This window comes from Tachypleus tridentatus, chromosome 4 (assembly GCF_004210375.1).
Source record: "Tachypleus tridentatus isolate NWPU-2018 chromosome 4, ASM421037v1, whole genome shotgun sequence".
Taxonomy (NCBI): Eukaryota; Metazoa; Arthropoda; class Merostomata; order Xiphosura; family Limulidae; genus Tachypleus; species Tachypleus tridentatus.
The window spans coordinates 122,000,863-122,072,951 of NC_134828.1; the positions used below are offsets into that span (position 1 = coordinate 122,000,863).

At 33.8% G+C, this 72,089-nt stretch overlaps 1 long non-coding RNA gene across 2 annotated transcripts; it reads left to right on the forward strand.

Moving 5' to 3' along the window:
• Window positions 1–10,021: 10,021 nt before the first annotated feature.
• Window positions 10,022–41,786, forward strand: LOC143249966 (uncharacterized). 2 transcript variants are annotated; one of them, XR_013028064.1, is made up of 8 exons: window positions 10,022–10,291; window positions 13,514–13,648; window positions 14,053–14,197; window positions 15,417–15,500; window positions 17,120–17,190; window positions 19,803–19,879; window positions 25,164–28,327; window positions 41,452–41,786. It is a non-coding gene; the product is annotated as an uncharacterized LOC143249966 (long non-coding RNA). The 2 variants fall into 2 exon arrangements; XR_013028065.1 differs by lacking the exons at window positions 19,803–19,879; window positions 25,164–28,327; window positions 41,452–41,786 and adding an exon at window positions 18,349–18,968.
• Window positions 41,787–72,089: the final 30,303 nt, after the last annotated feature.

Consider the following 72,089-nt stretch of genomic DNA (forward strand, 5'->3'; position numbering starts at 1 on the left):
TATTTGGTGTTTTCAAAATGAACTTTCTTTCCTGATTCTTTTATGGCGTCTATATACGGATTTTTAAATTCTCAGTTTTTACTCACTTCATAAAGTGGAATATGAACAAAGGATTATTGGGTAAGGTAGCAAACTTTATACATTGTAATGACAATAAACATAACTAATACCTAGTTTATACGGTTCGTGATGATTTACTGTATTCTTAACTATTTGATAGCATTTGTTTGAAATATAAAATATTAAACTGCAGATGGAGATTTGTTTGAGAATATAGTGAACATTAATAGCTGCCGTGTAACGACATTATGTATGTATAGTAAAGGAAAACTATATACAAGACACAACCTCCACTACGTGAGTATAACATTTTACAAGTGCAACAGCAGTCTTTCAAATAAAACATGTAAGACTAAAATGTCACTATAAATATTTCTTCGTGTATTTTAAAGTAATTATTCTACGATGTGTGAAATAAAATTTGATATTATGTGTATTGATATATTTACTACTTCTCTTCACATATAATATAGGGGTTGGCTACGTAAAAACACCGTTTGTTTAGAATTAAACACAAAATTATATGGGGACCATGGGTATCGAAACTCGGTGTCTAGCGTTATAAATTCATAGATGTACCACTGTGCCACTAGAGGTGACCGAATGTATAATGTAGAAAGCATTTAGTATCTACATGTTACGATCATATAAATATGCCCCCCAGTGGCACAGTGGTATGTCTGCGGACTTACACACTAAAAACCGGGTTTCGATAGCCGTGGTGGGCAGAGCACAGATAGCCCATTGAGTAGCTTTGTGCTTAATTCTAAACAAACAAACAAAACAAACATATAAATATATTTATCTGTTATGGGCTGATAATTCTTCTTTCACCTTATATTTAATACTTTTAAATGGGTCGTTTTGAACTGCTTTTATTTTTACATATTTTTATATATGTATAGTCTTAGTAATAAACAAACAAAGGGTTTAAAGTGTTGTTTGAACTGAATATTTACTATTTAAGGTGTTTTTCGTCGTCACATTCTATACGGTTTTGTTGTGATCCATTTTATGAAACACTTCTGGCGTTCATGATAAAATTTGTTTATTATGATTGTGCTGGCTCTCTTTATTTATACTGGTTTCTATTTCTCTATTAGTCCAATAATATAAAATTAAAAATCTCCCATTATTCACCATATCTTCATTGTCACTCAAATCAGAAATCAGTACAATATAAAAATACAGTACTAGAAACATTGCTTTACGTGTATAATTTATGCAGCTGACCAACTGTAGTACAATTAGAAGTAACAGTCAGTGATGTCGAGAAAACCCACTTGTAGAGAAATATATATGCAAAAACGGCTCGTTTTGGTTGAGAAAATATTTAACATAGAAGAGCGAGCAACGTTTCGACCTTCTTCGGTCATCGTCAGGTTCACAAAGAAAGAGGTAACTGACCGGAAGCCGACCACATGTTTGAAAGTGGCTGTGTAACTAAGTGTCGGAATGTAGAGGGCGGTGTTAGATGTTTGAATATATAATTTTATTTATTTTATTATATTAATATAGGTATAAAGGCGTTCCTTTATATTGTTTTTTTGGGGGGTTTAAGTTGTTGTATAAGTAAGGCTTCTTTAATTTTGCGTTTGTTTATGTTTGTTTCTTTATTTAGTATTTGAGTGTTTTCTATGGTTATGTTGTGTTTATTTGACTTGCAGTGTTCGAAAACGTGTGAAGGTGACTTTTTATTTTATTTTCCATTTTTCTACTTGTTTCTCCAACACAGAAGTCGTGGCAGTTATCACATTGTATTTTATAAATAATGTTGGTGTGGTGTTTGTCAGTGTAGTTTTTACACAGTATAGACTTCAGTTTTGTGCCTGGTTTTTGAATAAATTTAGTATTGTCTAATTCAAATGTTGGTTATTTGTTTGCTGATGTCAGGAATATATGGTATACAGCAGTATATAGTTTCGTGATTTTTTGATTCATGAGTTATACAACCATGTGGTCAGCTTCCGGTCAGTTACTTCTTTCTCTGTGGACCTGACGATGACCGAAGAAGTTCGAAACGTTGTTCGCTCTTCTATGTAAAATATTTTCTCAACCCAAAGGAGCCGTTTTTGCATATATAATTAGAAGTAATGTATTGCCGTCTTTTCATTCCTTCTGTAGCTTTCTGGTTGGCCCGGCATGGCCAAGCGTGTTTAGGCATGCGCTGGTAATCTGAAGGTCGCGGGTTCGCATCCGAGTCGCGCTAAACATGCTCGCCATCCCAGCCGTGGGGGCGTTATAAAGTGTCGGTCAATCTCACTATTCGTTGGTACAAGAGTAGCCCAAGAGTTGGCTGTGGGTGGTGATAACTAGCTACCTTCCCTCTAGTCTTACACTACTAAATTAGGGACGGCTAGCACAGATAGCCCTCGAGTAGCTTTGTGCGAAGTTAATAAACAAATCTTCCTGGTTTGATTATTCAATAATTCTCTGTGAAGAAGACACTATATGTATTATTTTTACACTGTTCTATCTGAAGAAACACAGAATTTTATTCAAGTTTCATTTTTCAAATGAATTTAAGATTTTATGTGTTTCAGTATGTGTGTTACTAAAATGAAGTCTCGTCCTCTTATTGGAATAAAGCTTCTTGGTGTGGTGATTTCATTGTTATGTCATATTGTCTGTCGTACGTTATGCAGGTGCTCTACAAACTTCACCACTACATCACTTACTGGTAAGGTTGGTATCGAACCCTGGATACCCTGTACAATGGTCAAGTGGTTTACCAACTGAGATAACGTACTGGATATTCGATAACTAAGTACAAAGTCATGGGACAGCGTCCTACTTAATGTTATGTATCTATAAATTGTATTTTAGTTGTCTTCTACTCGCTATGGTACGTCAACCTATATCCATACAGGATTTTAAAATATTTAGTATTTCCGCTACTAATTTATTTTTTTAATTGCTCAGTAGATAAATCGTTTAAAATACTAAAAATAAATATCTAGTCCAATCTATCAGTAAGTACGTCAACTGTATTTGAGAAATATCAGTTTTGGAAGATTATTCCCCCATCAGCTACCTTCAAAATACATCAGCGATATATATTTAATACCTTTCAAATCCCAACTGTACTTATATTCAACATCAATGGTTTCAAGCTCTTGATTAGCCCCCCAGTGCCACAGTAGTATGTCTGCGGACTTACACACTAAAAACCGGGTTTCGATACCCGTGGTGGGCAGAGCACAGATAGCCCATTGTGCAGCTTTGTGCTTAATTCTAAACAAAAAAGCTCTTGATTAACAATAATTTCTCTTTATTAACCATTTTATGATAACTAATTCTGCTGTTCTATCGACGTGGTTTGGTTTGAATTTTACACAAAGCTAAAGGTGGGCTAGCTGCGCTACCCGTGCTTAATTTAGCAGTGTAAGACCAGAGGGAAGGCAGTTAGTCTCGAGTTAGTGTCTGTGTGCTCCATTCACCCACTACATCCTCACTTAAAAATAAATAAGTCGTGTAACAACACGTACTGTCAGTCGAAGTTCCAACACCTAAGCTAAACCAACCACTCGGCCTGCCTCCTCACCGTTACGTGATTGGTGAAGTCTTGGAGGATATTTTTGGAGTAAATGACAACAGGTTGATTAAAATAAAGAAAAAGTTGAGGTAGAGAAGTTAGTTTAATGTTCTATAGGTTGTGTAAGTAGAAAATAAAATTAAATAAGTAACTGTGGCTACTACTGGCATAGACACCACTACTACCAGAATGGATGATGATAATGTGAAGCTGTGCCAGATACACCCACTCAGGTAGGTTTGTAAGGCACTAGACACCACTACTACCAGAATGGATAATGATAATGTAAAGCTGTGCCAGATACACCCACTCAGGTAGGTTTGTAAGGCACTAGACACCACTACTACCAGAATGGATGATGATAATGTGAAGCTGTGCCAGATACACCCACTCAGGTAGGTTTGTAAGGCACTAGACACCACTACTACCAGAATGGATGATGATAATGTGAAGCTGTGCCAGATACACCCACTCAAGTAGGTTTGTAAGACACTGTTAGCACCTCCTAGTAAAGTAAATATATAAATGGTTTGTGAAATATTTTACCAAAACAATACCACTCTGTCATATGTATGTTTTTATGTAAATATAAGTTTTGACAAAAAATATTAACATACTAAATCGTTACAACAACTGTTCCCACCTCCTGGAAAAGCTTTTCTGTAAAAACCAAAGCTGTTTAATACAGTAAACTCTCATTGTTTCGAAGTCGCTAGAACCGAATATATCACTTGTATCGAAGTTGTTGACTGGTCCGGCCAACTGTCCATATAAATACATAGTAACAAAAGCCCCTTGAACCGAACTGCATGTATCGAAGTGTCGGCTTGTAACGATGTATAATTATAGTCCCTAGGGTGTGAAAAGCATCAATATTACATCCTTTGTATCGAACCAGGTACGAAGATATTTATTTTTCTCTTCTTCCCTAAATTAATTGTCACCGCTGCCGGCTCCCGACCACCCGCTACGCCGCTAGCAAGTGCAATTAGTCAGTCTCCGCGCAATAATTTGTGGTGCCACCATCAAAATCTTACACTTGAGAAATAGCGGACTGCAGATGGGGTAGTAGATTAGCCTACCAATGTTTTTTCCAATTATGGTCAATAACACTTTAAACCCCTGCCCGCCCTAACTCACCCGCCCTCCCAGCAAAAATTAGCTTAGATATAAAATTTTCAGATTATGGCTTGAGTAGATTATGCCTGGGCAGCCTGCATGCTGTGGCTTATAAAAGGCTAATCACAGTCAAATTAAACAGATCATTAATCATTGATCATGGCGAAGAGCAAGCTTGTATCGATAGAAACTAAAATTACAGCAATAGAAGAAGTTGAAAAAAAAAGTTAAAACAAAAACAGAAATAGCAAAAGCATTTGATGTGCCTCTGAACACTTTGTCAACATGGTTGAAAAATAAAGAGTCCATATTGTCTTCTCGAGACAACTTTTGTCCCAATAGAAAAAGCATGCGAACTGCAAAACATTCTGACCTAGAAGCAGCATTGCTTCTGTGGTACAAAAATGCTAGATCAGAGAATGTTCCTACTCTGGGACTGTTATGCAAGCAAAGGCAAAAAAACTTGCTGATCAAATGGGAATCACTGACTTTTGCATCAGTGATGGGTGGTTAACCCGATTCAAAAAAAGACACGACATTCAATTTCGTACGATCTGTGGTGAGTCTGGTAGTGTAGAACCAGAGCAAACAAACCAGTGGACATCAACAACACTGCCACGCCTGCTAGAAAACTACAGCCCACGGGATGTCTTCAACGCAGATGAGTCTGGCTTATTCTTTAAACTTCTGCCAGACAAGTCTCTTGTTATCAAGGGAGACTCCTGTCACGGCGGGAAGCGAGCGAAGGAGCGGCTGTCTGTTTTGGTATGCGCCAATATGGACGGCACCGAGAAGCTTCCTTTACTTGTCACAGGTGAGTGTCAAAAGCAGGTAAAAATATTTTCCTGTGTTTTCTATAGAAGTTGTTATTTTATGATTTTCTTCAGATTATTGACTTGTAAATGTTTCATTTTTAATTTCAAGACATTAACCATGTACATTTTCTTTCTTTTTGTTTTAGGAAAGGCAGCAAAACCGCGTTGCTTCAAAGACGTCAAAACCCTGCCAACACCATACAAAGCCAACAAGCGAGCTTGGATGACATCAGATCCATTCACCGAGTGGCTGAGAGAACTTGACCGAAAGGTTGTGCTGCAGAAAAGAAAGGTCCTTATGATAATTGACAACTGCCCCCCCCACTCCAACCCCACTGGACTTAAGGCCATCAAGCTGGTGTTCCTGCCTCCCAATACCACAAACAAGACACAGCCCATGGACCAAGGCATCATCACCAATCTAAAACATCATTACCGCACCCTACTGCTACAGCGTCTTATTGATTCAATAGACAATAAAAGTGTTTTCACTGTGACTGTGCTTGAAGCCATGCGACTGCTACGCTCTGCCTGGTCATTGGTAAAGCAATCAACCATAGCCAATTGCTTCAGAACTTGTGGCTTCTCCTCTCCAGAGCCAGCAGAAAACAGTGAGGACCCCGAGGATGACATACCATTGGCCCAGCTCTTGACACGGCTGAATGACTCTGGATTTACGGTGGATGGCACAGCAGAGGACTACGAGACTGCTGATAATGATCTGATCACTAGCGCGCCCCTGACAGACAGTGATATTGTGGCCATGGTGCAAAATAAACAGACACCAGAAAATGACGGTGAAAGTGAAGATGACGACAATGAGGAACCCCCCATCCAAACACATTCTGCAACTCGTGAGATGTGCCTGCAACTTCAGAGATATCTTGAACACCAGGCTAACGCAGGACAGTTTATCTCTCAATTAAACATGATGGAGCGTTTTGTGACCAAGTGCCAGAGGGACAGCAGTTCGCAAAAAAGCATTGTGCAATATTTCAAGTGACTCCAGTTAGACGTTCTTGCTGGTGTTTGTATCCTGTACATTATAATTACATATATCTATATTATGAATGTTATTTTTTTACATGTTTTTTTTTACAAGTGCTGTTAATTGTCCTTTTGAATTTCATTAAATGTGTTTTAAGTGTTTACACACGTGTGACTTCTGAGTCTTTAATCCAATTACCGGTACTGCGACAGCCGTCAGTTATAGGGCCTACCATTACCAGACTTGGCTAGTGAATGAAAAAAAAATCCTTTTTAACGAACTTTTTTTGTAACGAACAATTCTCTTTGGTCCCTACGACTTCGTTACAACGAGAGTTTACTGTACAATAAAAGCATTAAACTTTTGAAGATGTATCTCATTATAACAACGTGTTTTAACAAAAATAAACATTTTTTTAATTTTTAAAGCCACAATAAAAGAAAACCATTTCTTGTACAAAGATCTTTACTATCAGCTCCTTCTTCATCAGTAATTTTATTTTCAGGACAAGGTATAAAGGTGTCAGAAGCAAAATGTGCCATATGAGTCTTTCATGGGCACGTAAGTTTGTAATCCGTTGTCATAGTGACCAGGAGGACATGGTTTGTTTGTTTGTTTTGGAATTTCGTACAAAGCTACTCGAGGGCTATCTGTGCTAGCCGTCCCTAATTTAGCAGTGTAAGCTCAACTCTTGGGCTACTCTTTTACCAACGAATAGTGGGATTGACCGTCACATTATACACCCCCACGGCTGGGAGGGCGAGCATGTTTAGCGCGACGCGGGCGCGAACCCGCCACCATCGGATTACGAGTCGTACGCCTTACGCGCTTGGCCATACCAGGCCTAATCATTTAATAAAACAGACCAGTGAAAGATTCTGAAACCAGATAAAAGTGATGGAGTAATAACCTTAACGAATCAGAGAATTTAAGTACTAAGAAATAGACAAATAGACAAATAGTAATGATAATAAATTTTATTAAAGTTGTTAAACTCTATCATATCAAAATGTGATAGTTCATATCTTATTAGAATTACATGATATGAAACAAAACGTATCGTTTCCTGATATGTATCGATATTACCGTTCAAGCCATAAAAACTGTTTTCTTTTTCTTTAGAATGACGTTTTTAATTTCTGTGAGATGAAAGAAACTATTGGTGAAATACTTTATACTGTCTGTAAATTCCTAATAAAGTATATTACTTCAACACTTTTGATCCAAAATTGGAAGTCTTCAAATTTTTATATTTTAAGATGAATTTATATACTTTGTACTTATTGAAAAACATTTAACTTATATTACGTACATTTGTCTGTTGAATTTCGCGAAAAGTTACACGAGGGCTATCTGCGTAGGCTCTAATTAATTTAGCAGTGTAAGATTGGAAGAAAGGCAGCTAGTCATCACCACCCACCGCCAACTCTTTAGCTATTCTTTTACCAATGAATACTGGGGTTATCTGTCACTTTACAACGCCCCGGCTACTGAATGGACAAACATATTTATGTGATGGGGATTCGAAGTATTTCTTTGGATTGTAACGAATTATGCTAATTCTTACCAAATCAGCCTTGTCTTAATAATACCAGCAAAAATAACATGATTTACCATAAACAACAGTCATCAATGAATCGCTTTAACATAAATGTATCTTTCACTTCTTATTGAATATTCTATTAAGTGATATTTACGTTACCTGAAAAACTTGTAGAAAAAGAAATGTTAATCAAATTATTATTTAATTCCTCTGGTGTTTGTGGTAGTTAAACGTACACAATATTCTCCAGTCCGAACCAAAGCAAATTTAACTTTTAAGAAAGTTTTGAAGGATTTGAACGAAAAAAAATAGAGAAAAAACCAAAATTATTATTTACAATGTACGAGTTGGGGTTTGAGAGCTGCATTTGAAATATAAAAGTTTAAGCGTGCCAATAATAAATGAGTTGAAATACCATTCATGAACAGATGTAGTAAAGAACCAGCTTATTTGTTTATAGAGGGATTTTACGTCTTGTAAATGTAATGTAAAATGAATGAAAGGGGATGTTATGACCAGAGTCGTATTTATATTCAATTACGCAAGGTTGATGATTGTGCTCGTTTATGTGGGTGCTTTTTTCCCTGTTTCTCTGACGTAGCTTTATGTACTATTATTTGTTTTTGTTTTTGAATTTCGCGCAAAGCTACTCGACGGTTATCTGCGCTAGCCGTCCCTAATTTTGCAGTGTAAGACTAGAGGTCAGGCAGCTAGTCCTCACCACCCACCGCCAACTCTTGGGCTACTCTTTTACCAACGAATAGTGGGATTGGCCATCACATTGTAAAGCCCCCACGGCTGAAAGGGTGAGCTTGTTTAGCGCGACGGGGATGTGAACCCGCGACCCTCAGATTACGCACGCCTTAATCAACCTGGCCATGCCGGGCCTTAAAAATGTACACGTAGAGGTGTTGGGGATCGTATCCAGAACCTTTTACGTGCAGAGCGAACGCTTTACCATTAAGCTACATACACTCCTTACTGTCGTTTGTGTTCATAAACAACATTACGAATATTGCTGTCTTCACGATCTCTAGTGATAACAAGAGGCCTCATCAGTAATAATATGGTTGATAATGTATTGTTTTAACAAATGAGATTACAATTAAAAGTTTCAATTTAAATCCCTTTTAACCACTGGTTAAAATCATAAGAATCACTAAATCATAAGAAGTGTAAAATCATTTAGAAAGGAATAAGCCCAAAGGATATTTTCGCTTGAAGTGGTTGTTCAACTCTTTTATTATCGGAATATCTTCTTTGCTTCACAAACCTAAGTATTTAATACCCATGCTATACATATTTTATAATGAATAAAAATAATTCCGTTACTATTGTCAAACCCTACAAATGGGTTCTAAGATTAAAGAATATGTTAGATGTAACATTCGATTTTTGCATACCACTAATTTAAAATCCGTAATGAACAAATTAAGAAAAATGTGGGATAAATATCTGTAAACATATCTGATTTTAAGAATAAATATTTGGTTTCATTGACTTCTAACTTTCCATCAATTCTTTATAGTATTAAAATAACAAACATTTGTGTTAAAAATATCTAATTTGTATACGTAAATATAAGTATTCAGAAAATAAGAGTCGTACGGCAATTGTATTAACAATCTGGAACCATATTATACAATCTAAAGACAGATCGAGCATGGTCTGTATAAGTGAGATACCTTACATTCTTAGGTTTAGAAAGTTTAAAGAAAACATTGTATTCGTGAGGTTGATTTTACGAAGAGCATCATATTTACTTTTAATATTGTTAACTGCTAAAACAGAAGAATCACATTTTGTATAACTGACCAACGCATTCAAATGAGCTTAAACAAAAATATCGCAAACATATGGTTACATTAATAATCAATATTGTCAGTTAATTCAAATGCTTTCCTGACAGTAAATATAGAGGGAATTCATTTTTAATCAATACACATTGTGGGTGACATTAAATTCATAGGTAACGGCTGAAGTACATTCAATATCGAGAAGGGTGATTTCGATTTAAATGTTATTTGTGTTAAATTAATAAGGTTTAATAAACGAAAATAAGACCTAAAATAAAATAAAATAATTTTATTTACCTATGACATGTTTGTAATCACCTTCACCATTTCCACATGTGTAAATTCCCGCGTTTTCAAATTGCACATCAGTCAACAATAATTCGCCGCCATCTTTCCTTTGTATTCTCTCCATACTTGTCACTACTTCATTCAGAGGTGTGTACCAATTTATCAGTTTTCCTTCTTTATTATGAACATCTTTTGAACAGATTATTGTAACAGTAGAACCATGTATAATTTCGTGGTCTACTGTAGACCCTGAAGCAAGTAGTAAACTAATGTAAATGTACATTAATTCACTTAAAATAGCCATAGATATAATTATTCTTGTTTTCACTGTAAGGCCTTATATTTAACTTTCTTTTCTGTTTCTAAGTGAAATATCGCTGTTGCTATGCGCATAAAATGTTCTTGTTTGAGTGATGTCATGAACTGATGTGATGTAATATTGTTTAGTGAATAGCTTGATTGACAATAGTGACATAAATATTGTTTGTTGATTTCATTAATTTAATGCAAAGCTATACGAGAAGTATCCATGCTAGCCATCCCTAATGTAGCAGTGTAAGAGTAAAGGAAAGGCAGCTAGTCATCACCACCCACCGCCCACTGTTGGGCTATACTATTACTAAAGAATAGTGGGATTGACCGTTTCATTATAACGCTCCCAAGGGCGAAAAGACGAGCATGTTTGGAGGAACAAAAATTCGATCCCGTGACCCTGTAATTACGATTCGAACGTTTTAACTATCTGGCCATGCCGGACCTGAAAAAAATATTGTTGTCTTAATTAGTCTGAAGCAACTTACTTTGTTGTTTTGATAAAAATCGCGTAAACTACATATAGTATCAGACTGGACATACAAATGGCGTTTTCAGAAATATTTTATCTCTCATTGTTATTGATATATAGCAGTTGATGCGATTCGTTAACATAAAAAAGTTCTTATTGCTGTTAATCACACTAGTGTTTTAATTTTACTAATACTACTTATTGTCAATACGTTCTAGACGTACTCTGTAGACTATGTAATAATAGCTGGATTTCATTACCGAAAGATCTTTTCTCAACTGTACTCTCGCAGAGGGCAAAGCGCAGTTAGCCCACTATAGAATTGTACTTAATTCAGAAATCTGCACTACAAAATAAAAATAATTGTGAAAAATTAATTGATTACCAGAGTTATTCAAGTTTGCAAATACTTATTACAAAAATCCAGATCTGTTTAAAATATCGTGTAGTTATTTTAGTTTCTTAATTCTTTTTGTCCGGTCATACGCTATAAAAAAATATCCAAGACTAGCATCTCATACCATCAGCATAATTAAACAATTATATAAAAAAGTACTTTTACACTGGGTAAGTATATCGTGATATGTTTGTTTTGTTTTCAGTTTTTCGTAAAGTTACACAAGGGCTACCTGCGATAGCCGTCCCTTCTTCAGTAGTATAAGAGTGGAGGGAGGGTAGTTAGTTCTCACCTCCCAGTGCCAACTTGCTAACGAATAGTGATATTGCACGTCACATTATAACTCCACCATCCCCGAAACGGCTAGCACGTTTGGTGTGACGGAAATTTGAACCTAAACCGACTACATGTTCCCATTTTACGCACCCAGCATCTTAAAATGTCCATTTCTCAGTTAAACTACCAATAAACCGAGAACAAAAGCAACCAAAACTTAAGCATAAATCATTTAACAAACTAGTAATATAAGTAATGTAAGCTTTCGTTAAAATATTATTTTTTGTTACTGTGACATTTCAGTTTTTGAAATGTTCTTTTATATTTCTATAAATGTTTAATAAATATCATCATAGAACTTCGTCTTTGAAACGTGTTCTAGGTTCGTAGAGTGACGTCCACATAACTTATGTTATGTTTTACTTTAATTATCTGTTTGAAGAAAGAAGCATCATTCAGAATGATAATTTGGTTGTTATATATCCAGCTCCTCTAATCGCTACAAACCTCATAGGGAAAGCTACTAATTCTGCCATCAGACTGTCATATAAAGTTAAGGTGTTTTTTTTTTGAGTCTTCAACAGAATGTACTTCGTGATCACGAGAAACCTACTTGATGTAACAATGTATTTCAATACGGCCAGTGTGGGTATTAAAACTTTTATTAAAATAAAGTAGACAAAAAGGCTTCAAACTTCTTATGTCATCTTCAGGTTAACAAAGATAATTTGGATATTTCTGTATTTTCTTTAGACGACACTTTACAACTATGTTTTTGAAGGCTGACTTAATTTCTTTGTGTGTCTTCTTCTTTATACACATACATTTCATGATAATATTTCACCACAAGAAACAAAATATCTTTATGTCTTTGACATTTGATATTACATTATTGATAACAATCAGAAAATAAACATTTAATCTTCTGTTTTATGTATAATGCCATCTCGTTCACAGGATGGCTTTGAAGTTTTTCGGAACATAGATTTAAATCGGCTGTCACTCAGTTTACTTTAACTAGCTTAAGGAAATTGTTTTGATCCACAATGTTTGGTTAGAAAAACAGTTAAATTGTAATAATTATAGGACATTGTATGCTTTGTGTTTATTATTGATTGTGCTCTAAATTGTGTTTGAAATTAATAAATAATTTTGGAAAAAAATCAAAAACATCACCATTGAAAATTTGGGTTAGCATCTCACAACACTTTAAATCTTTGACAACAAAAAGAATTACAGCATTCACAATTAAGTACTAGATTTTTGTTATTTTTATGTACAAATTTGGTTTGTTATAAATGAAAAAATACTTATTAGGTAACATTAGAAAATATAAATGAAGAAATAGATTAATTTTTTTGCAATATGTGTATATACGTATGAAGATCGTGTGTATTACATAATTTTATGCTGTAATTTGAACTAAGTGTACATAAGGTTATTCCTAACTTGTTACATAGGCTTAGTATAAAGGAAGTTGTCACATTTAACTGATGCAAGCCTGACGATAAAGCTTTTATTGTAATCTGCAGGGGATTTTAGAAAGGAAAAATATTATTTCATATTTTTTTTGTTACAAGGTTAAACAAATGGCCTAACCTCATGTAGTGTAAGTGTAGAGAAAATAATACACAACATACATTTTTACCAAAAAATAAGTTGATATTGAATTAGAAGATTGTAGAAGCTTTGCAAATGAAATTTGGAAACTGTAATATTAAAAATATATAAATTGTATTAATTTTAGCATGAATATCACCTTGCTCTTATACCAGTCAAAGTTTACAATTGAGACAACTCTTTATAAAAAAAAATTATTATGGATATTTTTGAGTTTCTCATTAGTTATTGTATGCACTATATTTTGTTTGATAAGAATCACTTCAGTGTTTGTTCCTTTCAATTTTTTCAGGGAGTATTTTGGAGTTAAGATAAGCCTGTACTTTGTTTGGCTTGGATATTACACCTGTTTGCTGATTCCAGCTTCAGAAGGAGGAGTGTTGTGTTTTCTGTATGGGTGCTTCACCTTGATGGGTGATGCTCACAGGTTTGAATAAGGGGGGAGAAAAAAGAGTTACCAAACAGTTTATTATTTTTATAACTCATGTTTGATTATTTTCTAAATTATACCTCAGATAAATCAGTCACTAAGAGCTATGTGATTGATGGACTGTTTAGCTAATTAATTATTTTCACACAAGCTATTTATAGCTGGAATAATTGTAAAGAATAATAATTGGAACCATTAATTTTTATTGGTTGATGTGTTTTGAACCATTAAAATATTTTAATAATTTTTGTGATAAATTGATTTAAACATAATTTCAATTAGTCAGTTATTTTGTGTGTCATTATCATTGAAATTGACAGTTGTATATTATGATTGATATAAATGTACAGCTGTACTGTGTTTATTATATAAACTTGAAACAAAATTGAATTTTTTTACAGTAAGGACATTTGTGAAGACTACAAGGACACCATTTTATGTGATGTAGATATGGAATATCAGGCCAGACATGCACTTTTGTCAGAATAACTCATCTTTTCAACAATGGTGCTGCTGTATTTTTTGCTGTTTTTATGTCACTCTGGGGTAAATATTATATAGATTTACATGTTAAAGTTGAATAAATATTATTCTCTACTTCAGACTCTGTTACAACTTTCATACACAAAATATCAAAGTGTTATTTAGTTTTAATACTTTTTTTAAGTAATGCTTTTCTTGTGACTATTTTCTTTTTGCATGTTGACTATCCAACATGCATAGTAATTTTGATTTTATGATTAAAAATACTTGTATGCATCAGAAAATGTTCAAATTTCACATTCAAAATTTTTATAACCTCCAGATAATTATCAAACATTTTTGTACAGAAAATAACTTAATATTTTGTCTGTTATTTTTATTAATGAAACTCTATATGGGCTTGATAGATTTGACCACTATAAACAATTATGAAATTAATAAAAAGAATGCTTTTTTTTCATTCTGAAATAACTACAAACTATAATTCATATAAAATAGCTTAAATTTGATAACATTAAATATTTATGTACAAGGGGGAGGACAGAAAAATGCCCCTCCCTTGAAAATGTTAATTTATTTGATATCATATTTGAACAGATCTCATGAAATGCATTTTACACATTTTTCTATTATCTAATAAAATATATAACAAATTAACAGCATTTTTAAGGGGGGCCATTTTTCTTGTCCACTCTCTGAATATACATTTATTATTTTTATTATATTGATCTTTCAACTGTGCCTGGATAACAGTATAGAAGTTACAATGACATGGTGCATGTGTGCTCATGTTACTATGTACAGTAATATAAAACTGACCTTTACAAAGGACCTGAATTTTGGGAAAGTAACTCACTAAGAAAATCCTCATGATATGTGTAGTAATGGACACCCATAGCAAAAGGGTTACTTCAACATAAAAACGTCCAACATTGTATATTTACACTACTTGAAATGGCCTTAATTTCAAACCAACATAAAGTACATCAAATTTGCTTCACATCCAAGACTTCAAACTTCTATAACTAAAATCTCCCATCAAAGACTTCAAAATAATTCCAAAAACATCTTATTACTTTGAGATTTCTTTATCTGTAATTTGGGACTTTTCAAGGAAAAAAGAAAACACTTTACAAAGTTTTTAATTACTAACACTTTGGTGAACATAAATAATTGAATTAATTGTCACAAGTCACATCAGTTTAAAGAGTGATTTATATTCTGTTACAATTTCTGTCTTTACTGATGATAAACCTTTCACTTTGTTTTTATTTACTTTCAGGTGTAATATTTCTTGAATTGTGGAAAAAAGTATTTGGAAATAATTACCCACCACTGGGATATGACTAGTTTTGATACTTTAGAGGTAATGTGTACCTTAGTAACTAACTTTATCACAATGGGCTTGTGTATTTAACATCAACTTTTAACCATGGCAGTATACCTACTGTGATTCTGAAGGTACTAGTTGTGTCATCACAAACTTTGACAGTAATCATAAAAATATTTTAATTATATGTTGTCATAGTGTTGACTGTTCTGATTACAAAGTGATTTTTTATGTTAAAATTAGAAATACTTCATTTACAAATTTTCAAATTTCACTTATGTAGTTCTTTAAACCTCCTTAATAAATATCAGTTGTTTGCTGTCAGTAAAAAAGTTTATTTTATCTGTTATTTTACAAACTATAACTCTCTAAATGATCAGTCAATTTAAACACCCTCATAACCATCATAAAAATTATGAAATAATTGTAAATTACATTTTTATTGTGCTAGAATGACAGCAAATTGTGACCTAAAACTATGATAGTTTATCCTAAATAACTAAAAACTTGTGACAATATACATCTGTTTATTCTTAATGTTATAGTTTTATCGACTTTTGAACCACGTGTAACTATAAATCTTTCATCACAAGTTTTAAATCACTTGGTGAACATTCAACTCATGTTACCCTATTGAATTACATTAAACAATATGAATAATATTTCTTATTACTATTCATTATTTTAGCTAATCTAACCTAACAACTTTCTTGTTTTTTTTTCATTTTAGTTACTTTTATAGTAATAAATAAAGAATATTCATGAAAAACATAAATTGTACTGTTTACCAGCATCTGTTTTTGTTCTTTACTAATGGCACTACCACACTATATGCCCCCTGTTAGTACAGCGGTAAGTCTATGGATATACAACATCTGAGAGAACTATTGGTAGCTTGTAAAAGAGAGGCTGTGATTGGTGTGCATGCCAAATGACTCTAATTTCCTAGTGTATGACATCATAAATAAATAAAATAGAAAGCTGTAAAATTTTTGCCTTGTCTGAGTAATAACTACAGTGGAACCCTTCTAAGTGGCCATCCACCAGGTTTGGTCACCCTTGAAAGTGGTCATTCAATCACAGTCCCTTTTGTTTACATAATCCTTAATTATGTACAGTGGAACCCTCTAATCAAGCCAGTTTGTCTCAGTTCGAAGGTGGCTGCTTTAGAAGGATTTCACTGTAATTTACATAAAATCATTCAATAAGTAAATTATAGAAGAAGGGAGAATCTAAGAACTTAAATACAATTAAAATTTGATTCAGTAATTACATTGTGATGTAAAGTTTACTTGTATACATCGATAATAAACTAGCTTAATTACATTTTGAATTTAACTCTGTAAAAGGTTGTGACATATGCAGTTTGACGTTCCTGATGGGTAAATGACCTTGTTTTCCTGCCTTGATTGGGTGTTCAGGAACCTTTAACTTTGTTTGTTTCCAGTATTATATTTACAGCTATTCTCTAGTATTTCACTTTGAACATCTTTTCAAACTTTGTTTTATAAAAATAATATTTGAATGTTTTCTAGAGGTATTCTTTTGAGAAAGTTTCTCAAAAATACATGTTTAAAAATGTAAATTTCTTAACACACAGATATGATGTTTTACCTGAACTCTTGATCATAATGTGGTTTTTTTTATATCACCAGGAACATCCAAGGCTAGAATATTTAGCTAAGTTATCAACATTAAAGAAAAGGAAAGTAAATTTATTACAAGGGTAAGAACATTACTATTATCAATTTACAATAAACATCAAAACAAAAATCTGACTTTTTGTCCAGTTTTTCCATTTGTTTTGTTTTTATACAAGATCTATCTGTTGATGATGATAGTGTTGATTTTCAGATTGTAAGTTTTATGATGACAGTAGAAGTGTTTGGTGTTGGTTTTACAACAAAACTGTAACTAAATATACTCTATCAAACAAAATTAACAAGCTGTGTATCTTTTGTATGAATTTTTTCTTTAAAGTATTGAAAATTATTAAATTTAAAAAAATGCCTTATTCTTCTTGAAAAATACAGTTATTTTGGGTAAATGGTCTTCAAAGGTATAATTTAAAGAAGGTGATAAAACACTTTTTTTAAAGTAATTCAGTATAAATGCACCACATATAGTTTAAAAGATAACAAAGTATAAAAATTAATGTTAATAATAAAAGTTTAAAAGATCTTGATAGAACATTGTTTGAGATTGAAAGTTTAAAATGTGAACTTTTATGCTTGTTTGAAATGTTTTTATTTAAAGTTCCTGGCCTGGCTGCCAGGTGGTTAAGGCACTTGACTCGTAATTATTATGTGATGGTCAATCCCATTATTTGTTTGTAAAAGAGTGTCCCAAGAGTTGGCAGTGGGTGGTGATGACTAGTTGCCTTCCCTTTTGTCTTATACTGCTAAATTAGGGACAACTAGCACAGATAGCCCTCGTGTAGCTTTGTGTGAAATTCAAAACAAAGCAAATCATTTAAAGCTCATTAAATTTTATCCCTTTTTTTAAACAAAACAAAAAAACAGGTTAGATGTTCCAATACCTAAGTTGTGGTTTTATTATCTCCTTCAAAAATAATGTAAATTGAACTTCAGAAGGAATATTACAGCAGTTTTTATCAGTTCTGGTTCTTTTCTAAGGCCACGTGTTTGAACTTTATTTCTTACAAGTTATGAAAATTTATTACTTAGTTTTTGCTGATGTGTTTTTCTAAATGCTTCTGTGATGTACACTGTAACATGTAAATGAACCATGTGTTTCCTTTTGAAAGAGACGAGTACCACACACCATATTTTCCTGGTCTGTGATGTTACTACTTGAGAGTATTTATTTATGAATTAATTTGAAGTATATAGGTGTGTACACTAAAGTTATGTGAACATTTAAGATTTCAGATTTAAAGAAGAACCAATTTTGAGAACAATGAAGTTTAGAAACAGGTTCAATAGGTAACGAAGACTTTATTTAACACAGTAACAGTGTTTGGTCTTCAGTGGGAATGAGAAACTTATCTATATACAGTAATATGTATGTATGTGTATGTGTACATTATTATAAAAAATTATTAATTTGGGAAGCGATGTAGGGATCGTCGGAAAATTTGAATCAAAATATAAAAATTGTATTTTCAAGCTGACAACTTGGGACTCTTAAAAAATAAACAAACTATTTTGATAAGTACTGTAGGCATGGAGCTAAAAGAGGGGTTTATAGCTTAAGAAAATAATACAGACATTACTTCCAGCTGTAATTATTTATTTTTTTAGAGACTTTAGCTATAGGCTTGACAATACAGTCTCTGTATTTTGATTCATGTTGTTTCTTTATTTTTCTGACAGTCTAGAATGAGTTTTAATTATATTGTTACTTAAGTTGATTTTTATATTCATTTATACAGAATACATTCTAAACTACACAAGTGTATGTGCATTCAGTTGAATGTTACATATTTCTTAACAGTTTACTGTTGCTTGTGCTTTATGTTCCACTTATCCACCACATATTAAAAAATAAATGACACATATTCAAGATAAAATAAACATATTTACTGGTATACACCTGTAACATACAAACTGTAAAATTGTTCTCAAAGGACCATTGTGAAGGCAAAGATTGCATGATCACAAATTTAATGACTAGCTTCCATTAGCTTGTACTGTTATGTAACAAAATATGAACAGCAACAAAGGAATCTCAACACAATGGAATAATGTTTCTTTCAATATAATACAACAAAGGTTAGTGCAACATAAACATACACAGTCACATGCTTCCTTTGATAGGTTTACATAACAATATGTTTGTTCTTCAACAGCCTGCTGTATACAAGTGTTTTTTAGAATAAGGCAACACAAATAATTCATTCAGTGGCACACTTTGCTAAATTGCCAATTACCAATAACATTTACCACAACTACCTATTTAAAACTGCAATAGCTATGTGAAAGAGTAATATATGCAGTGGTAATAAATATTGAATATGTACTTGTGACTTCTGCTAAGTACAAAAGACAGTAGAAAGAATTTCTAATGTGGTATTGAATAGCAACATCTGTTATGGTAATCATCTAGTGTCAAACACCTGTTGACATATTGCCAGGGAAATAAACTTGGGTAATAATGAACAACAGTGGCTTGAATAACAATATCCAACATCAGAATCCCCTAATTTTGTTGTGGATGTTTTCAATAAAAACACTAGAAATGCACAAGCTGTAGTTTCCAACTGATATACATACTAGTAAAACACTGTATTTTATGATGGCTAAAAATGAAGAACTTAGAAAATTTTTTTCTGTGACATGATTAAGGATGGGGAAGTAAGTTTAAAAATACTGTCAGTTTCTTGCAGAAATCTCAGTGGAGTCCTGTAACACAATAAATATCCTTTGAAATAATTTTATAGTGGAATCAAAATGGTGAGTTGTTGCTTGTGTAAACTGTCAGCAATAGATCTACAGTTTATTTGCTTACATTTTTTTATTTTCTCTATTTGTGGATTTTAAATATGTAGTTTTTAATTATCTCCTATGTTGATTTTTTTAATGCACAGCAATGAGAAAATATGCATTTAGAGTGAGACATGACCCCCACTAGGCACGTATAAAATTATTACAGTAGAAAAACAGCTCTTTCAAATAAAACAAGTGTTTAAAACATCTCCTTAAATAACGAGTTGTGTCTTTTGAAGTAATTATTTCTCAAGGTTTTGTGTAAACTTGTTTAACGTAAGTCCACTCAGAACAATTTTGCATCTGTTATGTACTTATAACCACATAACGCATCTTTCACTTAAAAATAATTAATTTTTAAGTAAGTCATGGACATTCACAGTATTCCATATAGCATATCTGTCCATGTTGTGGTTCAAAATGCTCAGTCGATTTTGTTGTAGTTTTGTGTAACAATAACATGAATAAAAAATAATATGATTAAGTAGGCAAATTTTAATTTTGTCTCAACAATCATGAAATCATGTATTTTGCTTATTATCAATCTTTTGGTGGTCCAATCTATTTACAAGAAAGGTTTTCAGTGGTGTTTCAAGAATAAGTCTACTTTTAAAGGTTTTTTTACCCAAATGATTAGAGATCACTAAAAGGCTTAATAGAGACATCCCAGTACCACAGGTGGTACTGTTTTAGAGTAAGGCTGCATTTTAAAATTAAGATGATTTTTATAACTTCATGGACATTGATTTTTGGTTCTATGTTTAAAGTAAAATTGTTTTTAAAAGATGCACTTTGTAAACTTGGGAGGATTTTTTTATTATTTTCAGTGAATCCAGTTTCCAATTTTTTGCAGTATGGTATACAAGACAGTTATTTCTCATAATTGTCTCCATGGATAGGTGCACTGTATTTCAAGATGGCTGGTATGGATATTAAAACTTTTATTAAAATAAATTAGAAAACAATGTTTCACCTTCTTAGGTATCTCAGGCCTTCAGGTTAAGAAAAACAGTTTTAATACCCATACCAGCCATCTTGAGATACATTTTTACTTGATGTGGGTTCCTCATCATCATGAAAGAGATATAGTTTTTCTGTTGCTTCACCTTCTTCCAAACTCTTTTCAGTCGGTTGCCATACCTACATATCTTGACATATTATCTTGAAACTTGGTAGGGTCATACTTTGATCCAGTATAATTTATTTATTTTATTATGTTAATTATTAAGGCATTTCTTTATATTGATTTATTTTGTGTTTAAGTTGTTGTATAAGTAAGGCTTCTTTAATTTTGCATTTATTCATGTTTGTTTCTTTATTTAGTATTTGAGTGTTTTTTATCGTTATGTTGTGTTTATTTGACTTGCAGTGTTCGAAAACGTGTGAAGGTGACTTTTTATGTTCTTTGAATCTGGTTTCCATTTTTCTACTTGTTTCTCCAATATAGAAGTCGTGGCAGTTATCACATTATATTTTATAAATAATGTTGGTGTGGTGTTTGTCAGTGTAGTTTTTACATAGTATAGACTTCAGTTTTGTGTCTGGTATTTGAAAAAATTTGGTATTAACTGGAATGTCATGTTTTGTTACTTGATTTTGCCAAATGTTGGTTATTTGTTTGCTGATGTCAGGAATATATGGTATACAGCAGTATATGGTTTCGTGATTTTTTTGATTCGTGAGATAAATTTACTTTTGTTGGTTGATTTTGCTTTCTGTCTAGGTGTGTGGGTATAATGTTTTCTATGGTTTGTGGAGGAAACTTATTGATGTTGATGAAGTATTGTTTTATTTTGTCTAATTCATCGTTAATTTTATCTGGTGAGCATAGTTTTATGGCTGTGTTTATTTGGTTTCTTAGTATGTTAAGTTTTTGTTTTGTTTCATGTGCTGAGTGCCAAGGAATGTATAGTCCAGTATGGGTGATTTTTCGGTGGATTTCTGTTTTGAATTGTGTGTCGGTTCTTGTAATTTTGAGGTTAAGAAATGACATTTGATTGCTTTCTTCCTATTCACATGTGAAGTTAATGTTGGGGTGTATAGAGTTAATGTGATTGAAAAAATTAAGTGTGTGTTCTGTAGATCTGAATCCACAATCGTGTCATCTACATATCTGTACCAGTATAGTGGTGGATGTAATGCTGTGTTAATTGCTTGTGTTTCAACTTGTGTCATAAAAATATTGGCTAGAACTGGTGATACTGGGTTGCCCATGCTTAGCCATTTGTTTGTATATAGTTTTGGTTGTTGAACATGAAGTTTGTCTTTATCGTGGTGAATTCTATGAGGGTTGCTAATTGGTTGCTGGTAATGTCTATAGTTGGGTTAGGGTCGTGGATATAGAGTTCTAAGGCTATCTTGCAGGCTTCAGTGGTTGGAACTTCTGTAAAGAGGGATATAACATCGAAACTGGCCATTAAGACTTTATGATTAAGTTGATTTAGATTAGGCTGATGTTTCATATTTGGAGAATGCCCATGCTATGTATTTACCAAGATTGTAATTAAATAATTCATATGTGGACATTATTGGTCGTAATGGAATAAAGTGTTTGTGAAATTGTGTTGGCTTTTTCCATTTTCAGTAGTAATTTGTTAAGTTGCGTCTCGTGTCTTTGTTGGATTTGTGTGTATTGGTTTAAATTTGTTCGTGTCTGATAGGATGTTTTTCATCTTTTGGATGCATTCATTCGTGTTCATTATGACTATAGCGTTATCTTTATCTGCTTTTAGAATTTTTATGTTTTTGTCTTGTTTTAGGTATTTAATGGAATTAATGCCTCTTTTTGTAAGATTGTTTTTTAGTTTTCTGTTTTGTGAAATTATGTTGATGGTTTTGTGAGAAAATTCTTTGAAAAAATAATTTTAGATGTTGTTTTTAGGTGTTTCTGGAAAATATAAGTTTTTAATTTTAGCTGGGAAGTTTGACTGTTGGATGTCAATAAAATTATCTAAGTTATCTTCTTTTTGTTGGTTGTTTCCTTGATTTGTTCTCTGTAGAAAGTATCACAAGTCTCCTGCATAGATTTTCTAAACACGTTTTGATTTCTATGGTTGGAATGTTCCTAGGTGCTGTTGCAAAGTTGAGTCCTTTGTTAAGTAGATGTATCTCGTCTGTGTTTAATTGTCAGTCAGATCTATTAATTATGAGATTAGTCAACGGTTTGTCGTTTTGGTGTCTTTTCTGTTGTTTGCATCTCAGTTTTCTAGTTTTTTGTTGTGGCAGATCTTTTTGTTTCTGCCATTCTTAGTATTGATTTGGTTTATGTTTTGTTGTATAAGTCCGTAAATCTCTGGTTTAATGCAGCATGCCAGTTGATTGTCTGGGTTCCTTTTTTGTTTTTGTAAGTCATGTAGTTCTTTGTATTTTGTGTTCAACATGGCCTTAAATAGTTTTTCTGTATTAAATTTTGAATAATGTGTGTGTATTTATTAAATTTTTTTTGAAAGTTTTACCTTTACAAAATTAGGGGTTAGTTGTTCCTTTCTACATTGTTGAATAAAATTGTAGAAACAGCTGACTTACTGTTAACCTTTTCTAGATTTATAGAAGAATAGCCACCTTCCTTACTGAATTGTGTAAGTTTTACCTGTCTCTAATTTTGGCATTTCCAAAATGGACATAGGTTATTTTGTTCATCATTTAGAATAACAAACTTTAACCAGAATCTGACTGCAAAAGTTTTTATCTCTATTTATTTTAGTGCCAGATAAATACCATTACAGTCATACAAAGTTTATCAGAATAATTTATGCATCTTGAAAAAACATACACATTTTATTGGTGAATGAATACAAATTATGCACACTTTTCAAAAACAGAACTTATTTCTTTAGAATATTAATTTATGCCACATTATGCATGTTATCTGAGTTTTTAATTAACTTTCTGTTTGTACAGAATGTAATAAAATAACATAAGAAAGTAATTATGTCCCGAGTCGAGCCAAACATGCTCACCCTCCCAGCCGTGGGGGCGTTATAATGTGACGGTCAATCCCACTTTTCATTGGTAAAAGAGTAGCCCAAGAGTTGGCGGTGGGTGGTGATGACAAGGTGCCTTCCCTCTAGTCTTACACTGCTAAATTAGGGACGGCTTGCACCGATAGCCCTCGAGTAGCTTTGTGCGAAATTCCAAAAAACAAACAAACAAGTAATTATTTATAAGTATATTAAACATCACTAAGGGCACACTTTCTTATCACTTTACCAGTCTTAGTTTTATTATTGTTCAAATCTGAGTGTTTTGTTAAATAAACTTGTGGATCAGTGTGAAACACTGTAAAGTATATTTAGTTGTAATACCATATAGTCTTGTGATCAAAGTAGTGAAACTGTTCACATTGCTAACAAATGTATACAGAAATACATGAAAAATTGTATAGTATTTATATAAATATATTTATGATAATTTTAAGGTTAGATGATTATTTTTAACTTTTAATTTGGTATTATGTATTTGATTTAATGACAGTTCATGGTGAAGAAGAGTAAATATCATTTACAGTGTACAGGGATAAAATATCACATACAGTGTACAGGGATAAAATATCATATACAGTGTATAGGGATAAAATATCATATACAGTGTACAGGGATACTGAAAAGGAAAACTTGTAAATATACATTTCAGAGGCTCTAAAGGCAATGCAAGCACAATATGCAAACAGTGCCATGGATATAGTATTATAAGTCTTTACATAAACATTAACATGTTAATATGTAACTCATATTGTCATCTTCATTTTTACCATCCTTTCTTGATTAGAAATACTTTTGCAGTGTATTTGATATTTAGCATACAACAGACTTGTACATTTTACTAACAGCTTGCAACATCTTGTGTAGATATACATAATAAATTCAGAAATATAGTGAACATTACATCTGTAATATGGCAAGACTTGTGTATGAAGATTACTAATAAAACAAATTTTAAAATATGGAATTCTATTTTCAAATATAAGGTAAAATCATGTTAAAATTAATAATAAAACATCTCTTACTAATGCAGCCAGTTTGTGTAGAGATATTACATAAATTGGCTTCACTACTGCATGTTATATATTTTAAAATTGTCAAAGAGTACTAAAAATGTGTACAAAAACTACCATAAAAAGATATTTCCACTGTAAAATTAGAATTTAAAGCTCTTTTTTATGTTGCAATGAAGTTAATTGTTTTGATTTAAAGATTAACATGTGTTTCCTAATGATTTGAGAAATAGTGTTTGCTAATTTTATGGAAACTAGTGTATCTGGACCACAAGTGTCTTGATCAACAGTCATTGGTATCCTACTTCTGACAACAACAACAAAACAAATGGTGGAAACTAAGATAAGGCTTAACATTTATTTAGATCATGGACAAATTAAGAAGAATATGGAAAATTCGTCTTCAATTCCAATGATTTGTATTTTATTATGACTTCCTCTCCCTCAATACAAAAGTATTTGGTCATAGTATTTCTAATTACTCAAAACTACATTGCAGAAATCTCTCTGCTCTGTGTGACAGCAGCAGAGTAACTTGAAAGCTGGATCTGAACCAGACTTAGAAAGTTTGATATTTATAACTGAGGAAGATAATGAATTTTGTAAATAAGAAATAATTCACTTTCAGACAGAAAGATATTTATACTCTAAAGATTTGATTTGAAGAATAGAACTTAATGTTTCACCTAAGAGCTCTAAAAACCTCTGACATGAAATGATGAGTTTAATAGTATTATCAATTGGTTGTCATTAGTGTTAAGGTAGTTTATCAAACATTTTGTATTTATGTCAACCTTTTTCTGTATGTTAATATTCTTTTTGTAAAATAGTAAATACTGTTCTGAAATATTGTATATAGAAATACATTACACTCAAAGTGATTATGAAAATAGTTTGACTTTGAAGATGTACCTTTTGTAAAATAGTTAATACTGTTCTGAAATATTGTATATAGAAATACATCACACTCAGACTGAACATGAAAATAGTTTGACTTTGAAGATGTACCTTTTGTAAAATAGTTAATACTGTTCTGAAATATTGTATATAGAAATACATCACACTCAGACTGAACATGAAAATAGTTTGACTTTGAAGATGTACCTTTTGTAAAATAGTTAATACTGTTCTGAAATATTGTATATAGAAATACATCACACTCAGACTGAACATGAAAATAGTTTGACTTTGAAGATGTACCTTTTGTAAAATAGTTAATACTGTTCTGAAATATTGTATATAGAAATACATCACACTCAGACTGAACATGAAAATAGTTTGACTTTGAAGATGTACCTTTTGTAAAATAGTTAATACTGTTCTGAAATATTGTATATAGAAATACATCACACTCAGACTGAACATGAAAATAGTTTGACTTTGAAGATGTACATCTTGAAGGTTGTAAACTGTTATTCATCAGTTTTTTATATTACATTCTTCAAAGGAAGGTGAGTAATTTGTTAACTTCTGTTAAAATATGAAATATAGTAGTTTACAAAGTATAACAAGATCCACAGTGAAAAAGTACTCAAAATAAATGATACTAAAAGACAGCTAATAATACATAGTAATAAAAACTTAATCTTTTAAGTTGTTTTGTAGACTAACTTATCACTGTTGGTAGAAGTGCTTAAAAATTACGTGTAACATGACTTTTGAAACATTTTAATATATGTATGTGTAGATGTTTAAATTATGCAATGTGCTAAACTTGTATTTACCTTTATGTGTTTATTTTTTTCTACTTTTGTTGGTTTTTAATTTTTTATACAAAGATATTATTACAATTCATATGCAATAAAAATATGTCTTAAGTAATAAAAACAAACTTGTAACACCATGAAAATGAGTGTTTCCTTTCAAATTCACATTTTATGTAAGTAATCAAATATTGAAGAACATTATTGTTTGTTCATTTAATAAATAAACTTAGCATTATGAGAGGATCTTTATTTATAAATATTGCACATAATATTAATGTCTAAACTGAATAATGTAATTTATTGATGTACCAATCTAAATGTAACAAGTTTTCATTTTAAATAAAAAATAAAGTTTGTACAGGTTCTGTATGTGTCATGAAATTTGTGGAAAGTCAAGAAAAAATGTTTTATAGAACTTGAAAAATCGGAGAATTTTCATGAATTTCAAATAGCAGACAAGCTTCTTTCAGAAAGTGCAAGTTGTATAATTATAGCATACGATCGTGTGACATTTCCTGAAGTCTGAGTGTTATTCTTAACACTCAGTGTTTTGTAGTTATGTAGCAGTGGGTAATTCAGACTGTTGTAGTGTGGAAATTAGTTTCTTATAGATGTTTATTTGTTGTTGTTATTCTTTTAATTGTGATTGTAAAATATAATGTGAAATGATTTTGTGTTGCTTTCCAAGTTATTCAATCAACTGATCAAAACAGGTTACTTTTATATAGTTGACATATTGTGTAACAAGGCTTATTTTACAAATTATAATTATCCAGCCACTTTACAGTTTTGGTCGAAGTTAGTCCCAGCCCTTAGATGGTAATCAGTTGTTTTGATGAAACAATTTCCTAAATGGCACATACATACTTGGTGATTTGTACTGATTGGCACTTAAGGTCTAGTGCAGTATAACAGAAGATGCTGGAAATGAATTTTCAGATGATCCCTTAACCTCTAAACAATGTATTGGTTAGCAAGTAATATCTTGGTGAGAAAACAAACTTACATGTTATTTTGACTAAAATAACTAAACTAGCTAAAATGTTTTTTTCCATTGATTGTGTTTACAGTGAATTTAATGGTCATTGAAAATTTTATAATAACTTATTGAAATGCCATAGAATTCTTTATATTTTCAAAATGTCCTAAACTTGTACTTTTTCCCCCAATGACACAGCAGTATGTTTGCAAAATTACATTGCTAGAAACTAGGTTTTGATACTGGTGGTGGGCAGAGCACAGATAACCTATTGTGTATTTTGATACTGGTGGTGGGCAGAACACAGATAACCCATTGTGTATTTTGATACTGGTGGTGGGCAGAGCACAGATAACCCATTGTGTATTTTGATACTGGTGGTGGGCAGAGCACAGATAACCCATTGTGTATTTTGATTCTAGTGGTGGGCAGAGCACAGATAACCCATTGTGTATTTTGATACTGGTGGTGGGCAGAGCACAGATAACCCAATGTGTAGCTTTGTGCTTAATTTCCCACAAACTCGTCATTTTAGTTTTGAAATTTTGAGAGATATAAAAATGAAAAAGGACAATCAAGTAATTGTCAATAGTTCATCAATACAGAATTGACTTTTTTATTTTTAAGTTACATGTGAAGACAGCTGTTTATGTTAAAATTTAACTTTTGATTGATGCAACAGGTTTGTTGGGTATTCAGGACATTACAATTCATTGTTTGGATATCGACAAGAGGAAGTATGTATAACATTGTCAGTTTTTTCGTTATATAAAAGTTCAGCTGTCAAAATGTTCTTTAAAATGTTTTTTTTGTTCACAGTTTATTCATAGTACTGTATAATAATTCCAAAACATACTTAACATCTGTTGACACTGTAGCTATTTCTCAATCTCCAGTGTCATTAGCTGCCGGATTCAGTGGTTCTTTGAAGACATTGTGTCAGTATATGGAATACTTCTGTTACTCTCCTATCTTGTTGTTTACATGATCTGGCCAGTTCCTCTTCTGATGGTTTTCTTCTACTTCCTGTAGATTTGTTTACCACATCTCCTAGGCTTTTACCAGAAATGAGTATTTTCCTCAGTCATATACTCTTTCATTTCCAAGGTCCCTTTATTTTCCATGGTTTACCATTCTGGGGTGAGTGCTTCTGAGGCAGGTATGCTTTCACTTTTCAACTTCATACTAGTAACTACTTTAACTATAATACTACCACCAGTATACAACAGGTTCTGTCAAAATGAGGTGTCCTGTAAGATCATTTAGACACCTACCAGATGATATTATGGATTGGCACTCGTGAACATTCATGAATACAGCTAATCTTGCTGTTCTTCATGTTGAACAAATTGTGATTGATTTGAATAAAATGTAGGGAACTTGATTCACCTATTGCACAGTTTCCAGAGCTCTGTTTTTATCACCCCAGGCTGCATGAGTAGAGCTTGAGAATCTGTGGTAAACAAGAGGCTTTTCAACCAAAGTTTTTGAGTGTGCTAATCATTCTTTGAGAAGAGGGCATAGTCAGGGTCCTCCTTCTAGGGTTCCTGGATGTTTTTTTTCGTATTTCAGTAAGAGTGGCTCCAGCCTTACTGGAAACCTACTCATAATTTTGGTTCATATTTTGCATACAGTTATCTAGTTGGGGAGTGCAAAACCCTTCTCTTTGATCAGTACTAGTTTCAGTTATCATTCATGGAAGTTGGTTCACTATATTGTAATTCTGAAACCAAAGCAGTTCCATTTTAAGTCCTTGGTTGAGTGCAGGTTCCACATAATTCCAGGGTTAAGTAGAATACACTTTACCTACATGGTTAGGGACTGAGAATGAATGTTCATAATTCCAAACCAGATGAATTCTATTCCTTTGTTGAGTATGGCATATAGGATCCCATCATTCCGAGCCTCAGGTGTTACCTTTTGGACTTATTCAAGTGGAGAAGAGAATCTGTCCACTTAAGTGTTGCTTACTTTCTTGTTGTTCTTCTGATGGTGCCAAATGCAACATTTTGTGGTTACAGTATATATATATATACACATATATTGTGATCTAATAGCCATAGCCAGCAACATAGGATATAGGTACTACAACCCCTTAATTCCAACCTGAGTCATAGAATCTTGGCTGTCTGGTCAGGGATAGCCTACCTGATGATTACTCATATTCTGTTCTGCCTTTGATATAGGAACTAAGCTCCTAGTGAAGAGCATATCTGTTTGGGAGGTGGGGTGTAATTTCTGCACTCTTGTACCATTTTTTCTCTTGGTATATTCCTGTTCAGTACAAGTGCTTTCTGTATGGATCATGCCTACACTTTTATCAATGTGAGATTCTTGCTATAGTGTTGGTGGATCGTAAGTATTATTGGAAACCATTTTCATTATAAGAAAAATGTTAACTTCAGATAACTTTGCAAAATAAGGATTTTAGAGACTTCTAATTTTTCAGTAATCTTGTAATTTGTAAGAAACTAAATCTGGAATGTAATTACCACTTTTCTGTTCTTTAAGTCATAATAAATAACATGTTGCTGTTTACTTTATTTGTAGTTTTATTACTTATAAAATCCTACTTTTTTATTTACTTTTGCACTTCTAAAATAATTAAGACAACTTGTCATTTTCATTTATATCTCCTGGTAATATTGAAACATGAATGTTGTAAAATGTCTTTGAAGTTGATATAGTCATGTGGAGATTGTATGCAAAATGGTGTCAGTTGGCCAAAATGGCCATCAACTTAATTAACTTCTAAATACATAAGGATATTATGATTTCAGAATTTAAATAATAAGTTAAAAAGTAACTGAAACATTGAAGGGAATATTTTACTAATAATTGTGTTGTTTGTTCTTAGTTTAATTTGAAATTTGCAAATAGGATTTGATTTTATACTGTATCTATAACACTAAATATGTTCTATAATTAAGGACTTTAGTGATTTTCTTTTCCAATGTTCTTTTTTTGAGTTGTCTCTTAGACATATTCATAAGAATGTTTGTATTTTGAAATTTTCTCCCAGGAAATTATAAGTATCCAACATTGTCACTATGTTGTAGAAATGACACTAAACATAAAGCATTGTAAAACTATCTCCAATTTGCACATCTCAAACAGTGTTGCTACGACCTGTGTTTAGGTCTGAGTATTATTAGGACACGTGCATTGTTTTATTGCTACTAACAGTAGTAGAGATCTGGGCTTAAATAAGATCCAAGGTCAGTAATAATTATTTATACACACACAAATGTAGATTAGATTATAAAGTAACCTACCTAAATTACTTGTTCTAATAAGCTACATTTTAATACATGTATATAAGCTCCCACATGACCTGCACTGTTTGAGGTAATCTACTTAACACAGACAACAATAACCTACTTTATCAAATGTATATACTCAATCTGAAACCTGGTTAAACAATGTTTTATTCAATAACATAATAGTAATCAACCAAATAACTATAAGAAGTCCTGTATTTACACTGGTATTTGGGACCTGTAGTCATGGTAACAAAACATGAAATCTTGATTTTTATTCAAAGTACACTTACTCTTGGAAAAAATAGCATTAGTAACCCTTTCTCTGTAGACATCTTTTTCTGTGCATGTAACTCAAGGTTTTGTGAGTTACATTTAAAAGTTGATTAAACTATTTTATTTTTATGATATACTCATAAACAGAAATAGCTCATAATCCATATTTTAATAGAATACAAGTTTAAAGATTTTACTTTCAGAAGGCAATATTTAAAATAGAAAAACTAGAATTTTCTTGTGTAAGAATTTCAACATTTTCTCTCAAAGCCTTTTCTTCTTTAATTTATTTACCACCTCTCCAAGAAGTAAAAAATGAAATTTAATGTAAATCACTTATTATAATATAATTTTGCTTAAGCATACTATAATTTTTCATAGTCTTTGATATTACTTGATTCCAAAGACATGAAATCAAATCCATCTTGCCACACTCACCTGTGACGTCTTCTTTATTAGAAATTACCAATAAGTGTTTGAGCCACTCAATACGGTGTTACTTAAAAACCAATAGAAAGCCATGGTTTTTATCTGTCAAGTGATTTATCGTATTGCAATGTTTCCTGTAAATATAATTCCATATTTTACTTTCAATTCAACCTTGATTGCCATGGGAAATGCAATGTGTAAAATAGGAATATCTTTAGTTTAGTTAGGTTAAATTAAGTAAAATAAGTAACACTGTTACTACTAATAATAATAGGCCTGGTATGGCCAGGTGGATTAAAGCGTTTGACTCGTAATCTGAGGGTTGCGAGTTTGAATCCCTGTCACAAAAAACATGCTTGCCCTTTCAGCTGTTGGAACGTCATAATGTGATGGTCAATCTCACTATTCGTTGGTAAAAGAGTAGCCCAAGAGTTGGCAGTGGATGGTGATAACTAGCTGCTTTCCCTCTTGTCTTGCACAGCTAAATTAGGAACAACTAGTGCAGATAGCCCTTGTATAGCTTTGCACGAAATTCTAAACAAAAATAAACATAAAAAAGGTCGTATTGTGATGCCAAGAACTGAAATAATACTGTAAACAAAATTTTAAAAAATACCAAAAACACACAAACAAACAAAAAACTAATAATATTTTAAAAAATGTTCATGAGTAGCTTGTGCATAATGATTTGTCACATGATTTACCACTTATTAAGGCATGAATAGTAATTAGTCAGGGGTTATAAAGGCAATAAAACAATAAAATTTAACAATGTATCTACATTCACATGCTATTATGATCATAAAACTATTTAGTATAAACATAAGCAGTTTAATATCACAATTTGAAGTCCTATTTCTTTACAGGCTTCAGGGGTTACACCAGTAACAAGGCTTCAGGTTCAGATATTACACAAAAAAGTTTGTGATTTTTGAGACTAAAGAAAAAGTATATTAAATCTAAACATGGAAATGAACACTCAGACTAGTATGCAGAAATTCTCTATTTATATATTTATACATATGTAAGTATTCATAGATAAATTTTTAGTAAAAATACTCCATTAAAAATATCTTTGGTGTGCAAAAAACTTGTGTTTACTTAAAGCCTGTCAAAATGATATGAATGCATTGTAATACTATAACAAGCACAGAATAATTATGAATACATTGTAATACTATAACAAGCACAGAATAATTATGAATACATTGTAATACTATAACAAGCACAGAATAATTATGAATACATTGTAACACTATAACAAGCACAGAATAATTATGAATACATTGTAACACTCCCACAAGAATCTCTTTCAGCGCTACTTACTAAAGGTATCAATGACAATGACAAACAGCAGCAGTTAATGACTAACTCTCGTTGCAGCCCATTGTTCACTACAAATTTGTTTATTTTTCCATTTTCACGATTGTTGTCATAAGTAGTTTTTGCTAGCCTTGTCAGCTTTTCTGTCTGTGTAAGGCACCAGTATACATACTCACCAATTGCTGATTCTTGTAGCATCCTGCTTTCACCAAATCCACCAGTATACTGATTCTTGAAGCATCCTGTTTTCACCAAATCCACCAGTATACTGGTTCTTGTACCATCTGCTTTCCCCACATCTACAAATGCATGATATAACTTTTTGTCCTTCAAGAACCATTACGAAGATAACCATCGACGCGACAGCACAAATTGAAAAACAATCTACCTCCACGTAGAAAACTCAAACCAAAATCTCGAGAAGAAACAAAGCATCACAGACCAGCAAAGAACAACTCACCGAAGAACAGCCAGTAATTCCCCACCAAGACCACGTTTATCACTTGCACCAAGGGGCTTCAAGTGTGGAAACAAGTTCATGATGAAGTTACCACCCGATCTACAAGACTGCAGCTAACAGTTTCCATGTATACCACCAACATAGTTCATCAGTTTTTGTTTGTTTGTTTTTTTTCTTTCTTTGTTTTTTTTCTCTTTCTTCCCAGCTACTTCTGGGCACGGTCTGAGTAGATTATTCGGCGCCCAGGCCGTGAAAGTGGGTTTTCTCGGGGTACTCCCGTTTCCCCCCACAGCAAAATCTCTGGCATCGGACCTGTAGGTCCCAGCCTCATTCTGAAAAGGGCTGTTTACCCAGTCAAGGGTATCTAATCAATCACAGTAAATTTTAAAAATCAATTCGCCAGCCGCCAGTGTACTCCGTCCTCGAGCCAAGGTCTGGCTCACTTCACTTTCGCTGCTTTCGTCCAGTTCGCCCATCCTTCCTCTCACTCACAAGTACACCACTCCATTTTTTGAAATTTTAAAAATAAAGTAAAAATTCCACGGATATTTTAAAACATTTCTCATGTAAGGGGACGAAGAGAAACTACAAAGTTCCTGAACACCCCAGTTGGAGAGAACTCTTCTGATTTTCTCTCTCTAAACTAAACCTGCCACGTTAGTTTGCGTTTTGCGTGTCCTTCAAGGTACTAACTATTCCTGCTTTTTCCACAGTATGAATATTTGTTTTTCTTCTCCCAAACTGTATTTTATATATATCTAAGACTTCTTCTATTTCATTTTCAGATGTTTCACCAGTTTTATTCCTCTATAGTTTTCACACTGAAAAACATCTTTCTGTTCGTAGATAGGTATTAATAGGCTCTCTGTGGTATCTGTTCCTTCCTCCAGATGTACTTCAACAGGATACACATATATAACTCCATGATTTCCTTGTGTCTTGACCATCTCGTTGACAATTTTTGAGAGACTCTCACACACTGCTAGCCATTTTATGCTTATGATTACTTTTTTGACCTCTGCTATACTAACGTCTGTAATTGAACCTCCTATTATTTGTGCCTTCTCCAATTCTTCTGACTCATTTCTGGGGTTAATTGGTTTATTGTAGTAAGGTTTTCATGTCGGTTTTACCCTCTTTTCATTCATCAGGAGCTCCCTGTTTTTTGTCCTCAATTATTTTGGTCACTCTGATGTCTTGTTTTGCCATTTCTCTTTGCTTGGTTATTCTGTATACCTTTGTGTGTCTTCTCGTTGTCAAACCAAGTTTTAATTGTCTTGTTCTGTATACCTTTGTGTGTCTTCACGTTGTCATACCAAGTTTTAATTGCCTTGTTCTGTATACCTTTGTGTGTCTTCACGTTGTCATATCAAGTTTTAATTGCCTTGTTCTGTATACCTTTGTGTGTCTTCACGTTGTCATGCCAAGTTTTAATTGCCTTGTTCTTCTCCACTGCTACCACTCTTTCTACCCTCCCCGTCCTATTGTTCTTTTCTGTATTGTTCTTGAATAGTCTTCTTTCATTATCAGTCATTCTTAGAAAGCTGCTTTCTTTTCCTTCATGGTTTGCTGTACTTTTTGATTCTCCATGATGCTTCCTTTTGTTTTGTTGCAAACATTTTCCACCTCTTCAAAAAGACACTTGAGTTATTTTCATTGAACTACCTTCAATGAGACACTTGTTGAGTTATTTCTGTAAACTATCTACAATAACAGACTTGTTGAGTTATTGTTTGTAAACTACCTTCAATGAGACATTTGTTGAGTTATTTTCATTGAACTACCTTCAATGAGACACTTGTTGATTTATTTCTGTAAACTATTTACAATAACAGACTTGTTGAGTTATTTTTTGTAAACTACCTTCAATGAGACACTTGTTGAGTTATTTTTATTGAACTATCTTCAATGAAACACTTGTTGAGTTATTTTCATTGAGACACTTGTTATTTCCAGTAAACTCTCTACATTTCTAACAGTCCTTCGTATCTTCTACATTATTCATTACACTGCTTCTCTTTATTTCTTTTGTGGTTTTCCTTCTGTATTCCACATTTTAATCTCTTGGGTTCCTCTTGTTTATCTTATTCTCCATCTATTACTGCCATTATTGTATGTTGGTGTGCCATTGTTTCGCCTTTACATCCAACACTGTTTGCGTCTTTCCTTTTGTCTGGGATGTAGCCAATCTATAAGGTGCCTTTCCCTCTTTTGGAACCCAGTATTCTAAGTCAGAATATGGAACAGGAGAACTTATTTTGTCCACACCTATTACTACTACTGCTATGGCATCTATTATAACACGACCCTCCTAGACTATTCCAATCATGTCATTGCCAAATCCTATTCCAGAATTTAGCTGGTCAGTTCAACATTGGATAATTGAAAAATTATCAGTCTTGTGTCCTTTCTGAGATATTTTATAAAGTGATATAACAGTAATTTTGAACGTGTTTTTCTACATTTCCTTCTAGTGTAGAACAGGAGGGTGTTTGTTTGAATTCTCTTTACAGTTAGCTATAATTGTGGTAGGGAACCAGTTCGTTAATACCGTGGTGGAAATGGGTGTTCCGTAAGTTTTTTAGTTAAAATAGATATTTATTGTAATAATTTTATGTAAGAACATTTTCTATGACAGTTGGCTCATTTTGAGACATAAGAACTGTGCTGTAGTTTTATTTTGAAAAGTGATTTTGATGTTTTCAAGATTCACAGTTTATTAATGTTCAGTCAAACATGTTGTAAGTCATGTTTCGTATGATAAGATATAATTTGGCATCAGCACTCCCAAGTAAATACAGTACTAACTCTACTGTTAGTAAACTTAATACAGTTTTACTACTGTTACCTTGTACGTTAAAACACACAATTACTTACTTTAACTGATAGTAAAAGACTTAGGTCATCATAAGACTTTTCAAAAAGTTTCATGTTGAATTCACCAAATCTCTGTCATGTCTCTAATATTGATTGTTAGGTGACGAATTAGTGAAAAAAATTACCATAAATTATCATTAAAAAAAATGAAAAGCGATACATCCAACATTTGTTTTGTTTGTTACACTTTCTATTTCCTCCTATAACATTTTTTTCAATAATACTGTGAGATTCCTAATCTCAAAATCAATTTTAAAGTTTTAAAGATCCATTTTTATACAGACTAGTTAAATCCAGTTTCTGGAGTCCTCCGCAATAAGTTTTCGTGTATTTGAACTGTATCTAGTTACCTCAAACTTAACACTGCATCTTACCTCCTATCTTATCTTATCTTATCTTATCATAAATGTGATAGTACCTTTGTATATGTTCACTAGTATAAATCCAACTTTTTACAATGCTTGGACATGGCCATGTGGTTAAGGCACTCGACTCGTAATCCGAGGGTCTTGGTCTCAAATCCCCGTCACACCAAACGTTCGCTATTTCAGCCATTATAATGAGGCAGTCAATCCCATTATTTGCTGGTAAAAGAGTAGCCCAAGGTAGTGATTACTATCTGTCTACTCTAACACTATTAAATAAGGACACATAACCCTCGTGTAGCTTTGTGCGAAATTCAAAATAAATAAAAACTTCACACCTGCTTGTAGCGTTTTCAAATAATTATAGTAATAACTGGAAATCCTAAATTAGCCAAGAATTTAAGGGATGAAAGGTATCAAAATGTATATTAACACAAGTATGGACTTCTATTCAATATAATTTGGTCAAAAATTACAAAATAATATCGCAAAAGTCTATTGGAGGCAAGTAATAAAGTTAATGTATGAAGAAATTAATGTGAAAGTAGCAAACTAAAGTTGACATATTTAGGTGAACTTTAAGTAGGTATACATGAGTTTTAAAACAATAAAACCTATTGATTAGGAGAAGCTATGTTGCTACTAACTATTTGTTCGATAAGATATCAAAAACATATTTTTAATATTAAGTATCAGATTTTTGTATTTTAACTCAGTTTTATACAAAAATGTGCTGAAAAATTCATCTGCTTCCTTACAAACACAGACCTAAATTTCAGAATAATGTAAATGTATCAATAATGTAAGTTGTTTAACACTAAAAATGTCACTTTGAGGTTGTTTTCAAGCTGAACATCTATTATGATGGTTGTTAAATGATTTAATATAAAGTTCTAACAACAATTGGAACCCAGCTTCAAATCTCAAAGCTTATTTTAATATAACAAGTGTGAACGTGTAAATGTTAATGCAAGTACTAATTATCTGGTGTTCAGATACAATAAACTAGTTAATATTTTCTCAAAATGTATTCCACAAAGATACTCATATCTACACACACTATGTTGTTTGTAAGTCTGTCTGTGAGATTTGCATGCAACTTCCTTCTTCCAATCCTTATGGAAACAAGATGACCAAAGAAGGTTCATTCCAAGACAACTGGTAGGAAGCCAAGTCTTGAATACAAGACCTTTTAGTCCATATATGGAACAGGCACAGCTGTGGCAGCACCAAAGTAAGTGGACTTGGCTGAGGTGTCAGTGAGCTCATTCCCACAAGTACTGTCATGGCCAGTTATTCAAACAAAACTGTATGTTAGTGGAAGATGAAGAAGATGGGCCAGTTGTTGCTGTTTAATATTGCCAAGAACAGGATGGAATTTAATGTGATTCCAGAGCTAGAATCACTACAAATAGTACAATCATCAGTACTATTTGTACTATGTCATCCAGGGCAAGGTAAATGGCATGCAACTTGGCAGCAAATAACAAAGCAAACACCGAGTCACAACAAACTCTGGCACAGTCCACAGAGTTGCCTAATTTTTGAACCATTTGTGTAAATCGAAATAGAAGAATGGTTCAAAACATGGTCAGCAAATAGAAAACGGTACCTTCTAATCAGGAGTATCTACCATCCTCAGATGGCTCAAAGAAAGGTCACAGGTGTGGATGGTAATAAGCCATGGTGGGATAATGCTGATCAGTGGAGATAGCAATATCATCCAACGACATGCCCAATTCAACCAACTGTCCCTGCATACAAAAGCCTAAAGAAAAATGACAGACCATCTATTCAGAAAGAGCAAATGGTGGAGGTTAAGAACAGGTTAGTAGGATTTGGTGTACAAGCTTGGACTAAATAAGTGAGAAAACCCCCATGCAGAGCCAAAGCCCCAGATGGTGAATGGGGTACAGCATCTTCAAAGGTGAGGTCCTGGCATAATCATAAACTCATTGTCCAATTTGGATCAAATGCAAGCACCTTGAGCACAGAACATTGATCCACTCGCTTAGAGGTGGTAGAGAAGACACGAAAGATGTTTAGTGCCCTCACACACTTGATACATAGCTGTTTGATGTGATGAATGAAAGAAAGCTTACGGTGAAAAATAAACCCCAAGAATTTCGCCTTAAGGACCATGGGAAGAACAACATCACCAAGAGGGAGCTCAAGATCAAAGAAGACAGAAACAAGGTGTTCTCTCATTGTTGAAGAGATCACAAGTCTTCTGTGATCGTCAATGTTTCAGGTCCAATCAGGTGGTCCATGATGGTTGGTTGGTTCGTTGGTTGATTTCATGTTTTATGGCACAAAGCAGCTAGGCTATCTGCGCCAAATGTCCGGTAAAAAGGTAAAAATTAATTAAATGTAGTAAAATGCATAAAAGGAAATGAAGGTAAAACAAAACAGCATTGAAAAATAGAAAAAACATAAAACCAGTGTTGACACCTAGTTTACAATGTTAAGAGAGAAAGCAGAGTAAAAGAAGTTGTAAAGGACTTTCTTTAGCATAATAGTAATGATCATAACCCACCAGGAAGACTAACTGGTAAGTACAAGAACCATGATCAGTCACCTGCAGTTGGCCTTTTCAGTCCTGGTTCCGGGTTATGTGTCATAAGAGCCATTATCAAAAGGTAAAGTAAAATAAAAGTTTTAAAAGACACGTAGCAAAATCGTAATAATAATTAGCCAAATGTCTAGTTAAAAGGTAAACATAAAGTAAATGAAGTAAAATACATAAAAGGAAATGAAGGTAAAACCAAAACAGCAATTAAAAACATAAAATGGCATAAAACCAATGTTGACATCCAGTCTACAAAGTTGTAAAGGACTTTCTGTAGCATAATGCTGACGATCATAACCCACAAGGAAGACCAACAGGTAAGTACAAGAACCACCACCCGTTACCTGAAGTTGGTCTTTCCAGTCCTGGTTCTGGGTTATGTGTTATTATGGCCAGTACCAAAAGGTAAAGTTACAAAAGTGTTAAAAGACATCTGTATAAATTGGAATGGAAAGATTGTTCTAAAGATGTTCAGTAAACAAAAGACGGTACTTCCAATTGGGAGTATCTGCCTTTTTCAGATGACTTAAAGAAAGGTCACATTTGGGGACTGTAATGAGCCACGGTGGGATGGGCTGACCAATGGATTCTGCAATGTTATCCAAGGTCAGACCCAATTCATCCAATTGTGCCTGGATGCGAAGACCAAAAGGAGCAATGGCAGATCATGTGCTCTGAAAAAGTATGGCCCACTGAGGAAGGAAAACACATCCCACATTTTCAGTCAATGCAGCATTTTTTATTTAATTTGTTTTCAAGTTATAACAAACTAACACATGCGTCATTTCTATGATTACTGATATTCCATTTCTGCCTTTACTTATGCATCGTTAGTGAAAGAAAATGGTATAACTTGCATAACTATCAAGGTTTCCCCATTTAAACCCATACAGTTCACCTGAAGTATATAAACAAGCTTTTGATACATATGAATATCATAGGTCTCAAAATAAGACACTGATAAACTTAAAGTATAATGGTTATTCTAATCAAATAATGTATACTTTATACCATACTCTTCTTACAAATTAAATTTTTATTCACTTCTGGAACTCTTCCAACTAACACTACAAAAACTAATACAATAATTAAGTTTTATGCACAATGATATAAAAATATTAAAATGATGAACATCAACAGTATAAATATTTAATACTAAATATTAAGCTATTTGTTAGACCTCAGGCATGAAGCAAGAACATCATAATTCATGGTTTAATTACAAGTACTAAACTAACAAAATTCAAATTATGAAACTATAGAAAAATGGCTCTGTAAATATTATAGACAATATATGTTGGTCTTGGAGGGTATATTTATTCCATAAATTGTTTTGTGTGAATCTAATATTAACTGATTATTTGTGAGACACTATTATCAGTACTATACAGTTAAACTACTTTGCTTGAAACTTAAAGTTATTAGGATACCAAACAATTCCACAACATTAAATGGGTGTTATAATGAAAGATTTTGTTACTTGACTTTGCACAATTGCCTTTTATAAGTTTGGAACTTCTGAGTCAAAAGTATGAAACTACTATCATGATAAAGTATCCCATTAATTGTTTTTGTATCTATCACACTTCACAGCTCGTCAAATCACCATGCCACTGAATTACTATTAATATTACGTATTAACGTTATTCATTTACTCATATTATTGTTAATATAGTATCACCACCACTGGGATTCTTCACCAACCTAATTCAAATTATCTAAGTCTTGGTGACCTTGCATGGCCAGGTCGGTTTAGGCATTTCGACTCGTAATCTGAGGGTCGCGGTATCGAATCCCCGTCGCACCAAACATGCTCACCCATTTAGCCGTGGGGGCGTTATAAGGTGCGGTCAATCTCACTGTTCGTTGGTAAAAGAGAAGCCCATGTCTTACTGAATCACTATGTCAAGTTTGGTGCTCTTTTATCAATAAATGTGGAAACGTTTAATGAACAGATGCACACGTATAGTGACGTTTATTTAAATAGAAGATGAAGGTTCCAACTCACCCCTCAAGCCATCGTACGTCACTCTGTCAAGTATTTTGTTGATTGGTTACGAAATGAGGAAACGTGGAAAGAAAAGTTATTCAATGATAGTTATTGTCGTTTATTGATAAAACAATGTATTACGTAGCAATAATTAAAAAGTAATGCTTAGATATGAAAATATGTACACATTTATGAAACATAGTTACTACATGACAAGTTAATGAACGATAGCAAGTAAAATAATGAGATTTTGAGAAATAAAAATCTCAGGTAAAATAAGTAGAGCTTGATATTTTTCCATGTTTCCTGAAGGAATAAAGACTATACGTTTGAGTATTGGTGGAATCAGACACAGGATTCCAGTTGAAACGCTCTCCAAATGTAAACTAGGCAGTTCACTTACCACTCCAGCACGTGAACAACATTGGTATCTTCCTGAGGATAAGAAATATCAGTTTCAAGGATGTGGGACCATATTCCCTTTCTTTATTCATTATATAAAGACATTTCATTATTCCTGAAGACGATCAGAGTATTAATACATTCATACAAGGAATTACATGTTATGAAACTGAACCAGCAGAAGTTCTTTTATCACCAAAGCTTCTTCAAGATCAAAAAGAGCGTGGGGAAGATTTCATCAGCTCCATTGATAAAACATTAGTGTTTCAGACGGAATTTACTGATCGTGGATATTTAATGACGATTCACAGCTCAAAGAAAAGTTTGATGGAAACTTTACCAAAAGTGAAACCAAAGGCTGACAAACACTTTAAACATCTTGGATGGAAGGTGTCCACGTGTTTTAAAAAGTATAAGTTTGTAAAGGCATTATATAATTGCCTTCTGTTTCAATCTGTGTCAAAACTAGGATACACCATCACGTGTTCTTCTGAGTGGCGCAATAAATCAACTGAAAATCTCACTACCCAATGGTCACTTCATAAACAACGAACGCATCATCCGGGAAGAACAACCAAGGCCAAACATGACTACAATTAAAAATGCTGTTCATCGTATCATAAAGAGATTGAAATTTTGGAAAACATAAGAAGTATATTTTTAATTTGAATTAGACTTAGTAGTTACCACTTTCAACTTTATGTGTACTAATATTAACCAAATTAATAGTTTTTGCTCATGTTATTTGAGAACAGTACAATTTTCATGACTACTTCCTTGAAGTTCATAGCTTTGTGTGGAAAATTTATTTTGATGTTAAAATCACTAATTGAATAAACGTTTAAAAACAAAATTATGTAAAATTTAAATAAAGAAACAGTTACGTAATTCTGCTATTCCTCATTCTATGTTGGTGTAATGTCTTTTTTGTATCTTTAGCTAATATTAAGATTATTTTGAAAAAACACACGTCTCTAACATACACAAGTCTCTTTCTTTCTGTTCTGTTTTCTCATATGTGAGTCACCTTGAATCCTTTCTAACATACACGAGTCTCTTTCTTTCTGTTCTGTTTTCGTATATGTGAGTCACCTTGATTCTGTTCTCACGTAATGAATCATCTTGGTTCTCTACAAACATCGTCTGTCGCCTTTCTTTCTAAAGATACATGTAGTTTGAACTCGCCCTGAGTTTCAAACACATATATAGTTTTAAATCGCCTACATCTCTACATATTAATTTATATCGGTGTATATATACATCAAACTCTCCCAGATTTGTACACACTTATCTACATCTGTATATATGGTTTGAAATCGCTTGAAGTTAGCATTCCAGCCCCCTTTCTACCTAGTATGGTATTTCTATTGCTACGCTTTTATTTCTTATGTGAGACTGGCGAATAACGGTTAAGAATGATAGACGGTTTATCCCCACTGCGATGTGGGTCCTACCAAATAGTTACCTCCAAATCCTAGGTCACATTATAGTTTGTACCTTGGGATCTTTTCAATTATTGCAGCATTTTTTGTTTAATTTGTTCTTGTTTTGGTTTTCAAGGTATAACAAAGTAAATAGGTTTATATATTCGTATTTTTATGTATATGTGTGTATATATGCATACAGTTTCAAATCGCTGAACTTCCTGTACACATATACACGTAGTCTGGACATGCCGAGATCCCTACATGTTTAGTCTGGACTCTAGCAACTCACGACAGTCTCTTCGCTAAAATGTTTCAATTCAGACATTCATCTTTATAAAATCTTCACACAGACAATATTCAGATGTTAGATATCTTTTCTTCCATAGACTAATTACCTTAATGTCGTTACGTTATCTCAGCGGTAAAACTGTATAAGAGTGTTAGATAGAGAGAGAAAGCACGGTCGATGAAACAAATCCATCAGTGATGTCGAGAAAACCCACTTGTGGAGAAAATATATACATGTAAAAACGGCTCGTTTGGAAACGTTGCAAATGTTGAAAGGGGTTGTGTAACTGAGTGTCGCAATGTAGATGGCGTTTTAGATGTTTCAGTATGTGGTCAGCTTCCGGTCAGTTACCCCTTTCCTACTTTGTGAACCTGACGATGACCAAAGAAGGTCTAAACGTTGTTCGCTTCTCTATGTAAAACTTTTCTCAACCGAAACGAGCCATTTTAACAGATAAAACAAATTATTTATTTATGATTTTGAATAAAAGTGTCACCTTATTAATTCTACATCTAAAATTTTGTCTTTCCGAGCAGGATAATGAAAAATTAATAATTAATTATCTTAGTTCGGTTCCCTGCACAACCTGTTCATAGAAAATAAAAATACTGATAACACTATGAACTGATATGATTTTGTAAAGAATGTGATTGGCCAATAAAAATACTGATAGCACTATGAACTGATATGGTTTTGTATAGAATGTGATTGGCCAATAAAAATACTGATAGCACTATGAACTGATATGGTTTTGTATAGAATGTGATTGGCCAATAAAAATACTGATAGCAGTACGAACTGATATAGTTGTGTATAGAATGTGACTGGCCAAGCGTTTTTATCTTTCCGAATTGTGGATCTTAGAGTCCATGATTTGTATATCGTTACTGGAAAAATAAATCACGTTCAGCACATTAGAGTTGTAGGTGTTAAAAGAATGATGGTGAACTTCCTCTAATTCACTATATTAACTCAAGACTTTGCAGTGGTTGCTGTTGTACTTCCTCTAATTCACTATGTTAACTCAAGACTTTGCAGTGGTTGCTGTTGTACTTCCTCTCATTCACTTTATTAATTCAAGACTTTGCAGTGGTTGCTGTTGAACTTGATCTATTTGACTATATTAACCCAAGACATTGCAGTGGTTGTTGTTAAACTTCCTTTAATTGAGTATATTAACTCAAGACTTTGCAGTGGTTGCTGTTGAACTTCCTCTAATTGACTATATTAACCCAAGACTTTGCAGTGGTTGCTGTTGAACTTCCTCTAATTGACTATATTAACCAAAGACTTTGCAGTGGTTGTTGTTGTTGACTAGCTGTCATCCCTCTAGCTAGTACTATCAAAATTAGGTACGTCTAGCGTAGAAGTACACGAAAATTCTGAAATAAACTGCTTTCTACTAACCACGTTTATTAAATCTAGAATGAATCAGTGAAGCACTGAGATATTTGATCAAAGATGTGGCTTATATTCACTTATTTGATCGATTAGCCGTGAAATTGTGCAAGTAACTTTATTTTTACGTTAGTTGTTAACCATTAGCGAGGTATTTCTGTTCGAATGGCGTTTGTCAACTCAGGCTTAGAATATACAATGTACAAATAAAGGCAGCTTGTAGAGATGTTAAGTAAAACAAAACTTATTTGTTGTCGTTACATGGACTGTACTTTGTATTGTTGTCGCCAAATAATTTAAAATAATTCGCACAACAAAATAATATAACAACACTTATATCAAAAGTGAGATTATTGTGATGAAAATTAAACACTAAGTAAACTTTAACTTTCGAAATGACCTAATGTGACAATATTGAATATATGTTAGGGTTAGTGAAACAGTTTTTTTTAAAAAAGGAGAAAAAATACACAAAGAGACAGAATGTTAGAGAAACAAGACAGAAAATTAAAAAATTGAAATACCATAAAGAAAAGGTAAAAGACTAAAATTTAAAAAATATGATATTTATGGAACAGTTAAAAGTAATTGAAGGCTGGCTTGGTGAAGTGACTGGGCATCTACAGAGGAAGTAAAGAACAGAGTTAAAGAAAAATAGAAAGGCGTTAATGAAATACAGAAAGATAATAAAACACTCAATAAAGGGGCATCAGTGAGAGAACAAAACGTTTGGTAAATACAAAGATTAAATCATCCACACTTCTTTCCACATTAGCTCAAGAATTATTATTCTTCGGCTTTTCCCTTTGTTAGAGGTCACTGTGTTGCTCTCTTTCAATGATTTTTCTTCATTGTTAGGTCTTTTATAATTTCTTTCTCGTTCGTGTCTTCTTTAATTACATCCTTCCCTTGTCTTCTTTTGTCCGCTACTGACAACTCACCACTCTCCTTACTGCTTGTTATTTTTCATTTCATGAACCACCTCAACTTCACTTCTCTTGATTTTCCTCCATTATTCATTCTCGTTTCTTTCAGCAACACTTTCAACAGCTTTTCTCTTCTTATCAATAAGTGTTTTTCCTTCTTTTTTATTGCTCAAATCTTGTTTCCGTAGAAGACCACTTGTCTGATCACGGTTTTATGTACTTTGGATTTCAGTTACCTTGGCAACCTTTTGCTTCAGATGACTGTGTCTACTTTCTTCCAACCAATCAGGATTCTGTCCCTCACAGTCTTCTTCCTTTGGGCTGTACTTCCCAAGTCTTCTACTTGCTTCACTAACTTTATATTTACGTTTATGATTTTGGCCTTTTTTTTCTACCCATCTGCTCACCATGACTTCTATTTTACTGGCATTCTCTTTCAACTCTTCTGACACACTTTAGCATGACACCTTCTCACTTTCACCTGTAGGGAATAGGTCTTTGGTGGACTATATCTCCCACAAGAATCTCTTTCAGCGCTACTTACTAAAGGTATCAATGACAATGACAAACAGCAGCAGTTAATGACTAACTCTCGTTGCAGCCCATTGTTCACTACAAATTTGTTTATTTTTCCATTTTCACGATTGTTGTCATAAGTAGTTTTCACTAGCCTTGTCAGCTTTTCTGTCTGTGTAAGGCACCAGTATACATACTCACCAATTGCTGATTCTTGTAGCATCCAGCTTTCACCAAATCCACCAGTATACTGGTTCTTGTAGCATCCTGCTTTCACCAAATCCACCAGTATACTGATTCTTGAAGCATCCTGTTTTCACCAAATCCACCAGTATACTGGTTCTTGTACCATCTGCTTTCCCCACATCTACAAATGCATGATATAACTTTTTGTCCTTCAAGAACCATTACGAAGATAACCATCGACGCGACAGCACAAATTGAAAAACAATCTACCTCCACGTAGAAAACTCAAACCAAAATCTCGAGAAGAAACAAAGCCTCACAGACCAGCAAAGGACAACTCACCGAAGAACAGCCAGTAATTCCACCACCAAGATCACGTTTATCACTTGCACCAAGGGGCTTCAAGTGTGGAAACAAGTTCATGATGAAGTTACCACCCGATCTACAAGACTGCAGCTAACAGTTTCCATGTATACCACCAACATAGTTCATCAGTTTTTGTTTGTTTTTTCTTTCTTTGTTTTTTTTTTTTTCTCTTTCTTCCCAGCTACTTCTGGGCACGGTCTGGGTAGATTATTCGGCGCCCAGGCCGTGAAAGTGGGTTTTCTCGGGGTACTTCCGTTTCCCCCCACAGCAAAATCTCTGGCATCGGACCTGTAGGTCCCAGCCTCATTCTGAAAAGTTCCGTTTACCCAGTCAAGGGTATCTAATCAATCACAGTAAATTTTAAAAATCAATTTGCCAGCCGCCAGTGTACTCCGTCCTCGAGCCAAGGTCTGGCTCACTTCACTTTCGCTGCTTTCGTCCAGTTCTCCCATCCTTCCTCTCACTCACAAGTACACCACTCCATTTTTTGAAATGTTAAAAATAAAGTAAAAATTCCACGGATATTTTAAAACATTTCTCATGTAAGGGGACGAAGAGGAACTACAAAGTTCCTGAACACCCCAGTTGGAGAGATAACTCTTCTGATTTCTCTCTCTCTAAACTAAACCCCTGCCACGTTAGTTTGCGTTTTGCGTGTCCTTCAAGGTACTAACTATTCCTGCTTTTACCACAGTATGAATATTTGTTTTTCTTCTCCCAAACTGTATTTTATATATATTTAAGACTTCTTTTATTTCACTTTCAGATGTTTCACCAGTTTTATTCCTCTATAGTTTTCACACTGAAAAACATCTTTCTGTTCGTAGATAGGTATTAATAGGCTCTCTGTGGTATCTGTTCCTTCCTCCAGATGTACTTCAACAGGATACACACATATATAACTCCATGATTTCCTTGTGTCTTGACCATCTCGTTGACAATTTTTGAGAGACTCTCACACACTGCTAGCCATTTTATGCTTATGATTACTTTTTTGACCTCTGCTATACTAACGTCTGTAATTGTACCTCCTATTATTTGTGCCTTCTCCAATTCTTCTGACTCATTTCTGGGGTTAATTGGTTTATTGTAGTAAGGTTTTCATGTCGGTTTTACCCTCTTTTCATTCATCAGGAGCTCCCTGTTTTTTGTCCTCAATTATTTTGGTTACTCTGATGTCTTGTTTTGCCATTTCTCTTTGCTTGGTTATTCTGTATACCTTTGTGTGTCTTCTCGTTGTCAAACCAAGTTTTAATTGTCTTGTTCTGTATACCTTTGTGTGTCTTCACGTTGTCATATCAAGTTTTAATTGTCTTGTTCTGTATACCTTTGTGTGTCTACACGTTGTCATACCAAGTTTTAATTGCCTCGTTCTGTATACCTTTGTGTGTCTTCACGTTGTCATACCAAGTTTTAATTGCCTTGTTCTGTATACCTTTGTGTGTCTTCACGTTGTCATATCAAGTTTTAATTGCCTTGTTCTGTATACCTTTGTGTGTCTTTACGTTGTCATGCCAAGTTTTAATTGCCTTGTTCTTCTCCACTGCTACCACTCTTTCTACCCTCCCCGTCCTTTTGTTCTTTTCTGTATTGTTCTTGAATATTCTTCTTTCATTATCAGTCATCCTTAGAAAGCTGCTTTCTTTTCCTTCATGGTTTGCTGTACTTTTTGATTCTCCATGATGCTTCCTTTTGTTTTGTTGCAAACATTTTCCACCTCTTCAAAAAGACACTTGTTGAGTTATTTTCAGTAAACTATCTTCAATATGACACTTGTTGAGTTATTTTCTGTAAGCTATCTTCAATAAGACACTTGTTGAGTTATTTTCACTGAACTACCTTCAATGAGACACTTGTTATTTCCAGTAAACTCTCTACATTTCTAACAGTCCTTCATATCTTCTACATTATTCATTACACTGCTTCTCTTTATTTCTTTTGTAGTTTTCCTTCTGTATTCCACATTTTAATCTCTTGGGTTCCTCTTGTTTATCTTATTCTCCATCTATTACTGCCATTATTGTATGTTGGTGTGCCATTGTTTCGCCTTTACATCCAACACTCTTTGCGTCTTTCCTTTTGTCTGGGATGTAGTCAATCTATAAGGTGCCTTTCCCTCTTTTGGAACCCAGTATTCTAAGTCAGAATATGGAACAGGAGAACTTATTTTGTCCACACCTATTACTACTACTGCTATGGCATCTATTATAACACGACCCTCCTAGACTATTCCAATCATGTCATTGCCAAATCCTATTCCAGAATTTAGCTGGTCAGTTCAACATTGGATAATTGAAAAATAAATGGATTATGATGAAAGAATACAACGAAAGGATTCATTTCACTTACAAATGGATAAAGTGGTATAGTTAACAACAAAGTAGTGTTTTCACTGCCCATTTAAAATAATTACCTTTGACAACGTTAAGTACCCTTTCAGTAGATAGTCATAAAAGCTATCAATCACTAGTAGCTATCTTATTTCACAAGTTTGAAGTGACATACCAGAAAAAAAAGTACTCAGAACAAAATTCCAGAACAAAGTAGGCAGAAAAGGAGAGTCTTTAACCGAACTTCCAGAAGATTTAGAAATGCTTGTCTCTATCTAACACAGATGTTCCACATGAAGTGATGTATTGTTTTGCATGTGACCAATTTGTACATGTAATAACTTAACAGGTTAAAACGAAGTGTAAAGCTGTTCAGTTGATGATGGAACTTCATTAAAATGACCTCTAAAGACACAATCTAGAAGATACAAGAAATTCAGATCTTGTAACATTGAAACATCAACCATACGTAATGATAACCTATGAGAACTGAAATAATTAATAAGATGTGTATTAACAGGGAATGGAGAAAGTATACCACAGTAAACGTGTTTTGAGTGTCAAATGAAGGGACATATTACAAGGAGATGCATATTAAAGTCTGTATGTAATAAGAACTCCTGTCATAATTGTTGTGACAACCACAACCGATACTGGTATAAAGAAACATTACATTGAGGATGTGTATTTGAGCCAAACCGGAGTGAAGAGACAATAAAGTGCCAGCCAGCCATAAAAAAAAAAAACAAGAACTAGCTCCATCTATAGGGCAAAATTCAGCTGAGAAAACCCAAGTTGTTCGAAATAAAACCAGAAGTTCATTATTTAAATAAACTCGTTCACAAGTCCATGGGCTTACTGATACAAAAACCTTGCACTATTCTGATTGACACTAGTTCTTTGATCCAATTTGTTACTGAATGATAGGAAATTGTATCCAGAGACAAATAAAGAAAATGGGTTGATACTAACACACATACAGTTCTTGTAAAAAGGGAAGTTGCAAGTTACTGTTATTGTACAGAGAGTCTATATTTCATAATGTATGGTAACTGACGTCGAGGAAGAGTACACATTGTGAATTGATTTTATGTAGACATATTTGCTTGATTAAACCAAAAAACCTTTATGTACTGTCTGCAAATTACTGCAACAAAGGTTACAGTTTCAGTGGGAACAGAGACAGTAATCGTAACACCAAGAATACTGTTATCAGTAATAAATCTACCTCTAGTGACTGGGACGTAGTGGAACCAACCAAAGGTTGCAGTTTCAGTGGGAACAGGGACAGTAATCGTAACACCGAGAATACTGTCATCAGTAATAAATCTACCTCTAGTGACTGGGACGTAGTGGAACCAAGTGTCCCAGCATGTCCTGAAGAATTAAGATGTTGTACACGATACCTTTTGATAAATGTTAATAAGACCATACTTCATCAAGGTGAAACCACAAGGTTCAGAAAATGCTGAGATGGAGGAATCGTTTCCTTTCCACATTGGTCAAAGGCCATGTCATTACGTTTGGTCACTCGCTTTCAAAATTTTATTTAACTGCTTTTTATGTCATTACATTTGGTATAAAATTGTAGATTGTAATTTAAATTTATTTAATTTGTTAATTTAAAATTAAATAGTTTAAAAATCCTAAACATCTGTTTTTGTATGTTCTGGTATGTTGAATGCAGCACTGGTTCAAATTAGATGTTTATGATGTTAAAATATGGTCTAGAGTTTCATATAAATTAGGAAGTCAACTTACCGATATTGACAAGCTAGAACATAAAATAGTAACCTTTTTCTTTTTTTGTTTGCTGCGATATTGTTCATATACTGAATCAAACACAGTGGCCCAGGTCATCTCTTTCTATTTTTCAAAATACTCCCTTATGTATGCTTACTTTTATCTATGGCATGTCGATAACCAATCCAAAACCCAGAACGTCACTCTAGTGGCTTTATTAGCCATGTTCAAGTATTATGACATCATCTCGTTTTTTGTTTTGTTTTTACCTTCAAGGTAAACTGAGTCTTTAGTCTTTTAGACCCGAATACAGCTTGGTTACTAATATAGATAATTTACAGCAGAATTCTGGACTATGAATGTATAAACTGTTTAATTTTTTGGTTGTTCAGTGCCATGTAGAAAATCTCGGTTCCCCTCGGTGGGCTGAGCAGATAGCCCGATGTGGCTTTGCTATATGAAAAACACAAACACACACATATAGAAAATATTTTAAAATTTCGTTTCACATTCTCCTCGTACAAAGGTTCAGTAACCTATGACAGCATCAAACAAGTTCAAAGGTCATAACAATAAGAGATAATTGATGCTTTACTTCTGTATTTAATGTTCTGTGTTTTAAGAAAAATAAATTTAAGAACTAGTAATGTGTGTTATTAGTCTACTAAAACATACCCCAGACATCTCACTTTGTATGGACTAAACATCGTTTTATGTTATTCGATTTGGTACCATGAATACACGTGTAACTTCTATTTTGTTAGCAAGACATATAATTTTGTTTATAATGGAATTTTGCGCTATCTTCACTATCCATCCCTAATTTAGCATTGTAAGACTAGAGGGAAGGCAGCTAGTCCCTAAAACCCACAGCCAACTAATTCATATGGGAATGACCATCCCATAGTTCTTGATGACGAAAAACCCACTTGAAATACAAATGTATTTCAGAATGGCTGGTATGGATATTAACACTTTTATTGATAAGCAGAAAACAAAGTTTTCACCTTCCTAGGTCATTTTCAGATTAACAAAGATGACCTAGGAAGGTCGAAACTTTGTTCTATGATTATATATATAATTATCAGTAAAAGTGTTGATACCCGTACCAGCCGTTCTGAGACACATAACCATCACATCGTAATGCTGAAAGGGCGAAAATGTTTGGTGTGACGGGAATTCGAACTCGGTTATGCCACCAATATTATAAAATCAATATATATAGATTTGTTCGTTTGTGTGTGTGTTTGTATAATGTTATGAGATTTAAGCTACTTAGCCTAAATATTTGTGTTATAATTTGTAGTTATTTTAAAACGAAAAAAGCATAATTTACATTTATTTCTTAATTTTATGATGGTTACGAGATCGGTGAAGTATACCGAACCAGTGCACAGATTCGTCATTGAAAATAACAGATAAAATATAAAGTTATTTGTTAAGAAATATTTGACAACTATCTGACGTTATAAAATTTCGCACGTGAGATTTGGTTTTTCTAATGCATAAATCAATTTCTGTCTTAAAGTGAAGATTACTTTGCATGTTTGGTAGGCAACATGCAAAAATAAAAAGGCATGAGAAAAACATTGCTCAACAAACCTTAAGACTTAATGAAAATTTGATATTTTGCGTATGGAAGCATTGGAATGTTCACTACTAATCTGCTAAATTTCATGAGCATATGCTTATTAATATAGAAGCCATAACATGAAAACTACAACAAGCACAGAATGGTTGCAAGGTCGACTTCATGGACCGATCCGCCAGTGCTGAAAGAGATATGCTGTACTGAAAAGAATGAATCCGTGATGTTCATCTATATAACAGTGAAAGAACAGCAAACTGTGCGACTATAGCAAGTAAGTTACAAGCAAAATTCAGTTTGCTAAAGCCTAGGGTTCCTTTCGAGTCCACCTGCATCTAGGAGATTATCAAGGTAAAACCACCAGTGGTGGTTCCATTTGATCACTTATTTAGCTAGTGACAATAAAAGGCCATCCTATCTGTATACCACGGGCCTAGAAAGAGAAAATCACTAAAAGTCTTCGTCAATAGACATTTTGGTTTTGTATTTTTCAGGGGACTTTACAATTCCGAAGGAGGGAGCTATTTTATCAGTTTTTCAATTCAGATGTTACTTAGAGCACGCATGAAATTACAAACTGGGCTGTTTATGCTGTGCTCACCATGGGTATTGAAATCCGATTTCTAGCATTGAAAGTTCCCAGACGTGCTGCTGTGCATGACGTTAAACCTGGAATGCCTAGAATGATAGATGAATATCTAGAAGTGAAACATTATATATAAAGACGTGTGGACTAGTCAATTAGTAGGATAGCATTGAAGCATTAATTGAGTTATTTTCAAGTGTCAATTTCTCAATGAAATATTTAGTTTCAGTGGCATATTTTATCAGTGTTAGCTAACGTACTTCAGTTACTTCATCAGTTAATTCTCAGATTGTACAGGTAAATTTATATTGTAAGTTAGTTGTGGTGCAGTTAGCATGGGGTATTTTCGTTTGAATGTCATTTGGCTGCACCACTGTACCAATCCTGGTCTTCCGCTTTGCCCCTCTTCAGGGTTACTGGTGAGAGGCGAAGTCCTTCTTACACTTCCGTTACTAAAGTTGCAGCATCATGTGAAAAATATAATCTGTACAAAGTTTCATTTTCAGAAATGTCACTTCACAATTTTTGGTGAGTGGAGAGGGTTAACGTATTTCATATTCCTTCTCTATAATAAGAAAACTGCATAAAAGAAACTTATGGATTCAGTGAATGTTTTTTCGGCTTCATTTGTACAAAACTATTAATCAAAGCATAAAACCAGGTTCTAAGTTTTGTTAATTTTGAAAACATGGCTCAGTTGTGTTTTTGGCAAGGATAACAAGTGTTTCATTTTAATGTTTTAAACAAGTCATTGCGGTTTCGGTGTCCATGAAACATTGTTCCCATGCACACTTCCCTTCAAGTTAATTTTAATTTATTAATAATGCGTGTACATGATACATTTACACGGTCTACACGCATGGCATTTAGGCTAATTGTGAAACAAAGATCACTTAACCTTAACACACCGTGGTCAGGAAGATAGTGTACTTTACTAACAACGTGAGAGTCCTGGCTGCGAATCTCTGTCCTTCCACCCATAATCGCTCTTTCAGCCATGGGGTCGTTTTAATGTGACAGTCAATCCCACTATACATTGGTAAAATACTTGTCTCAGAGTTGGCGGTGGGTTGTGATGACTAACTTCCTTCTCTCTTGTCTTTCGCTACTTAAGCCTAAAACACTAATGACGACATTTCTCACGAACACTTGCAATCCAAAAGATGAATTTAAAAGAACAAATTATATAATTAAATTGTGAAAAATAAAAAGTAATACATGTATTGAATACATTATTTGATGTTTTAATATTACATTCCATATCATTTGTGAGAACATTTGTTTTTTTCATAACCTGACTAGGGGCGCTTCAAACATTAAGCCTGAAGCTCCACAATTGCCTCAATGATAAGTAATTCGCCACTGACAAAGTACCATTTAGTAAATAGGTAATAACAAATGTACAGCCAAAAGGTGAACATTTGAATATCAGAGACTCGGTTCAGTCAGTTTACCATTCTTTAAGAAATAAAATATGATCAGGACAGTGCAGAGAAAATTATTATACACACCCGCTGTTTATAATGCTGTTATTCAATTTCTACCTTTCATATAAGATATGAAAACTAATAGAGGTAGCTGCTGGCTGTGGTATATACTATACTAACCCTAAATCTTTAACAGTTTCTTATAAATGTTGGCCCGGCATGGCCAGGTGGGTTAAGGCGTTCGACTCGTAATTTCAGGGTCGCGGGTTCGAATCCCGGTCGCACCAAACATGCTCGCCCTTTCAGTCGTGGGAACGTTATAATGTGAAGGTCAATCCCACTATTCGTTGGTAAAATAATAGCCCAAGAGTTGGTGGTGGGTGGTGGGTGGTGGGTGGTGATGACTAGCTGCCTTCTAGTCTTACACTGCTAAATTAGGGACGGCTACGCATATAGCTCTTGTGTACGTTTGCGCGAAATTCGAAACAAACAAACAATTATTGTAAATGTAGCGATATTTTCATAAGATTAAACCGCAAATGAACATTAATATCAGAAGCTGCCACATCTACTTACAAAATAACATATCACACCTTACTGTTCTATATCTTACTGTCCTGTTAAATGCCATATTGTAAAAGTCATGTTGCTGCCAGGATAAGTACTTCATGTTTTCGTTTACGCTATAGCAACTAAATGTTTCCGAAGGCTTTGTTAACCTACATAATTCTAGTCGGTTTAATATAGTACTTGAAGGATTGAAATGACAGCATGTCTACCCGATATTACATTATAATGTTCAAACATTTAAAAGTGATTTTCGTACGTGTAATTGTCAATAGATTAATTGCAGTTAAATAATGAGTAGCTGGTGTCGCTTTTACTTTCAAAACATTCATTTCAACACGTTCGAGTCATACAATTTCACACGTATGACTTTTACATGTATGTATGTACAAATTTTAAATAAAACTCAAAATGAAAACTGTTACTCTCAGATTAAAATTACAATATGTATTAAAGCAAATAAATCCGCTATCGTACCAATAATACGTATAACCAAAACAAGATAATTAAAACCATAATATTTACTATGAGAAACAAATCCGCTATTGTGTCAGTAGCCTTTCACAAGAACATTCAAATTTATGATATTTACTGAAATCCGCTGTTATGCCAATAGCCTTTCACAAGAACATTCAAATTTACGATATTTATTGAAATCTGCTATTGTGCTAGCAACACGCATAAAACAAGAAAATTCAAAATTATACAATTTGTCAATAAAGTTTAACATATGTAACTTATAGAGACAAGTGTCTGTAGCAATAGCTCTGTAATCGTTAAAGACAAGCGTCTGTAGCAATACCTCTGTAACCTTAAGAGACAAGTGTCTGTAGCAATAACTATGTAACCTTAAGAGACAAGTGTCTGTAGCAATAGCTCTGTAACCTTAAGAGACAAGTGTCTGTAGCAATAGCTCTGTAACCTTAAGTGACAAGTGTCTGTAGCAATAGCTATGTAACCTTAAGAGACAAGTGTGTGTAGCAATAGCTCTCTAACCTTAAGTGACAAGTGTGTGTAGCAATAGCTCTGTAACCTTAAGAGACAAGTGTCTGTAGCAATGGCTCTCTTACCTATAGAGACAAGTGTCTGTAGCAATAGTTCTCTTACCTATAGAGACAAGTGTCTGTAGCAATAGCTCTGTAATATTTAGAGACAAGTGTCTGTAGCAATAGCTCTGTAATATTTAGAGACAAGTGTCTGTAGCAATAGCTCTGTAATCTTTAGAGACAAGTGTCTGTAGCAATAGCTCTGTAACCTTAAGAGACAAGTGTCTGTACCAATAGCTCCCTAAAGCTTTGTAGCCATAACCCTGTCTTTTAGCATAATAACAAAAAACAAACAACAACAAAAGAGCTAACGAGGAAGTGCCAATATGATTCAGGTATTGGACGATTTAACTCACAACGTCTCAAACTTAATATATTCACTATTTGTAACCATTTTGTTTTATTTTTTTGAGTTTCTCTCTCGATATTTTAGTTTTCTCTATTTCTTTCATTGCTATGTAATGATACATTTTGTCATATATATTCTTGATGCAGTTTCTATCTGTAAACCATCTGCAGATAATTTGATGTTTATGTATGTACACCTACACTTATGTTCTTGTTTGTTTGGTTTGCTGTTAAGCACAAAGTTGGTGTTGGATTATGATATTCTGAGATTTTAAACTTCGTCAAATTTGAGGGGTTCTGTACGATAAAAAATTGTAAAAGCGTCAGTTCGTTTTTCTATTTTTACAGACGGATAAGAGGCCCCATTTATTGTGAACCCATAAACTGCAGCTGAACTTATGCTTTAATCTAAGTGCTGACAAAGTTATACAATGGGGTTTTTGTCCTGTGTTGTAACCCGGGTATCAAAACCCAGTTTTAGCATTATAACCTTTCAGACTTACCACTGATCTGCTGTGATGGGTAAGAATATCAAGTGATATGTATATCATGAACAGAAATGAACCTACTGGTGTCTTACATCCACATATATTAATCAGACTTACCACTGATCTGCTGTGATGGGTAAGAATATCAAGTGATATGTATATCATGAACAGAAATGAACCTACTGGTGTCTTACATACACATATATTAATCAGACTTACCACTGATCTTCTGTGGTGGGTAAGAATATCAAGTGATATGTATATCATGGACAGAAATGAACTTACTGGTGACTTACATACACCTACATTAATCAGACTTACCACTGATCTTCTGTGATGGGTAAGAATATCAAGTGATATGTATATCATGAACAGAAATGAACCTACTGGTGACTTACATACACATATATTAATCAGGCTTACCACTGATCTTCTGTGATGGGTAAGAATATCAAGTGATATGTATATCATGCACAGAAATGAACTTACTGGTGACTTACATACACATATATTAAACGTATCTGTATTGACCATGCCTCTTATTCTTAGGTAACAAACGTATTCAAGAAAGATTTATAAATTTTGTTCGCCGTTAACAATACCTTGTTTAAATCTAAATGTGTTTCTAGTTTAACATATATCTAGTTTAATTTTGTTTCTGTAATATATATGCGTGTGTTCGCCTTTCTAAAGATGTATCTGTATTTTCTTTATTTAGCTTGCCTGTAACTAAAGACAACGGTCCAATATGGCTTCCTCATGACACTCCCACTACTGGCCAAGCCTTCGACGAATACCAATTTACGTCAGCAGATGTCACTTCCGCCACATCTGTGAGCCGACCCCAGTCGCCTTTGAATCTGTTGACTGAAGACAAGCACACTGCTCTGCACGAGACATTGGATGATGACATTGACGAGTTCCACGTTAGCGGTTCCAAAAGTCCTTTGCTTCCAACCATTCGTGTGACCAGTTTTTAAGTTAAAAATTTATTTTTAAAATTTACACATCATCCGTCCGCCAAAATTAGATTAAACTGTCAACTCATTGCCCAAATCTGTTTATCTCAATTCACTAACAGACATAGACACTTATTTTGGTTTTATGTTAAAGTCCAATCATCGTATGACAGGTGTACTTTAGTGTAAATCTTCTACCGTGAATGTCTTATCAGAATATTATAATTTAGTTTTTGTTGTGTTTTCATACAAAATAGTAAGAGAAATCACTGTTATTGGAGATAAGAATTGTGAAATAAACACTACGATTTCTGTATAGACTTATTCAATTTGATAACACACGTTTGTGTTTCATGAGACAACGTTTTATCAAGATAAATCCATAATTAAATACGTTAAGTAACCTCTCAACCAACAAATCTGTAGGAAATATAGGAACCTACAACTTCGATCACTGATTTGTTTTTGGTTTCGTTTTAAACTTGGTCAAAGCTTGAACAATGTCAATTTTTATAACAATTATGCTCTTTGACACAACCGTTAAATTTACAGTGTTGTAGTCTATTAATTTAACTATTAAAATATAATGTTGAACATAAATAAAAGTATAATAAACAACTACCTTATAGTGGTTGATGTCTGCCTCCATTTCAAGAGTCGACACACAGCATTATAACTGTTTAAGAGCAAAGCTTCATTGGGCTACTTACGGTGTCCATTGCTAGGAATCGAATCCTGGATTTTAGTGTTATCGGTCTGTAAACTTACCCGAGAAGGAGGATGACAAATATATATTTTATTTCACTTGACTGGTTCTTTCAATTTATTTTGGGAAAAAAGCAAAGTCCGTTCGACATAACTATAAAGAAGCGTATTTATTTCTTAATGTTTAGGCCTTGCATGACCTGGTTGTTAAGAGCATGGTCGCCCTCTCGACCGTGAGGACGTTATAGGTGACGTTAATCCCACTATTCGTTGGTAAAAGAGTAGCCCAAGAGTTGGCGGTGGGTGGTGATGACTAGCTGCCTTCCCTCTATTCTTACACTGCTAAATTAGGGACGGCTAGCACAGATAGCCCTCGAGTAGCTTTGTGCGAAATTCAAAAAAAAAAAAAAAAATTGAATAATTCACTTTGACTGGCACTTTACTAACTGATAGTTGACGCAATGGTACACTCATTCTCGTGTCTGTAATATAGCTCCATTCCCAGACATTTCACAAAGTAGTCACTCTCACCAGTGTTCTCGAATGTTCTGGGTGGACTACTTTTATAACTAAACAAAAATATTTCCAAAAATAAAGTAATTGTAGGGATGGCTAATATCAATCATTCAAAACAAACAAGATAGTAGAGATGGCATTTATATCATTTCTACATAGTGTAGATCATATCCCTACTATCTTGTTTACAGTGTATTTAAAAGACCGATATTAGCCATCCCTACTATCTTGTTTACAGTGTATTTAAAAGATCGATATTATCCATCCCTATTATTTTGTTTACAGTGTATTTAAAAGACCTATATTAACCATCCCTACTATCTTGTTTACAGTGTATTTAAAAGATCGATATTAACCTCAATCTAACATTCACACGTTAACGTGAACTACATAATGACGTCATCATACAATTAAAGAATTACATCAATAGAAGACAACACAATCTCCATAGGTAACAGTTCCATTTAAACATAACCTCATTCACAGACAATGCAAGAATAAAAGTGCACAAGAAAGGGGCGATCTGACGAGAATGTATCTATTGGAAACAGAAAGATGTGAACTTCTGACATGATACGTCACCTCCTCACACAGTGTAGCTGGTGCAGATTTAACTAGATGGAAGTCCGTGGAGTGCAACATCTAATGGCAGGGTTCCATAGGGAAGCATACGTGGGATACCGTATTTCGTCTCGAACAGGGTGTATTATTAGAGCAAAATAAGGACTAATGCTGGGCTACTTCAGTCCAAGATTTTAATGAATCAGGAATACCACTGATACTTCTGGGCAAAGATCACACAGATGAGAAGTAGGAAGATGGGCATTAGAGAGGAAAACATCCTGACCCAACAGCAGAAGAACCGAATAAGAAGGGACATAAGTGAAGTGGTACCGATGAAGGTAATAAAACGAAGGGAAATAACCTCTCCAGAAAATCCCTCTGGTGAATGATGAAGTGCCTAAGACAATGTGTATAAAGAGGCAGGAATGCAGGTTGGTAGAAAGATAAAGACAAAAACTTGAAAATTGAGAACTGGGGGTTACAAGCAGGTAAAGATATTCCAAAAACTGGGGATATCGAAAAGGAGAAACAGAATACGCTATAGCTGTAAGCCATGACAAGAGAGTCCAGAGAACGAGGTACATGGTAATGGGTGTGGAGTTCTTAGAGAAAGAAATCAACAAAAACTCAAATACTAAGTGAGGAAAAAAGACAAACTAATCCAGATAATTTGTATCGTGGAGCAAGAAATGAAAGGAATCGAAGGACACAGGCAAAGGAAAAAGAAATAATTTGAGATATCATATGCACAATTAATTTGGATAGATAAGGAGTTTCCTAAACTGGTAAGCAATATCCAAAGCAAACTTAGGTGGGTGAGAGAAGAGTTGGTCAAATTCATTATCTCCTTGTCATTCTCAAACAGATGTGAAGGAAAATAAACCAAAGGGACAGGAGGAGGATAGAATCAGCAAGATGATGCACCACAGTGAACAAGTCTCCAGAAGCCATGGTTAGAAACAGAACCTGTGTTTGTAACTTCTTCATCTTCACAGGACAAAGTCGAAATCACCAACACTTGAGAATTTTAAAACTCGGTTATTTTTAATTAGAATCTAAAGGTATAAGACTAATTTCCTTTGTACGAATGCTAATCTCAGTAAACTGAAAAATCAACACTTCTGCATTTAGGCAATGCTAAGCAAAAGAAGTTACTTTGAGTGTAAATGCTTAAGAGGAAATACTGTGCATAAAAGTTGTATTGCCCTCGTATTGATGGGCGCTGACGTCATCATGCACCAGAATAATTCACTTTAAGAATGTGAATTTTAGACGGAAGTTAGCTCACGGCTAGTGATGAAATACTTTTGTAAGTAACTGGTGATGTCGTCCCACAAGAAAAAAAATCATTTAATAGTTTCCCTTTATAATTTAGTTATTTCTATATATATTTATCAATAAGTTGATGACATCTAATTTGTTTCGATCAAGCCATCCCAAAAGTAATGTCCAAAAATTTAATACAGAAAGTGTACATTATTTCTTCTTTATATAAGGCTTTAATGACTAAAATATATAGCAGGACGTGTATATAAATGTTCAGACAAATAAAGAAAACTAATCCAACTCCACGTTTTCACATCATTAATCAATTACACCCTTATAAAGATGGATGTGTCTGAGGATCACATAATGCTTTATGAGTTTAAAAAAAAGCAATAGTGCATCAGAAACTACACAAAACATTCTAGCTGTTAATGGTGCAGAGTCTCTAAATGAAAGAAAATGTCGAAGGTGGTTTCAGAAGTTCAGATCAGGTGACTACAGCTTAAGTGATGTGTCACGTTCGGGTCGTCCTATTGAGTTTAATGATGACTTGTTACTGGCTGCACTTGATGAAGATTATGCTGTAACAGTTGAACTATCATCTGCAAGAGCTTGGAAAGGTGTTAGAACTTGGAAAATGGGTCCCCCATGATTTGACAGAAGCCAACCTTAGAGCAAGAGTGCACATTTGCACTTCTCTGCTCTATTTTGAACATAGCTCACCTTTATTTGGACAGCTTAGTGACTGGAGATGAAAAATGGTTATTTTATAAAAATGTTATATGTCATAGACAATGGTTCAGTGCAGGTAAACTAGCTAAAGAACAGTCCAAAATGGACCTCCACACCAGGAAAGTCTTGTTAAACATTTAGTGGGATATTGTTGGTGTGATCCACTTTGAGTTCCTGCCACTCAATGTAATGATTACATCAAACTTCTATTGTCAACAGGTAGAGCGCTTGAATGTTGCACTGAAAGAAAGGAGGCATCCTTTGATCAGTCATAAAGGCGTTGTGTTACACCAGGATAATGCATGGCCCCATACAGCAAGGATCACATCAGCAGAGATTGAAGAGCTAGACTATGAAAAACTTTCCATCCTCCTTATTCTTCAGACTCTGAATATTATCTATTCTGAAGTTTATAGGACTATCTCAATGGAAAAGAGCTTGGAACACATGAAGATGTCAAAACTACCCTCTCTACATTGTTTTCCACCAAACCCCAGTAATTTTATAGAAGTTGCATTCAGAAGTTTGTGAATCGTTGGCAGGAAGTAATTAATAATAATGGAACATACATTATTGATTAAATAACATTAAAAGTGTTTGAAATCATTTCTCTTTTTCTGAACCTAAAATTGGACATTACTTATGGGATGACCTGATACACAAACAGTGCTATGTCAACGTTTTCTCGTATCCTTTCACAACTGAATATTTCCTTGATTATTAAGAAGCTATCACAATTAAGTTCTGAAAAAAACAACTGATCACAGTCACTTCACTGGTCAGTGTATAAGCAATGTATCACGTAGTTATCAATCGAATTGCACGAAGAAAAAAACTCACACACACACAAACATACAATAGAATTTCCTCCTAATACACATGAGAATCGCAACCCGTTAAAATATATTCAATTAGTCCACATATACTAATGATAAACTAAGACTGATAGCCTTGGTTAACAGAAAACTGCAGCCGACTTATTATTGAATGACAAAGGAGGTGACCATTCTTAAAATATCGTAAAATCATGTATTTTACAAGAAACCGTGAGACTCCGGACATTTTTCTACATCTGTATTTTATTTTGTAACTGTTGTTATGTATAACTGGACTACTATGTAATTCGATGAAAACAACGTAAATAACTGTGAGAGTCTGTCACACTGTTATAATTGGTTCTTTGTGCTGTTCACCTAGAAAATCAACAATTCCTTTTACGAAATATCTATATATTAAAACGATTCATCAAAAAACGTTAATCCATGTCACATACAGCTTGGTGAAGTAATGTATCTGTAAAATAAAGCTGTTATTTTAGTGTTAAGTACTACTTCGTAAGGTTATGTGTTATATTAAACACCACCAAAGTAATACAGCTGTAAAGTGGTCGGTCAAGCTGTTATTTTAGTGTTAAGTACTACTTCATAAGGTCATGTGTTATATTAAACACCACAAAAGTAATACAGCTGTAAAGTGGTCGGTCAAGCTGTTATTTTAGTGTTAAGTACTACTTCATAAGGTCATGTGTTATATTAAACACCACAAAAGTAATACAGCTGTAAAGTGGTCGGTCAAGCTGTTATTTTAGTGTTAAATGCTACTTCATAAGGTCATGTGTTATATTAAACACCACAAAAGTAATACAGCTGTAAAGTGATCAGTCAAGCTGTTATTTTAGAGTTAAATGCTACTTCATAAGGTCGTGTTATATTAAACACCACAAAAGTAATACAGCTGTAAAGTGGTCGGTCAAGCTGTTATTTTAGAGTTAAATGCTACTTCATAAGGTTATGTGTTATTTAATCAAGGTACTTCATAAAAATCAACCGAAAATCACAACTTACTTTCACCATAGAGACCAATACAACCACCAACCAAGAATCCTAGTGGCTGGCTTACCCCTGTTATTTGTTCTCGATAGTATTTTGTTCTCAAAATACGATACAGTATGAATAATGTGAAATCATTGGTGACTTGGAAATGTAATTTTATCAAAAACATTCCAGTTTCATTTACTGTCCTGTTAAGGCAACATATTACCAACTAAAAACTGAATTATAAACCACTTGGTAATTATTTCTGATAATAGCGACAAACTTGTATTTGTTTCCCGTATTGGCTTCTAAACATAACAAGGGTTGATATCCAATTATAGATTAAAAACACAACAACATCTATTTGTCTTTATTGACTTGTGACCGTCATAGCCAGATGGTTAGGGCGCTCGACTTGTATGAGGGCCAACAGGTTCAATTCCTCGTCGTACTAAACATGCTCGCTCTTTCACTCAAAATGATGTTATAACGTGACGATCAATCCCACTATTCGTTGGTAAAGAGTAGTCCAAGAGTTGCGGTGGGTGGTGATGACTAGCTGCCTACCCTCTAGTTTTACACTGCTAAATTCGGGACGGCTAACGCAGGTTGCCCTCGTGTAGCTTTGCGCAAAATTCAAAAACAAAGAAACTTTATTGACTTCGCGCGTTATTACTAAGTGTATCGTTTGGCTAATTGTACTGCTTGTGTTAAATTCTTGTCTCACTCAGAAAGTCACGCTAATAGAAATACCTGACATCTAGAACTTAAAGTAAAGTAACAACAAATGAAAGTGATGTGAACAAAGAGGTGAACACCACGAAACCTCAAACTGTTGTTAACCATAACCACCACACAATCAGCCAACCAACTTCTCAAGAAATGTAACAGTTGTTTACATCTGAACTAGTAATTTAGGAAGAGTTTGCCTAAATATGGAAGTTTTTAATGAGTTTTAGTTATTAAAAAACAGATTCCCTCTCTCTTATCTGGTACACATGAGATCTCATTCACTAGTCCCCACAATAGCACAGCGGTATGTTTAAGAACACACAACGCTAGGAACCGGGTTTTGATACCAGTTGTTGGCATAACACAGATCGCCCATTGTACAGCTTTGTGCTTAACTAACAACAACTGATTCACCTAGGTAACAGTATATATATAGAGACAAATATATATTTGTATGTATATATATAGAGACAGATGGCATAACTATATATTTGTATGTACATATATAGAGACAGATTGCACAACTATATATTTGTATGTATATATATAGAGACAGATTGCATAACTATATATTTGTATGTATATATATAGAAACAGATTGCATAACTATATATTTGTATGTATATATATAGAGACAGATGGCATAACTATATATTTGTATGTATATATATAGAGACAGATGGCATAACTATATATTTGTATGTATATATATAGAGACAGATGGCATAACTATATATTTGCATGTATATATATAGAGACAGATGGCATAACTATATATTTGTATGTATATATAGAGAGACAAATGGCATAACTATATATTTGTATGTATATATAAAGAGACAGATTGCATAACTATATATTTGTATGTATATATATAGACAGATTGCATTACTATATATTTGTATGTATATATATAGAGACAGATTGCATAACTATATATTTCTATATATTTTTAGCATGGCGGCCTTTCTAGCCTCGCTGATTTCCTTAAATAGTAAGTTTTTCACACAAACGGCGTCATTAGCTGTGTTTTGCAGTACGGTCGATTTATTTTTGGGATATATGATGAAATTTATACTTTGGTATAAGAAGTAAGTTTATCAGTTATTAAACAACTTCTTACTAACTCAATGAAGAAAAAACGGTATGAATGGGGTCTGAAATACAAGAACTGGACGCAAGAACAATGGAGGAAGGTGTTATTCAGTGAGTAAACTCATTTCTTCGTACAGGGTCAAAGAAGTCTGCATGTTCGCAGATCTCCAGGTGAGAAACTTCGGGAATATCACATCAATCAGTTCGTAAAACATCCCTTGAAGAAGATGTTTTGGGGCTTTTTCAGCTGCTATTGCGTCGGAGGCTTACATGTCGTAGAAGGTAGGAGGCGAGGACCACAGTACATCGAAGTTTTGCAGAGAAAAGTCGTTCCAGAATTGAAAAAGAGATTTCCAGATAGATCTGGCATTTTTCAGCAAGATCTACAGTGTTTCGCTAACGTGTTTTGAAAGTCAAAGTAATGAAATAAAAAAGGTGTACTTCACGTTTCGAACTCTAGATAATTTACAGTTTGTATGTACTTCACGTTCCAAACTCTAGATAATTTACAGTTTGTATGTACTTCACGTTTCGAACTCTAGATAATATACAGTTTGTATGTACTTCACGTTTCGAACTCTAGATAATTTACAGTTATTCATAGTTAAATTTGTTGCAGTTTTCTTTTAGTTTCAGTTTTATGAAACTGTATAATTTTTTTTTTTCATTTTTCCATGAACAATAACAACATTTGTATTTTTTTCTCAACATCCAGCTGTCACCACTATTGAGGATTTTGTAGATACAACTATTGTCCTCAAGAAAGACAACAATGAACTGGGGATTAGTGTCACAGGGGGAAATGACACCTGTTTGGTAAGATATTAAAAACTGATGACCAATTCTTAGGTCGGGTTAAGTTTGTAAGTCTACTGTAAGTGACGTCACCATATGTCTACAATAACGAGACATTTATAACTGTAGTAGTCTACTTCAGAAGAACAATCTATAAAATAACATTGTTTACTTACTTTAAGCATAGAGATTCACAATGGTCCATCCTCATTGTATTTCCAGAGGAGTGGACCCTGAAATTTAGCATTCTTAAGCCCTTATATTTACTGTTCAGCTGCCGGCAGTATTATATTTATTAACGAAATTTAAATTAGTCTGAGATTTCTCATGGAGACGTGAGTATTATATTTATTAACGAAATTTAAATTAGTCTGAGATTTCTCATGGAGACGTGAGTATTATATTTATTAACGAAATTTAAATTAGTCTGAGATTTCTCATGGAGACTTCATTCTTAACTCTTTAAGAAACCCACACTGAGGAGATTGAAACTTAATAAATTTGAACCAAATTAGGGTAATTCTTTAGATATCAGTAACAATACTTGTCACTTCTGTATATTCAAGAGTAAAATGTTTTGCTTGAAACTTTATGAAACACAGTTTGCGAACTACATTTTGTCTCGTATTTTCATGCAAGGTTACAAAAAGGGTTACCTACGTATAGCACTCTTTAATTTTTGACCTGATAGACAGGAGAGAAAGCAGCACTCGCCACCAAATCTCAGGCTACTGTTATTTTGTTTGACAAAATATTTGGATTGGACCGACACTTGTATAGTGCACTCATGGGCGTAAAGTGTGAACATGTTTGTTTGTACGGTGAATCATTAACCATCAGGTTCACAGTCCGTATAATCCAACAACATGGTTACACTCAGCCTCAAACCCCAGATTTGTAAACAATACATACACTTCGTAAAAATTAGGAAGTATCTGTATACCAGTAAAGAACTCCACAAAACTCCTGTAGAGATTTAAGGAAATACCTGTATACCAGTAAAGAACTCCACTAAACTAGTACTATCCTTTAGAGATTTAAAGGAAATATCTGTATACCAGTAAAGAACTCCACTAAACTAGTACTATCCTTTAGAGATTTAAAGGAAATATCTGTATACCAGTAAAGAACTCCACTAAACTAGTACTATCCTTTAGAGATTTAAGGAACTATCTGTATACCAGTAAAGAACTCCACTAAACTAGTACTATCCTTTAGAGATTTAAGGAAATATCTGTATACCAGTAAAGAACTCCACTAAACTAGTACTGTCCTTTAGAGATTTAAGGAAATATCTGTATACCAGTAAAGAACTCCACTAAACTAGTACTATCCTGTAGAGATTTAAGGAAATATCTGAATACGAGAAAAGAACTCCACTAAACTAGTACTGTCCTTTAGAGATTTAAAGGAAATATCTGTATACCAGTAAAGAACTCCACTAAACTAGTACTATCCTTTAGAGATTTAAAGGAAATATCTGTATACCAGTAAAGAACTCCACTAAACTAGTACTATCCTTTAGAGATTTAAGGAACTATCTGAATACGAGAAAAGAACTCCACTAAACTAGTACTATCCTTTAGTGATTTAAAGGAAATATCTGTATACCAGTAAAGAACTCCACTAAACTAGTACTATCCTTTAGAGATTTAAAGGAAATATCTGTATACCAGTAAAGAACTCCACTAAACTAGTACTATCCTTTAGAGATTTAAGGAAATATCTGAATACGAGAAAAGAACTCCACTAAACTAGTACTATCCTTTAGAGATTTAAGGAAATATCTGTATACCAGTAAAGAACTCCACTAAACTAATACTATCCTTTAGAGATTTAAGGAAATATCTGTATATCAGTAAAGAACTCCACTAAACTAGTGCTATCCTTTAGAGATTTAAGGAAATATCTGTATACCAGTAAAGAACTCCACTAAACTAGTACTATCCTTTAGAGATTTAAAGGAAATATCTGTATACCAGTAAAGAACTCCACTAAACTAGTACTATCCTTTAGAGATTTAAAGGAAATATCTGTATACCAGTAAAGAACTCCACTAAACTAGTACTATCCTTTAGAGATTTAAGGAAATATTTGTATACCAGTAAAGAACTCCACTAAACTTGTGCTATCCTGTAGAGATTTAATACTGACGAGAATACTTTTTTGAATTAAAACAGAACCATTCTGCTGGAAGAGGGTCTAACATTTCAAATATTGTCTCAAATGTAATCGACCCTCGTGCTAGTGAGATAATTAAAAGTAATACTTCTTACTCTGACATTGAAAAGACGTCAAAACTGAAACCTTACGATGTTAGCGCCAGGAAGCGCGTGACGTTAGTAGGAGTTTGTTGATAAAAACTGTGGCTCCTGCCTGTGTTGATTAATTACCACATCAAAAGCTATTGGGAAACAGCAACAAGTCGCTGCTAAAAGTGATTTTATTGGCTGTACATCATATTGAAAGTCAGAATACCCCATTTGAAAATAGGCTAAATATAACTTTTCAACACAACTTCTTCTGGTATCTACACTTATGAGATGGTTAAATAAAACTTAAAAGTGAACATCAACAATGTGTTTGTACTTTCACTTGAGAACTCTATTGATGCAGAAATCCTACAGAAAAACCTATGTCTTGTAGGTTAGCAAAGGCCGCTACGTGACCTAAAGGTAAAGAAACGTTGTACATAAAAACTCTGCTTCATCATTAAATATTACACAGTATTCACTATATTTAACCTCCATTTCATTTGACTATTTCAGTTGTGCCACATTTTCGTTTCCTCAACTTATAATTATATATTCAAGTTCTTTATTCTTGTGTGTTGTAATTATTCTGTTGTAATTACAAATATTGTTTGCTTGTTTTCTATCCCACGTTACTGATGATGAAATTGTGAGGATTGCCAAACATTTAATAAATGTTTCCTGTTATCACGTTTGTGCTTTGTTTTATCATTAAGTTATGTTTTATTGTGAGGATTCCCAAACATTTAATAAATGTTTCCTGTTTTCACACTTGTGCTTTGTTTTATCATTAAGTTATGTTTTATTTTGATAATTCCCAAACATTTAATAAATGTTTCCTGTTATCTCGTTTGTGCTTTGTTTTATTATTATATTTTATTTTGAGGATTCCCAAACATTTAATAAATGTTTCATGTTATCACGTTTGTGCTTTGTTTTATTATTATGTTTTATTGTGAGGATTCCCAAACATTTAATAAATGATTCCTGTTACCACGTTTGTGCTTTGTTTTATTATTATATCTTATTGTGAGGATTCCCAAACATTTAACAATGTTTCCTGTTATCACGTTTGTGTTTTGTTTTATCATTAAATTATGTTTTATTTTGAGGATTCCCAAACATTTAATAAATGTTTCCTGTTACCACGTTTGTGTTTTGTTTTATCATTAACTGTGAAGGTTTATAAATATCAAATCGGAGTTTGATCGACACACCACAGTTTGTCGATAGAGTAATCAACAAGAGACAAACAAAAGGACAACATTTAGTTTTCTAAAATTGTCATTCAATTATTAAAAAAGTGAAGCATACTTTGTTTGAAAACAATGACGACCATTAATATGTCAAAAGAAAATTATTTTTATTCTTCAAAAGAATCAAGGAATTTGTGTTTACGTTTCGAGTTCTATTTGATGTGGTCGTTTTCGAAAAGACAGTAACGTGCAGCAACGTGCAAACGATTTTTTTCAAAGTATTGATTAGAGTTTCAAGACGCTGACCTTTGTTGGTGATTAGAGTTTCAAGACGCTGACCTTTGTTGGTGATTAGAGTTTCAAGACGCTGACCTTTGTTGGTGATTAGAGTTTCAAGACGCTGACCTTTGTTGGTGATTAGAGTTTCAAGACGCTGACCTTTGTTGGTGATTAGAGTTTCAAGACGCTGACCTTTGTTGGTGATTAGAGTTTCAAGACGCTGACCTTTGTTGGTGATTAGAGTTTCAAGACGCTGACCTTTGTTGGTGATTAGAGTTTCAAGACGCTGACCTTTGTTGGTGATTAGAGTTTCAAGACGCTGACCTTTGTTGGTGATTAGAGTTTCATTAGAGTTTCAAGACTGACCTTTGTTGGTGATTAGAGTTTCAAGACGCTGACCTTTGTTGGTGATTAGAGTTTCAAGACGCTGACCTTTGTTGGTGATTAGAGTTTCAAGACGCTGACCTTTGTTGGTGATTAGAGTTTCAAGACGCTGACCTTTGTTGGTGATTAGAGTTTCAAGACGCTGACCTTTGTTGGTGATTAGAGTTTCAAGACGCGCTGTTTCAAGACGCTGACCTTTGTTGGTGATTAGAGTTTCAAGACGCTGACCTTTGTTGGTGATTAGAGTTTTAAGACGCTGACCTTTGTTGGTGATTAGAGTTTCAAGACGCTGACCTTTGTTGGAGTTTCAAGACGCTGACCTTTGTTGGTGATTAGAGTTTCAAGACGCTGACCTTTGTTGGTGATTAGAGTTTCAAGACGCTGACCTTTGTTGGTGATTAGAGTTTCAAGACGCTGACCTTTGTTGGTGATTAGAGTTTCAAGACGCTGACCTTTGTTGGTGATTAGAGTTTCAAGACGCTGACCTTTGTTGGTGATTAGAGTTTCAAGACGCTGACCTTTGTTGGTGATTAGAGTTTCAAGACGCTGACCTTTGTTGGTGATTAGAGTTTCAAGACGCTGACCTTTGTTGGTGATTAGAGTTTCAAGACGCTGACCTTTGTTGGTGATTAGAGTTTCAAGACGCTGACCTTTGTTGGTGATTAGAGTTTCAAGACGATGACCTTTGTTGGTGATTAGAGTTTCAAGACGCTGACCTTTGTTGGTGATTAGAGTTTCAAGACGCTGACCTTTGTTTGATTGTTCAAGACATGACCTTTGTTGGTGATTAGAGTTTCAAGACGCTGACCTTTGTTGGTGATTAGAGTTTCAAGACGCTGACCTTTGTTTGATTAGAGTGACCTTTGTTGGTGATTAGAGTTTCAAGACGCTGACCTTTGTTGGTGATTAGAGTTTCAAGACGCTGACCTTTGTTGGTGATTAGAGTTTCAAGACGCTGACCTTTGTTGGTGATTAGAGTTTCAAGACGCTGACCTTTGTTGGTGATTAGAGTTTCAAGACGCTGACCTTTGTTGGTGATTAGAGTTTCAAGATATTGACCTTTGTTGGTGATTAGAGTTTCAAGACGCTGAGACCTTTGTTGGTGATTAGAGTTTCAAGACGCTGACCTTTGTTGGTGATTAGAGTTTCAAGACGCTGACCTTTGTTGGTGATTAGAGTTTCAAGACGCTGACCTTTGTTGGTGATTAGAGTTTCAAGACGCTGACCTTTGTTGGTGATTAGAGTTTCAAGACGCTGACCTTTGTTGGTGATTAGAGTTTCAAGACGCTGACCTTTGTTGGTGATTAGAGTTTCAAGACGCTGACCTTTGTTGGTGATTAGAGTTTCAAGACGCTGACCTTTGTTGGTGATTAGAGTTTCAAGACGCTGACCTTTGTTGGTGATTAGAGTTTCAAGACGCTGACCTTTGTTGGTGATTAGAGTTTCAAAGACGTTGGTGATTAGAGTTTTTGTTGGTGATTAGAGTTTCAAGACGCTGACCTTTGTTGGTGATTAGAGTTTCAAGACGCTGACCTTTGTTGGTGATTAGAGTTTCAAGACGCTGACCTTTGTTGGTGATTAGAGTTTCAAGACGCTGACCTTTGTTGGTGATTAGAGTTTCAAGACTTTGTTGGTGATTAGAGTTTGACCTTTGTTGGTGATTAGAGTTTCAAGACGCTGACCTTTGTTGGTGATTAGAGTTTCAAGACGCTGACCTTTGTTGGTGATTAGAGTTTCAAGACGCTGACCTTTGTTGGTGATTAGAGTTTCAAGACGCTGACCTTTGTTGGTGATTAGAGTTTCAAGACGCTGACCTTTGTTGGTGATTAGAGTTTCAAGACGCTGACCTTTGTTGGTGATTAGAGTTTCAAGACGCTGACCTTTGTTGGTGATTAGAGTTTCAAGACATTGACCTTTGTTGGTGATTAGAGTTTCAAGACGCTGACCTTTGTTGGTGATTAGAGTTTCAAGACGCTGACCTTTGTTGGTGATTAGAGTTTCAAGACGCTGACCTTTGTTGGTGATTAG